At 42.7% G+C, this 72,089-nt stretch overlaps 1 long non-coding RNA gene across 1 annotated transcript; it reads right to left on the bottom strand.

Annotated features, from left to right (window-relative positions):
* Positions 1–18,266: 18,266 nt before the first annotated feature.
* LOC133220844 (uncharacterized) lies at positions 18,267–54,541 on the bottom strand. Its single transcript, XR_009727791.1, has 4 exons — positions 54,425–54,541; positions 25,009–25,213; positions 22,327–22,427; positions 18,267–18,505 (listed from the first exon to the last, which is right to left on the bottom strand). It is a non-coding gene; the product is annotated as an uncharacterized LOC133220844 (long non-coding RNA).
* Between the last annotated feature and the right edge of the window lie 17,548 nt (positions 54,542–72,089).

Raw genomic sequence — 72,089 nt, 5'->3', positions numbered from 1 at the left:
TCAACAGGCAAGGCAGGAGGATGGCTCTTCCTCTGAAAGGTGTGTTCAAATGGCTTTTCACTTGTGCAAAACACCCAACAAACTGTGTGGGCAGGTTCTTTCCGTTTTCTGTTTCGCAGACTCCCTCAGGCGCTGGAGTTATTTCACAAACATTTCTGTCATTTTCTTCCCATGCCATAACATCTATGGGCCTTATAGATGGAGTAGCCCCTGTAATAGGGTGAGCTTAGCAGGATGACTGTCTACTTTAATTAGAGAATGTGTCAGAACCAAAATAGGGGAAAATGGGCTGAAACAGCTGTCCCAGGCCTGGTGTTGGTCCAGTGGTGTTTTTCTGGACGGCAGCAGCCTGCCCCATCGCCTCTGGATGCTGAGGAAGTCCCTTCCCTCCTGCCACCACCGAAGCTGGCACTTTGCCTCTTGGCTGCAGTCCCTGCTCCGCTGCCCAGGCTGGGCTGTCCCTGTCACACCCTGTCTGCCAGGCTGCCCTCGGGTGCTGGCTGGGAGCCGTGTGCCCCTGTTCCCCAGCACAGCCCCCCGGCGCCGCGGGCAGGGCAGGCAGCCCTCCGCCTGCTCTGCTGATCCGGCAAAGGAGCAGAGGAAGGAAAGGGCAGACCACAGGCAAAGCAGCAGCAGCACAGTCTGGAGCCAGGCTTTAAGTCTTTGGCCAATAAAAGCATTAGTAATAGCAGGATGCGGATGGTTAGTGCAGCCTAGAACACTACACTGGAAGTCAGCTCAGAGCTAGGACCAGGACTGGTAGAGAGCAGGAGATGGGAAAGAGACCTGGGCAGCAGTGGCAGGACACAATGCCCACCAGTGGCAGGACACACTGCACACCTGCTTCTTGTCCTAACCTCCATCCCCAGGTATTGAAGATTTTGTACTTTCTTGATCTTCTCTGACCACGTTTTCATCTTGCCTTAACAAGGCAAGATTGTGTCTTGCTGGCTGAGCAGCAGCCTCCTCAGATCATCACCCTCCCCAGCATCCTAAACATCAGGCCAAAGCACCCACATTCTGGACAAGATTTCTTGGTAAACCAGGTGTCCTGAAACAACTAGTGTGCTACACTTGTATAGTGTACTCACTTATACAGTGGATTTATATGATATCTCTATGGCCTGCTACAAGCTACATACCCTGGGTGGTGCCAAGTAAAGTGTTGCACTGGCCAGATGTGGTCAGTGTTTCAGTTTTTGGGCCCAGCTTGACTGGGTCTGGTGGATGATCCGATGGGTTTCAGTAGGCATTTTTTGGGTAGGGGCTGGAGCAGGTTTGTCACTTTGAGCACATCAAAGTGAATCAATGTGAACCTGTTCTCTGTGTCTAGCATCTCTCCCAAGGTATAGGAATCACTGAAAGGGCCACCGGAAAATTGGCTGGACCTTCAGGGCCTTGAGCACAGGGCTGACTGTCATCATGCTGTCTTTGGGTGAACATTATAAAAGGTAAGAATAACCAAACCAGATCAATTCAAATCCAAAGTTTCTTCTAGCCAAGTGCTCTGTCTCCAACAGTGGCCAACAGTGAATGTTGTAGGAAGAGAATAAGAACAAAACCAGACCTGTGGCAGTAATTCCTTGAACTGTTCCTCTAGCTTCCAGCATGCTGCGTGGCAGCTTGGGGAGTGCATTGAGGAGAAGGGAGAAATTCAAAGCTCCCTTGTGCTTCCTTTCATCCACATGAGATATGGTTTAGTCCCACACTGCAAAAATGCTACAAAAGGAGGGAAAGTGGCAGCTGTTTCAATTATGACCTGTGGCATTCATGAAACTAGGAATGGATGGTGACAGTGATGAGTAAAGGCCAAAAAATGGCACAAGACTTTCCAAAGACAAGAATTAAAAGGGAAATCATGAGTTATTGTTCCTTGTGTGATCTTATGCCAGTGTCTGGATGCTGCTTTTGAAAACATGAGTTAACTTCATATGTTTCCTCAAAGCAAGGTTCAGGTGTTACAGGTGTGCATAGGTGCTGATTTCCAGCACCAGTAGACATTGATTATCCATTAAGGAGATGGTATTACTCAGTGTTTTCAGACTAGTTTGTCTCAGTTACCAGTGCTTCTCCCTGTACTTAGAACAGAAAACCACTATGGTAACTTTGGCCTCTGCTATCAAACACTGACTTTTGGAGTAGTGCCTGTTGTACATCATCTTCTACAGTGAATGTATCTATGTGGGCTCGCTATAATAAATAAGCAGGGAAACAACATATAAAAAACATTCCAGTTAGGACTGCAAGGGGACTGCAAAGTTCATGACCATTAATTCCTCCTCCTCAAACATTTCTTACATTAAAAATTGAATGAAGCGATGATCCAAGGAGGCGGGCTTGTGAAAAGCTTATCAGCGATAAATATTTAGAAATCTTTGCTATTATAGCATCATTCCTGACAAGTTTATCTTAAAAACTTTTGCTTTATACAATCTTCCAGCACAGAACTTGCACAAAAATGGACATTCAAAGTGGTTTCATCTGAAGTGTATTCAGGCTTTCCATATGCGTTTCTAATGTTTCCCTAGACACCACTTTGAACTATTTAGGAAATCTCAAGGGTGGTGTTTGCTTAAGATTGGTGAACAGAATGGCACTGCAGCCTGGGAACTACACAAGCAAAAGAGAAACACTGTCCTCATGAAATACAGTGTGGATGCCTTGAATTACTTTGTGTTATAGCTGATACTAAAATTAGGGAGTGTTATTGTTGTGGGAGCACAGGGAGTGTGTTGCAGCACAAGCAGAGCTCCAGCACCCAGGCCTGGCTGGGATGGGAGCTCCCATTGTCCTCACTGCCTGGAAACACCATGTTTCTCTTACATTTAATAATTTAAAAACATATTACTCTCACCCTGCATCAAAAACATAAAGCAACTCAATTTTCTTTCTTTGAGCACACTGAAAAGTCATCACTTTTATTGTGGGTTTAATGCTTTAGTCCTTGCAAGCCCTGTTGGTGATAACCACCTCTCACATGAGAAAAAGGCTGCAAGGACTGGTCCTCGCTTGGGCAGCGACCCTTCGCATGGCAGAAAAGAGGCTTCGCATTTTATTTGTACCTTCCAGCAGTAGCTTGTTGTTAGCTATTCACAGTATCATCTAAATTAGATAAAGACAAACAGTGAGAGAGCGTGTTCTCCATGGTTGTCTAAACTATTTATTTATTATGTTTTTCTTTCTAAAATAAAGAAAACTGTGGCTAGATGTTTCAGCTCAAAGGCATGTTCCTATGTCTAGCTGTGCTCCAGCCCTCCTGTGCTTGTATGTCCTGAGACTCCTTGGGAACATGGAAAAAGATATTTTTATTTAAGGAAACAGGAAAATGATCAGGAGAAGATTGGCAGTGCTCCCTGTGTTTTTATACAGGAGAAAGAACAGGAGAGAAAAGTGCAACCATAGATTTGTTCATCATCTGAAAGCAAGTAAGTGCTTGGCTTCGTACTTCAGATATCCCAGTCATATTTCCAGTTTCTTCTTTCTCCAGCTTTATTCACAGATAGAAGCAGGGCTAGGGCCACCCCATTGTACCTGTTACTTGCTTTGACACCATCTGTACCATCTGTTAGGTCAAATCCTTCAGTTCTGTAATCTCTCCTGTGTGCGCATATGCTGTCATACCTCCATTTTCACTATTACTGGTCAGGACTGGCCTTGCTACAAAGTCAGCTTCAGATCACCCCTGCTCTTGGATCTGTCTACTCCAGTTTTACAGGTTCTTTTTAGACAGAGAGTAGGTATGGTGTAAGGAAACCCTTCAGATGGGGTTTTCTCTTCACAGGGAGCAGAGAGGTAGCCCCGTCACTGTGCCATGTCACTCAGAGAATGACAGGGAAAACAGAAGTATTTGCTAAGTGTAATGTCTGTGAGCAAGTTCCAGAGATCACATATAAAGTAAAGCAAATCTTCCAGGGTATTAGCCTTTTTTACCAGCATGTTGTCCTGCTCTTCTCTCAGGCAGCAGCAGACATAGCAGGGCTTGTGAGTCAGCCTGCAAGTGAAAAACAAAGTCAGCTAAGAGGAATCTAGGTGTTTTGCAATGTAGGTCATTGTATTTAAACATCTCCAACAATGCAGCAGAAGTCAAATAGCCAAGCAGAATATCCTTCCAGGAACCTCCTCTCAAGCACTATATTCCTGTTGCAGGAAAAGTGAGTTCCCTTAAACCCCACTTTGCATCAAAGATGCTTTCAGTCAGGTGCATACAGAGAAGCTCTTGTGAATTTTGCACTATACTTTAAAATGCTATCCTTCCCCTTGCCCCCCTCAAAGCTGTCTGCTCCACTCCCCTCCCAGAGGTTTCCACTGGGATGGGAGAGGAGCTTAGCAGGTCCAACCTGCTTATGCTTACCACAAATACACAGATGCTGGCTGGAGGCAGTAGCACACAATAGGTCTGCTTCAAAATTGGTGCTCCTAGGTCTCCAGGAGTTGTGCAAATATTTGCTTTGCTCTGCAGTATCATGGCACTCCCTAAGTTTCTGTTCTGAATAGACACAAAATGCTCAAAACAAGCTCAAGTGAAACTGCCATTCTTCAGGTGGTTTTGTACTGAAACCATGTCAAAATACACAGTCACTCTTTCACAGGGAGTTGTGGAAAGATATATTTAGAAAAGCTAAAAAGGACAGTGACATTTTGGTAAACTCTGGTATTAAGGACAACTTCACACTACATGGGTGGATCCAGAGCTCTCATGCATTATGATGAGCAAAAATACATGCAGTCCATAAACATCCAACACTATTTTCAAGACATGCTCTTTCATCCCTCACCATTTAACTTAAAGATGTGACACCGTCAGGAGAGGTCCTGACTCCCTTTCATTCCTGTCCAAAAGCCTGTTACAGTGTCAGCCATCCTCCCTTGTTGGGGAAGGACTGGAGCCACAGCCGAAACTCAGGCTTGACATAAATGTTATCAGAGAGTATTACATGGGAGGAAACATTTCAGATGACAGGCTGTGATTAGGTTCACTGAAACACCAAGTCTGGAAACACTGATTATAGAAAAGAACAAGATTAGCAGCACAGGGTGACCAGATTAGCACTTGCTTAGCTGCTGTAGCTGGAAGCTGCTAAATTCCCCCTCTATCTACAATACAAACTTGACTGTCAGAGACTTGACTTAAAACTATCAACTCCTGTCACCTCAGGTGAGCTCAGAGACCATGTGCTGTGCTTGTACTGGGACAAACTTACATTTTAATTACAATGCATACACATTTCCTAAAACCTTACATTTTTGCTCACAAACCCCAATCCCTCTTTTCAGTAGTGTCACTCTGAGTAGAGTTCAGTAAGGATTTAAAATCTTTGTGAAAGTCGTTGGCAGACCCCCTGAGCACCAGAAGCATTGGCTCTCCCAGAAGAAAATGGGTGGCTGCACTTGTCTAGACTGAAGCTGCTTCTCTAAAGAACTGATGGGAAGCTGTCCATTCCCAAACATGCAGTCACAGTCTACAACATGGAGCAGTGGCTAAACATCATTAATGTCTAAATTACCTTTAAGAATGTTGTATAGGCTCTAAAGTCACTTCCACATATCTGACCATGTTATCCTAATGGCGGAATGTTGATGCTCTAGAAGCATTAGGTTGCACATCTGTACAATGATCTTTTTTTCCTTAGATAGAGCTGTCATGAATAGAAAAAAAAATAATCTGTCAACAGTAAATGGATTCATAAAGTAAGAATAATGAATATGTTTGGGAAACAAAGACACACATAAAGATGGAACAGTGTACCATGGCAAGAGTTGGCATTTTAATTGAAAGTACAGAGAAAAAGGAGAGAAAACAAACCTACACAAAGCCCATCGCGAAAGATGACCGGAAGTGCTGATAATTCAAGAGACAGGTTGATGATTAAGACTTGTGTTGACGTCTAAACCAACAAGGGAGCAAGGGCCACGTCTCAGTTATGTCTTTATCCCTTTGGGATCTGATTAAAATGGAACTGAAGACTGGTGCTATGGTTCAGCACTGTTTGGGTGGGCTTTCAAAGGGACAATGTTGGTACAGACATGCAATAGCTCAAACTGGGTAGTGAAGGAAGTACATTGTAGAAACACACTATGGGGCTTTGAGCAACCTGGACTAGGGGAAGGTGTCCCTGACCACAGCAGGAGGGTTGGAACCATATGATCTTTAAGGTCCCTTCCAACTCAGACGGCTCTATGATTCTATGATTTGTATTTGTTAGGTAAGGCCCCGCAATGTGCTATTAAACAGAGGGTCAGAAGGCGATAGCTACAGGTTTCTCCCCTCCTCCTACATTACTCCAGGTTGCACTCAATCACATAGTCTGGGACAGACTTGTGTTTTGCTGTGGCTTTTGATTTCTGACACTGCAGACTGCGGATACTGGCTAGTATTTTTAATCCATCTGCTCCTAGTATCAGTGAAGATTTCTTGTCCAGAAGAACTTTCCTGTTTGTGTTCTACACAAGGATTTACAAGAGACTGTAAGAAATAGAGGAAGAGATAAATGCGGGGGGTGGAGGAGGGAAGGCAGAAAGAAAAAAAGTGAAAAGTGATTCAGAAATGTGTCTGTTCTTTCCGCTCAAGCCACTGTACAGAAACTATGCTTCTATTGTGGGACAAAGACCTTTGAGCACAGTGAGATGTGTTTATGCTGCTCCTATCAAAGAGCCTTTCATCTCCACAAAGCAAATTATTAACACATTCCACTGAAGATGTGGGGGTGGAGGCCTGGCCTTGGAAAAAAAGCTGGCCAAAAATGAACATTTTTTTTTATAAACACTTTTAATGATAGTGAATGGCGCCTTGCCAAGACCCTTATGCCCAGTGAAGCACTGCAGGCTGATTGTTTGTCTGGAGAAGTCCCGTGGGCTGAGCCTTTTGTGCCAAGGAATTTCTCATTTGAAAGGCAGTGGTGTGGGAGGTGTGGGCCTTTCCAGGTTCATCGAGTTAAGGCCTGCACTGCCGGTTGCCTTAAACCTGCACCAGAGACTAATTTTTGTTGGGTGAATGAACACCCACCTCTGTTCCAGGCGGTAAATCTTGGCCTTTCAGGAGAAGCTCAAAACATGAGGAGTAACCTACACAAAATATGCAGAACAGCTCTGTTAAGAGACTATTCCCCACATACTCCGTGCCCCATGGATCAATATTGGCTTGAGTAGGAAAAAGTCTCATTGTTAGTAAATGGAGCTCTGAAGTCAGTTTATCAATAAATCTGTTAAAAATGTGTAGGCTTGGGGCTTTTTCCCTATTTTTTTTTCTGTTTCATTTGAAAACGGTACCATTATTTGCACGAGCGTCGTATTTCTTCGTTGCTATTATTGTCACAGCACAGAATGCATATACATAAACAAATTGCAATGAACTTTGATGGGTTCCTATGATTCAAAGGACAGCTGCTGTCCCTGGAAGACAATATATTTCTTCTAGGGCACCATTTGAGTATAGCTCAACAAGCTCCAGGAAAGGGAAGTACCTGTGGGTTTCTACCCATGCTCAAGTGCCTCTTTCACACTTAACATTTAGCGTTTGAGCAGTCATTGACACCAGGGGGAATGGTAGTTTCTACATGCTTTAGCTTCTACATGCGTGTACATATCTTGGATATTTATATCCTTGTGTTAGCTAATTCCAAGTTAACTTAAGATACTTAAGGAGACCCTTTAATGTTTTTTCCAAGGTACAAATATTCATATTGAACACTGAGGAGTATGTCTGGAGTTTGAACATTGCAGATTGTTATGCACAGATTGGCCTGTGTTTAACACTGAGGAATAGTGGCAGCAGATAAAAAACTTCAGCTTCCTGTTGTAAAACCAGACATTTCATGCTGGAGAAAGTGATCAGAACAAACTAAATTGGAAAAAGCACTTCCAATTTGTGGAAGATGTCAATGTTTAGAAAATTAGTTTTCTTGTGATCTCTGACAAAACCAAGAGTTAGAAAGTACTCTCTGAAAAAGGGAAGATCCTGGTTATAGCATATATATGCCTGGTTTATAGCATCTATAGTATGTAATTTCTGAACTGTAAGCCACAGAGGCTCCATAGTCTTAACCTGAAGGCAGCTGATCTGAGACCCGAGGAATTAACAAAGCCTGAGAACTGCCAAGAACCCATCAGTTGGGAAGCCTGAGCTCCTGGGTGCTGGTCACTGTCTGGCCCAGGTTGACAGGTGAGGAGAGATCAGGGAAAGCATTTAAAATCGTAGAATCATAGAATAGTTAGGGTTGGAAAGAACCTTAAGATCATCAAGTTCCAAGCCCCTTGCCATGGGCAGGGACACCTCACACTAAAACATATCACCCACAGCCTCGTCCAACCTGGTCTTGAACACTGCCAGGGATGGAGCATTCACAGCCTCCCTGGGCAACCTGTTCCAGTGCCTCACCACCCTAACAGGAAAGAATTTCCTCCTTATATCCAATCTAAACTTCCCCTGTTTAAGTTTTAACCCATTACCCCTTGTCCTATCACTACAGTCCCTAAAGAAGAGTCCCTCCCCAGCATCCCTATAGGCCCCCTTCAGATACTGGAAGGCTGCTATGAGGTCTCCACGCAGCCTTCTCTTCTCCAGGCTCAACAGCCCCAACTTTCTCAGCCTATCTTCATATGGGAGGTGCTCCAGTCCCCTGATCATCCTCATGGCCCTCCTCTGGACTTGTTCCAACAGTTCTATGTCCTTTTTATGTTGAGGACACCAGAAGTGCACACAATACTCCAGGTGAGGTCTCATGAGACCAGAGTAGAGGGGCAGGATCACCTCCTTTGACCTGCTGGTCACGCTCCTTTTGATGCAGCCCAGGATATGGTTGGCTTTCTGGGCTGCGAGCGCACACTGAAGCCGGCTCATGTTCATTTTCTCATCGACCAGCACCCCCAAGTCCTTCCCTGAAGGGCTGCTCTGAATCTCTTCTCTGCTCAACCTGTAGCTGTGTCTGGGATTGATCCGACCCAGGTGTAGGACCTTGCACTTGGCATGGTTAAACTTCATGAGGTTGGCATCAGCCCACCTCACAAGCGTGTCAAGGTCCCTCTGGATGGCATTCCTTCCCTCCAGCATATCAACTGAACCACACAGGTTGGTGTCATCGGCAAACTTCCTGAGGGCGCACTCAATCCCACTGTCCATGTCAGTGATAAAGATGATGAACAAGACCAGTCCCAACACCGATCCCTGAGGGACACCACTCGTTACTGGTCTCCAGCTGGACATTGACCCATTGACCACAACTCTTTGTGTGCAGCCATCCAGCCAGTTCTTTATCCACCGAGTGGTCCATCCATCAAACTGATGTCTCTCCAATTTAGAGACAAGGATGTTGTGTGGGACAGTGTCGAACACTTTGCACAATTCCAGGTAGACGACATCAGCTGCTCTACCCCTGTCCATCAGTTCTGTAGCCCCATCAGAGAAGGCCACCAAATTGGTCAGGCATGAATTCCCCTTAGTGAAGCCACGCTGGCTGTCATCAAGCACCTTGTTGTTTTTCATGTGCCTTAGCGTGCCGTCCAGGAGAATGTGCTCCAAGATTTTGCCAGGCACAGAGGTGAGACTGACTGGTCTGTAGTTCCCTGGGTCATCCATTTTCCCCTTCTTGAAAATGGGGGTTATATTTCCGTTTTTCCAGTTGTCGGGAACTTCACCTGACTGCCATGATTTTTCAAATATGATGGCCAGTGGCTTAGCAACTTCATTTGCCAGCTCCTTCAGGACCCGCGGATCGATTTCATCAGGACCCATGGACTTGTGCACTTTCAGATTTTTAAGATGGTCTCAAACCAGATCCTCTCCTACAGTGGGCCCAAGGTCTTCATTCTCACAGTCCCTGCATCTGCTTTCCAAGACTTGGGTGGTGCAGTCAGAGCCTTTGCTAGAGAAGACTGAGGCAAAGAAGTCATTCCGAACCTCAGCCTTCTCCAAATCCTGTGTAGCTAGTTCACCCGAGAGCTTCCTGAGGGGGCCTATGTTCTCCCTAGTCTGTTTTTTATTTGCTATGTACCTGTAGAATCCCTTCCTGTTATCCTTAATATCCCTAGCTAAGTTTGATTCTAACTGGGCCTTAGCTTTCCTAACCTGGTCTCTAGCTTCCCGGACAACATCCCTGTGCTCTTCCCAGGCCGCCTGTCCTTGCTCCCACTTTCTATAAGACTCTTTTTTCATTTGAATTTTCCTCAGCAGCTCCTTATCCATCCAAGGTCTCCTGGCCCTGCTGCTTCACTTCCTTCTAGTTGGGATGCAACACTCCTGAGCCTGTAGCAAGTGATCCTTGAATATCAACCAAGAGTCTTGGGCCCCCCTGCCCTCTACGGCTATATCCCTATTTAGAAAAATCACACCATGTTGTTGGAACTTTTGCATTTGTACCAGTTGGGGATTTCAGATAAAAAGCCATTCTTGTCTGAAATTTTCCAGCAGTGTTGATTTGAGTGAGAGCTGAGTTGGGTACAGCCCAGCAATGCAGCGTTTAGAATATGAGGGCTGGTAAACCAGCACAGTGTTTCTAATACAGGTATTCTGGTCCCTAGACAAAAGTAGTATCACTCAGTGAATTTTGCTCTGTGTGTATACATGCATATAGGTGTACAACATGTGTACACACACTCTGTATGTTACTATAATATCTATACATACAAGAATTCATTATATTTGAAGACCAAGAGCAGGTTTTGTCAAAGGTAAAGTGTGCTTTTACTGACAATTTGACAGCTCTATCTGAACTTTAGCAGTGATAATGTATCTCTCAGTAATGCCCATTTATAGCGGTTTACCTTAGATGGAAATACATTTTCTTAATTTCTTTGCACTGCCTTCTTTATACATCTTAATAGTTGCTCCAAATGAATTTTCAAATGTTTTCATGACAGATTGTGAAACTCCCAGAGTGAATGCTGGTGAGCTTGTCCTCACTGAACTCAGTGGTTAAAGCCTGGCTTCCCCTGCATCCAAAATTTCAGAGCTCCTGTTTGGTTGTGGCAATGCTAGGATTTCACCAGCCAGCTTCACTGACAAACACATTTTCCCATTCATTCCTAGCCTCATTTTAGCTTTTCTCCTCCAGAAATCCAGTTATTTGGCATTATTTTTGACTCAGTCAGCTTTTCTCTGATCTACTGGAGGATAGCTGAGTCCAAGGGATCAAAAGTTTCCCAGACTCTTAATCTACCCTTCCTTAGATGAGTTTGTTTTGTTTTGTTGTTTGCTTGCTTTTCCACTGAAAGCTGTTTCCCTGCTCTATTTACCCTGTGTGAGAAAGTCTGAGTAGAAATAGTCCTGAAAAGAACGTCTCTGCAATATCTGTGATCAGGGGCATCCTGTCACCAGGCTGATGGAAAGCTATTGTTCACAGAGAACCGTTTTGGGGATTTGCACTGCTGAACCCATCAGGACATCACTGTCTTTGTCCTGGATGCAGTGCAAAGAGGCACATGGGAACTGTCTCTTCTTCAGTAAGCTTATCAATCTAGTCTACCGATTTAGGCATTAGGTAGTAATATTAGTTTATTATATATCTTTCATACAATGTTTTAAGAGGCTTTTAAGGGTTAAGACAAGTGAGAGTTCTTTCTCAAATGTGTCAATCTGTGTAACTTCATGGCAGCTGATAAGTTAGTCAGGCTATAAACACAAGTCAACAGCAGTTAGATTGTAAAGTGCTTAATAGCCACAATATTTGAGCATGTGTGCTTAAGATTAAAGTTTGAGTCCATCTTCCTGTTCCTAAATAAAATCAGAACAAATTTAAGAGTGCCCTAGGACCCCATATCACTTCAGGTGGCTTATCTTTTAATTTCAATTCCTATTTCCTACACATTAGAACTAATGAGGGTCCCGTGACTCTTTGGAGTTTGCTATCTCATAAGCTGTGCTTCAATGTACAACTTACAAAAATGCTCTAGAAATAGAGATCAGTTTGTTACTTCAACTTTTTATTTCAGCTCTGCTTGGAAAGCCAAGCCCTTGCTCAGACTGCAGTGGTTTGCACATTTGGTTTAACTGTAATGCTAAATGCCAGATCTCCCTTTATTTCATACTCTTGATTGTCTTTTGGCCAGCACTCCAGCATCGCTGGTGAACATGAATTTATGCATAAATCAGCTCTTGTCAGCAATATAGTTTCAGCAAAAAGTGTGTTTTCTGAAATACTAAAATCAAGCTACATAATCACAATCATAGAATAGTTAGGGTTGGAAAGGACCTTAAGATCATCTAGTTCTAACCCCACTGTCATGTGCATGGACACCTCACACTAAACCATGCCACCCAAGGATCTGTTCAACCTGGCCTTGAATGCTGCCAGGGTTGGAACATTCACGGCTTCCCTGGGCAACCCATTCCAGTGCCTCACCACCCTTATAGTAAAGAATTTCTTCCTTATATCCAATCTAAACTTCCCCTGTTTAAGTTTTAACCCATTACGCCTTGTCCTATAACTACAGTCCCTAATGAAGAGTCCCTCCCCAGCATCCTTATAAGCCCCTTCAGATACTGGAAGGCTGCTATGAGGTCACCACGCAGCCTTCTCTTCTCCAGGCTGAACAGCCCCAACTTTCTCAGCCTATCTTCATACAGGAGGTACTCCAGGCCCTGATCATCCTTGTGGCCTCTTCTGGACTTGCTTCAACAGCTCTGTTGAGGACACCACAACCGTACACAATACTCCAAGTGAGGTCTCATAAGAGCAGAGTAAAGGGGCAGGATCACCTCCATCACTCCTTTTGATGCAGCCCAGGATACAGCTGGTTTCTGGGCTGCAAGCGCACACTGAAGCGGGCTCATGTTCATTTTCTCATCGACCAACACCCCCAAATCCTTCTCCTCAGGGCTGCTCTGAATCTCTTCTCTGCCCAACCTGTAGCTGTGCCTGGGATTGCTCTGACCTTGCTGTATTTTGAGTTGTGTAACAAGTCAGTGTGCTGATGAATTATGGGGTGCCTTGCACACTGATGTCCTTCGTGTCATGACTACACATTATGGAGTCCTTCATGAAAGTTTCAAACACCTCTCAGACCACTGGTGTTCTATATGATTAAGCTAAGTTCATGGTGCACTTGCCATTTCTGAAGTACTAGATCATAGGATCATAGAATGATTAGGGTTAGAAAGAACCTTAAGATCATCTTAAGTTCCCATAGGCAGGGATGTCTCACCTTAGACATCCGATGGTGTGTCAGTTTGCTTTCCCTGCTCTTAGTATGACACTGGAAGAGAAAAGCTCAGTGCTTGGAAACAGATCACTTACAAACAGATCACTGACAAAGGCTGAACTCCAGAACTAACAACCGTATGGTTGGGTCTTGCAGTAGGATATGTGAGAGATGATGGGTAAGGATCCAATCTCATGAAGAAGTGATGCATATACAAGTTTATTTTAAGTACTTTCCTCCTTACAGTGGCTAAAGGACAAGCAGACTTCACATAAAGACAGGGACAAACAGTAGCTCCTTGTAATGTTCTTCTGGTCTTTGTCTTTCCAACCCAGCTTCCAATTTCTTTTTGATTTTTTTTCTGTTACAAATTTGTCACTGCTGCTGGCAGTTAACTTCCCTGATGGTAGGCAGGAAGCTGCTAATGGGGAAACACCATGTCCCTGTGTTGGTTAATTTTTCACCAAGGGATTATTTGCTGAGATAGGAAACTCACAGGAAGTGAGCATATTGAGAGGCTGGGAGGAAATGGAGAAAGAGAGAATCTGAGATGGTCTGCCAATGGCACTGCAGCTGCTCCAGCCCTTGCACAGTTAAGGTTTTAGGGTGGTGGTGACAACGAAACTTTAAGCAATCAAGCAAGCAGGAAGAAGTTCTGCCCGAGGAGAGCAATTGTCTTCGTGGCATTAGTGAAAGGAAATTGAGATGTGAGAAGGAAAATGGTTGGATCCTCACAAGGGGGGCAGAGAGTGGTAAATGCTCAAGGAAAGAGGGGAGTACCTCAGAAAATCCTCCCTGCTTATGGTGTTGCCCCTGTTAAAAAAGAACTTGCACTCACATAAAAGCCATGTTATAAACACACATGTTATACTACTATTGACTTTGATCTTTCTGATAGCTTTACACTGGCACCTCTCTTCAGGGGTAGAGGAGGCTCTTTGGAAGCAGTCAGGTACAATGCAGAGCCAGAGTGAACCCGAGCTTAAGTCTGACTTTGTGACTTTATGCCTTTGCTGCATGTAAAGCCTACACGGAGAAGTCTGAGTTGCCACTTGCTATTGCTGTATGATTTAAGTGTGCCAAAGCAAATAGTGCTGACAAAAAGGAGAGCAGGCTGGGTCTGAAAGCAAACTAGCTATATTAGTACCTTGCCATTCAGAAAGGGCAAAATCCAGACAGCTGATTGTCAAAAGGCATTTCCCTCCTATAGAAGCTAAAAGAGACCTTTCCTGGGCTGAAGCTACCAAAGCTGACACAGGAAGACCTAACAGAGTGGCCAGTAGAGAACAACAGGACATGCAGGGTCAACCTTGGTTGCTGTATGTTCTCTGAGTTAGTCTTTTGGTATAATTCACTAATACTCACCTGAGAGCTACGATTTCAACTATCACTTTTGAAAAGGGAGAAATTATGCAAACCATACATTTTGCTATTTATGGACTTGTTGGGAATAGCTGAACTGTTCTTAGGTATGCAAAATATGAGGGAAAAGCTGCTTCTAGGGTGGTTTTTTTTGCTGTATTGAAATTCCTTTAGAAATAAGGAAGTGAAGAACACACAGCAATCAAGCAACTGAAAAAATAGAAAGCACGAAAGAATCTATTTATATAAGTGCTTTTTATGTATTTTTATTTATAGGTAACTGCCTAACTGGATTAATTTTAGTTCAGCTGTGTATTCATTAGGCTTTGTCAGGATGTGTAGTATGGTGTATTATTTTTAGCCCAGGGTAAACCAGCAAGTTAACAAAAATCACTCTGGGCTTCCCACTCCAGCATGCAGCAGCTCCAACTTCAAAGAGGGCTGGGGCAAGGAAAGGTGCAGACTGATTGTCACAGTTTTCTCTAGCCATCATCTCCCTCACTGACTTTGTGATAGCAGAGAAGAAAGGGAGTCCACCAGGAAGAGAGTAGCAACTCATTCCTAACAATACACAGCAGTCATGGCTTGCAGAAGGACTTGCGTGGTTGCTGCCTTTAGCGATGTCCAGAAAGAGGTCAGGGTGCTAAGTCAGCAGAGGCACGGGTACCCAGGAGCGCTTAAGAGGGCCTCTCATTGTGGTCTCACCTTGTACCTCCTACTTATACCCTAAGAAACAAGGCCCTCTGTGCTGCTCTGCTCTTACAGTGATCCTTTCTGAGCAATACTGAAACAATTTTGCCCTCTGCTTTGGCCCTGTTACTGTTTGATAAGGCAGGCTGCTGCTTCCCTGGCGTTTATCCACCATGTTGTGTCTGGAAACCGGGTCAGAGACGACTAGCTTTTTGACATACACTTTATAATTGTCACTCTTCATTGTGAACTGCAAGGTCACACGATTCAGTGGCCTGAGGAGAGGCATAGATGCACTGAACCACTGCCAGAGCAGCTGAAAAAGAACGCCTATTCATTGCAGATTACATGTTTTGACCTAACTCTGACAGAAAACATACCTGTCAGCTTCCATGGCAGGCTGATTAGGTTAATTAAGTCCTTGCCTATGAGAACAATAATTAGAACTGTCAGTTGTTTAAATGATGATAGAAGAAAGGCAAGATTCAAGAAGCACTGGAGTTTGCAAGTACTAACCATCCAGAAGGGAATCTGTAACAGTGATTTAAAACTTCCTTTCAGGCAACCACATTTATGAATAATGCTGAAGGGGGGAGAAAATTGTGTCCAGTGGGGTTTGTTTTGTTTGTTTTTTCACTTACAGTAATGAGAATTGAGATGGTCAATGAGTTTATAAATCAGTTTTATAGGCTACAAGCATAACTGTTGCCTTGGCGTAACCTTGGAAAACTTCACTCTTTTCACAGGGAATTTCAAGGCAAATAGTGTACATTTTCTCATCCTTTTAATCAAGGTACAAGAAGCCATCTTGTGTATTCTTGTAGATTTGGATTTGTCGGTAAATGCCATGCACCAAGATGATAGGTTATAGTAGTGCCACAAAATGGGAAAAGGGGGGAGCTGAGAGAAACAAAACCAGAAAAGCCACAGGTAAGGCTAGATAATAAGAATGCACAAATCTGAGAAGCCTCTTAGGAAGTTTGATTTTTATGTCTTGAATTTTTAGGTGTAAATACATTTGCAGGAGACCAGAGGAAAAAGAACAACATGTTTTACAGCAGGCCTGGAAAACATAACATGGTAGGAGCAGAGTTAAAAACAAAGAGAAGACTGAGGAGGAAGAGAGGACACTCATGGTCACACCCTTCCAGTGTGCGTAGAAGGATCACTTGAATCCCACAGCAGCTGGGGGAGGGACAGGAAGAAACCAGGTTGCATTGCAGCAGGAAAGAGTATGGTGGAAAACTTTAGAAGTGTCACCACTGTTAAAGGAGGCTGCCTAACGGTGTGGCAAAAGTACTGGAAAGTGTTGAGAAGATGATAGGTAAACATTTATTTGCATTAATGGAGGAAGACAGCTTGCCAGCTCTTACAAGTCTATCCATTGCTGACTCTGTATGGGGTTAGGGTTTAGCCATGGTCAGGTTAAGATGCCAGCAAAGCACCTCTTCAAGCAAGTCAGAAGAAACAAGAAAAAAAGAAAAGATGAAACATGGTAGAGGGAAGAAGATCAGGAACAACAAGACTATTTGGGGAACTGGACTAAGAATAGTAGCGATAGGACAAGGGATAATGGGTTTGGAATTATGGGTAGATCAAGTTATCCAAGGAGTAGTGCAAAGCGGCTTGACAAAGAGCCTGAAGTCTCAATAAAGCAGTGCAGACACCCCAAAAAAGTCTGTTGTAATGACAGATGCAGAATAAAATGAAAAGTTGGAGAGAAAACTAATGGTGACTGGTCACTTTTTGTAGAAGTGAATATGACTAACAACAGAGCTGAGGGAGAAGGGAACGAACAGACACATGTAGACCTGGCTATGGAAAGGTCATTGAAAGTGATGCAAGGACTAAGGTACTGTGTCCCGAGGTACAAGAAAGTCTTTATTTTAACCCTGCAGCACTAAAACCAGTTTTAAAGAGTGCAATTCCATGTCATTTTTCTTAAAAGCACATCTGCCCTGAATTTTCTATCATGCATGCATATGCCACAAAGAAATAATGCAAGCCAAGCTTTAATTAGAAAAACCTTCCAGAAAACATTAATAACGTGCCTCTGTGAAACTGAACAGCTTCTCATCAAACTAGCTTAATCAGAGAATGCACTGTTAAGAAGTCTGTGTAACCCTAACTGATGTTTGGTTTGATTTGGACATGATTTGAAGAAGGAGAAGTAATACGCGGATATGAAGTTCTCAGTCATTTCCTGACATTGCTTAAGAAAATACAGTCATTGTAAAGCACAGAACATTTCTGAAGTGTGGCAGTGATAACAACCTTTCTTTCTTTTTTTTTTTTTTACCAGCACTAGATAAGTTTTCTGGGCGGCTGGCATCAGATGCTAGAAGAAGCTTATGAGTTATATCCATCTTGAGCGGAAGTGCCAGAGCCAATCCCATTCCCACCAATGGGGGACTGTTAACGTGTATGAGCAGCTTTACCAGTTAATGAATTGGGTCATTAACAGCAGTGATTCCTGGGGGCAAGGACTGCCTGTGCTGTTCTGTGTTAAGCAGAGGCATCTCCATCCACCTCGCCTGCCGCTGCCAGCTATTAAACACCAGTTGTTGAGGAAACTTCACTACAGCTTTTTTTTTGCTTTCTATGGGAGAGAGGCAGACAGAATGTAAATGGCACAGTGTCACACTCTGCTCTGTGACTATGGTGAAACTCAAGTGGCTTTAGCTGGAGCTCTGAAGACAAAAATCGGGGGTTCCTGATGAGCATGGCATTTTGTTATTCAAGCCCTTCCCATGCACGTAGGGCACCCATCTCTTCTTGCTTTTGTTGATGGATGCAGAAACAACTGTGGAGCCTCTGCTTTATAATTAGAAGACACCTAAGTAATTAAGAAATAAACAGAGACTAAGCATCTAATCATGTTAATGCCCTGAAATGACGTTAGAAAGAGAGCATTGCTGTTTACCTTCTTTTCAGTGTTACCTAACTTAAGGGGGCTAGAGAAATCTGTGCTACTACATGGCAATAGTAAACACTAACATTTTATTTTTTCACTTTCTTTCCCTGCAGAGCTACATGCCAGTGACTGCCTCACGGAGTCTTTTATAAACTGCAAGTATGTGCTCAAGAAAAAGTCTTTCAGGCTTCAACACACAAATAAATTACCACAGGTTCATGAGTCTCCACTTCCTGACAGGGAAGGTGCATGTGAGTGCTCTCATCCTCCTGCAAATGTGGGGAGCTGAGGTGGTTGTGGTTCACAGTGGAACAGGTAGAAGCCCCCTTGCATTTGCCATGGAGAAAGGGTTTCATCACAGGCAGCTCGCAGTCACTGAATGGTGCTCTCAGTCATTTTCTGATATTGCTTAAGAAAATACTGTCATTGTAAAGCACAGAACATTTCTGAAGTGTGGCAGTGATAGCAACCTCATTTTTTTACCAACACTACGTAAGTGTTCTGGGTGGCTGGCATCAGATGCTAGAAGAAGCTTATGAGTTATAACTGTCTTGAGCAGAAGTGCCACACTGGGTCCTGGGGTTGAGACTCTAAATTTTTACAAATCAGCAAGTGGAAAAAAAAGTTTTAGCTGCAAGTATAGGAAATCTTGATCAAACTGGGCTACATCCCTTTTAATTCTGCAGTTTCTGAAAACTGGTAAAAATTCTTACCTTTGGCCCTACATTGGGCTCTTAAGTACCTGTTCTGAGACATCTGCATAGAAATGGCATGGCTTTCTTGGCCCTGGAGAGTTAGTGGGTGCAGAGCTGGGGCAGACAGACACATGGCACAGACCTGATGAACTCTGTAGGCTTTGGATGTGGTTTTGGTGTATTTTTATGTGTGCTTTAATACGTGCTTCTGTGTAAGGCTGCTGCTCTGGGGCTTAACAGGGATAACAGACCTGAAGTCAGAGCATTTATCTGATTCAAAAGTACTGAGGTGCAGGGTTCACCTAGAGGGATTTTGTCTTACAAATTTCAGTGAAGACCTTGTGGTATTATGGATTTATTGGACAACAGCCAAGCAGGAGACAGCATAGGGTCATTGGGTGTCTTCTGGCTCTGGACTTACAGGGTAATTGCTGCAACTAATAAGGTGTAATGATCAGTATATTGTATTTTATAAGCAGAAAACAGTGTAGGATCAGTCTTGTTCTGAGGAGGTAAGGGCTAATGGATTAGCCTTAGGGTCCTTTGAGCATATGTATTTCATAGGCTGATGAGGATGTCTACATTTATCTAATAAAACATATGCAAAATGCTGATGACATGAATGAGTCGGGGTTAACCGGAGGCTGGCTTGTAAGAAAAAATAACAAGAAGAACTAGAGGAAGCAGGCAGTAAAATCTCTGATAATAATGACAGGCTTTAGTTGCAAGATGGATATCACAACCCAGGATTTTAATCATTTCTAAATTGGAGGTTGTTTGGATGTGCAGTTATATTTTGGGCATAACTCTATTTATAAATAACAAAAAGGTCTTCATGCAACCTGCCAATTTATGCAGATGGACAAAGACAGCTTTGGAGGCTTAATAAATACTTTTTTTGTTTTACAATACTACATCTGTTTTAGATAATGCAGGAATGCTGTTTAGTAAGAACTTTCATATATGCTTCCAGTTTAGTATCTCCCCATAATCACTTTAGATACTCATATTAGAGAAATTAAACTAGACAAATGCTAAAGTGACAAGAGTCAGATCTGAGCAATGACATAAACCAGGGAAGCAGATTGAATCTGTAGAAATACCCTGGTCAACAAACTAATAAAATTTTCTTTTCTTCCCCTGGACAAAGGGTACATTTTATTAAGCAAGCCCCTTCTGACAGCTGTGTTAATACAGTTAGATGTTGTTGCTGAGAAACTAATCAGAGAAATGTCTGGAAATAGTTTAGGTCTCCTCTTTGATTTAAAAGCAGAGTGAAGTTTGAAATGCAACCATTTAAAAATAGATTCAGCCTCTGAGTTGCCATTGTGAATAACTCAAAACTCATTGTTTGACTAAAATCTGATAACTCAGCCAGAGTTTTTACAAGACTGCAAAACCAGTGGTGTTCTTTGTCTGGTCTCACAGACATTCTTATCAGCATTCAAGACTTCATCTGATTTTATTGTTCAGAAAAACCCAGAACAGTAAAGTTTAGAACTGAATTTCAACTGATACTATCTCATGTAACTTCTTTCACACTAGTTTATCCCAGAAGAGCATGTGCCTATTTAAAATCTTACTGCATCCTAAATCCAGCAAGGCTGAATCTTTACTTTCAGGAATATTTCAAGGGCTGGAGTATAAAGATCATTAGCAAATATATTTAATTATGCTGATATTGATTGCACCTCCTCCCTGCCTCCAGTGACCAAGTTTTGTGTGGAATAAAAAGGAGGAGGTAGAGATTGCCTGTGAAGAACAGAATTGCTTTGCATGGGTAAAAATGAATGTTGGTCTTGTCCCAGATATTGCAGTGGTTTGGTGCATAAAACATTTTCTCAGTGTGCTAATCCTTAATAATAGCATACTAGCATGCTGCAGTACCCGTTCTGTGCTTTATATGGCTTTACAGAGGCCTGTTGTTAGCAGAGATTGATGGAGGAAGTTACTTAGGTCTAGTGAGATCCACCCAGGTCAACTGTCAAGACTCGTGCAGCTGACGCTTACAGTAGGGGAAACAAGTTGTAAATGTCTCCTCCGTGGGCTTCTGGAAACCAGCACCAGCCTTTGGCTGCATGGAGCGTGTTCTCTACAGGGCATACTCACTGTGGAGGCTGCCGGCAGTCTCCGGCTGTGGGTGGGGATGGAGGGAGCCCCAATGCGAGTGCCAGGAGCTGCGAGGGAGGGCTGCCATTCACACAGCCCAGCTTGCCCCTGGCCTCCCTGACACATTTGGCACACGGTAACAGTGTAGCTTTTGTTCCTATCAGTGGCACTTTTGGTCAGCATGCGTTTGGGAAGTCAGCTTGCTTCAGAGGCAGTCACTTTGGTTGGGGGAACCCAGGAGTCCTAGAAGAGGGAATTCCCTCCTTCCCACGGTCATTTGCAGGTTTCATGATCCTTGCATTGGGTAGGTAATACTGAAGATCACGGGTATTTCTTATGAATGACCCATGCAGAAGTGAGGCACACTGAATGTGTGCTAGCATCTACCTGCACATATATATGGAACCTAAATTGCATGGAAAAGACCATGTGAAAATCAGGATTTAAAATGTAATTAAACACCCCCTTCCCAAACGTGTAAAAAACCTAAAAACAAACAAACAAAAAACCCCACTATTTAAAACAGAAAAAAAAGAAAAGTAAAAATAAAAATGTTTTCTGTGAGGGTGCTGATGCCCTGGCACAGCTTGCCCAGAGAAGCTGTGGCTGCCTCATCCCTGGCAGTCTTCAAGGCCAGGTTGGACAGGGCTTGGAGCAAGTTGGTCTAGTGGAAGGTGTCCCTGCCCATGGCAGGGGATTGGAACTGGATGAGCTTTAGTGTTCCTCCAATCCAAACCGTTCTATGACTCTATGAAAATAGGAACCAAGCAGTAACAGCATGGAAAAGATGAGACTATTGCAATGACAGCTTTACAGGGACCTTCTTGTGTGATCTCACAAGAAGATCCTTCTTGAGATGGTGCCTTTTGCAGACAGTGCCAGTTGTCAGCACTGCCCTGCTATTTATCCCTCCTCTGTCTCCCCTTGGCCTCTTTTCATCCCAGGCATCCTGCTGTCCACATCGGTGGGGCAGGTGCTATGAGCACAGCCTTGAAACCTGCAGTTTGGCAGCAGGCATGAGTGACTGTGATGGAAACATCTCTGAGGAATATGAAGGGAGCACAGAGAAGTCTCTGATCTCTGCATACAAGGACGCAAACTGTTGACCAGTTGGACAGACTGAGAGTCTTATGTCCCTGCCCATGGCAGCGGGGTTGGAACTTGATGATCTTAAGGTCCTTTCCAACCCTAACTATTCTATGATTCTATGGGGCTTCAAAATCGTCCCTCTGCTGCAACAACTGACTGTACTTACCATGGGAAGGAAGTCAAGGGAGCCAAACCTGAGGATGACTGTTTGGATAGGAATGGAGCAGAGGCTGATATCTCACAAAGCAACGTCTTGATCACTCTGATCTTTAAGCTTTTTTTGAACATTGCTAGAGAAAATAACTATTTCTTATCTGGCCAAATCACTCTTCCTACCTGTAAGTCCCTGTCTGGGTTGAGTTGGCCATAATGGGGCTAGGCAGGTGCTGCAGTTGCCACTGCCCATGGCGGTGGGGTTCCTGCATGTGGTTTCAGATCTGTTGGGAAAATAATTTATATTGTAAGCAACACAGACAAGTGCGCACACAGGCATATCACGAGTAACATGATGTCATGTTCAGTTCTTGCAAAGTGTTACTGTCGCAGTGGACTCTCATCATATGGCAGACTACAATACATTCATTTTTTTCTTGCCACAGAGTCAAGGGAATAAAACATGCTCTCTCTGACGAACAAAGAATCCAGATGTTCAGAATAATTTTTGAAGCACGAGCAAATTCAAAGCCAAATTAAGCAAGTATGTCTTGACATAGTCTTTTCAAGCTCTGTTTTCCCTTTCTTAAGTCTCTCAGCATGAAAAAATAAAAATCTAGCTGGGTGGTAAAACAGAACTTGGTGATTAATTATAACCTTTTCTCAGGGGTATTTCATTGCTGGGAATCATGTCACACATAACCCTCAACTGGCTCTAAGCATTACCCATATGCAGGAAAGTATTATAAAGATTTCTCCCTACATTCAATGCCTCTTATGATTTAAATAATGTCAACGACTCAATTCTGCTTCCTTATTTAGAATTTAAGTGCTATATTTGAAGGACGCTATTGGCTACATTTATATATGAAAGGCAAAGATTAACAGAGGACACGTCGAACTTCCTCATGGCAATATTGGATGAGTTATGACTTTGCATAAACATTTGCTAATTCAGTTTTTGAGAAGTGCAGTTTTTTGGTGAACAGCGTGCATATTTGTAAATGCAAACATGGTAACTGCACTTCCGCAGGTAGGTAAGTTCTTGAATATGGTTTTGTATAAACCCCATAGAAAAATTTGCTCTTGTGTTCTGCAATCCACACATTATGAAAACATCCACTTTTCTAAGTCTAGGGGCCTTTCCAGGAAGAAAATTCAGCCAGATTGTCAGTTTGGGGATATATAATCAGTCAATACTTAACAGTGTTTTAGTATTTATCTTCTCTGACATACTATTTGAGCATGCATTGTACACTGTATGCATCTGTATGCATTGTACCACTACTGTACAGGAAGGTGCTTACTATAATCTATAAAAAATTCTTATGAACTTGGTTTTAGTCTGGTTTTGATTCATTGGTTTGCATTTATGAACACAAGTACAGAAGCTTTGTAGGATGCATACTTTGGAAAGTAGCACAGTTTGTTGTACCATACCAGTATCTACTGCTGTTGAGCATTAACTTCTTAATAATGAAGTCTTTCAAATCAAAGTGACACAATAACACACTTGCATCTTGTGGCTTGGCTGAACACAAGATAGAAATAATTTCTTTTATCCTTTTGCCCAATGCATTAACTTTGATCTCTATGTATGGACAATTCTCATTACGCTACACTTTTCTTAAATATGAACTCAGTACACATATCTCATGTATATTTTTGGCTATTCACTCCCTCTACCATATCAAAAGGGCTGATCAATTAGATATGGATTTCTTTTATGTAAAGGAGATCAGGACAAACTGTGCTTTCCTTTGTTTGTACCAACCAAAATCCTTTCATAGATTACTTTTCATTAATCTCAAATCCATAATATATTGTAGCAGAACTAAAAGCTAATCTGATATCTTTGCTGGATCTCCATTCTTAAATAAAGTGCAAAGACCTGTCATTTTGCAGCAATACAGCCCTTCCCACCTTGGAGAAATAAAGTGTCTTTTCTGAGTGTCTTAAGAGGAAGAAGGTTGTACTCGCAAGCTGGAATGAAGATTGACCACTACTGTGGGTCTCAGTTTTGAGGCACTAAGGATATGCTTTCTTCCCATGTTCAGCTTTAGACAGTGCTAAAAGTAGCAGTGATTTCAGTACAGCTGTGAATACTCAGCATTTATTTCAATTGGGTCTGAAGGTTTCAAGCCAGGCACTGAATATCAGACCATCTGGAAGATGTTACACTGAAGTGATTTGACTCTAAAGCACAGACAAGGAAAAATCTGTTTTTCCAGAATGACCCTAAAGCTGAGCCTCGCTAGGCAGGTGTCCTGTGGGGAAACTGTATTATGGTCAGTAACTGAAGACTCCATCCTGTGTTGTGGAAGGGCTTGGGGAGAAAGGGAGTTAAGGTCTCATAGCCTGTTTGGGCATCTCGGGCTTTGGGTGTTTAATTTGTTCTTCTAATGTAACTCTGTGTGTTATGGAGGAGCAGCAGTGATCAACGGTGCCTTGCAAGGTCTGACCATGAGTTTTGAGAGTGTAGGGAGTCCTGATTCTGGCCCTGGAGGGGAAGGGACATAAGCACATACTGTTCCTCCCCAGTGTGACCCTTCTGTGTTGTCACCCCCTACTTGTCTTCAACCTTCTTCCGTCATTTAGACAATTTGTATATGCAGTCCTTATTTTTGTCAACCAGCCCCCAGGGTGAGACTTAGAGACTTGCTATTACCCAAGGAAGCCATGGTTAAGACCACAAGGAAAATCCTGCAGAGCTTCAGACTAGACACGCATGGTAGTGGGCAAAATCTTCAGTAGAAAAGGTGCCGAGGCATGTGAGGAGCTATCAAGCATGTGTAAACTAGATTTGACTGGTCTCTAGCTTTGACGAAAAATCACAGACTTCCTGTCAAAGCATTGTTGACTTACCTCAGCAAAAAATTCAGGTGATATTTTCCTGCCTTTCCAGAGCTTCAGAGTTTAAACCTTCCCAGAGAACATTTCAGTCATGGCACAGTTATTTTTGGATGTTCAAAATAGTCTTTTTCAGAATGAGAATTCTAGGAGTAAAAATGGTCCAGGGTGAGGTAAGGTCCATAGCATAGAAAATTTCAGCCCAGCATGTAAAGTTTGCCTGCAACAGAAAAGGGATACCCCTTGCAAGATGAATCCCAAGCCATGCTTCTGAAATAATTGATCCATAGAAGAGCAACCACAGGAGCTGCTGGATGCCCATGGAAACACTGCGCCGCTCTTCCCGTGCCCAACACCGTGTTCCCTTGGGAAAGTAGGAAGGGATTAGCCAAGCAGCCAGAATTTAGCCAGAAATGCACCGGGGTTAGCACACCCTTTCCTTTTTCCTCCTTTTTTCACCTTACGGAATGGGCTCTTTCTTGACCAGCAGAGGTCAGGGCCTCCCAGCTCAGCCTCTCCCCGTGGCACCAGGGCGCAGGGAGGCTCCGGGAAAGAGTTCAGTAGCCTTGCGCTGGCACCCGGGTGCAAGAGAGGGGTTTAAGAGAGAAAGATACTTCATCTGTGAAAGCACAGCACAAAGGGATGTGGCTACCGCCTGTTCGGGGACCGCTCTGTCCTTCCTGCGGGGTGAGAAGGGGTCACTGCTGCATTCCGTGTCACAGGGTCCCTGGGGACCACAGCTGGGATCACACAAATAGCAGCAATCTCTGCCATGGGGGGCCTCCACAACCCTGCTGTTCAAGGGAGAGGAAGTGACTGTTTCGGTGTCACCCAGTAGGTTAGAAAAGGGTTAGTAGGTTACTAGAAGGATGTCACATAATTCTACGGTTCTGTGTTTTTCTGACAACACCTTTGGGAAACAACCACCTCGTTCTTTGGGGTGTTTGAGGGAACCAAAAAGCTCTGGCTTAAATCCTCTAATAATTGGGCTGATAGTGCTGAGAACTTTCACTGAGAATTTTAGGTAGACAGGCCTCTACTTTAAATTCATCAAAATCCAATTCTATTGCTCTTTTGTTCCTTCCCATTGCTTCCTTCCCATTTCTACCGTCCAATTGCTGCTCAGGAATAGTCATTTTTTGCTTCCTTCTTTACACAGGACAGCTGGTTGTTGCAAAATCTCTCACTTCATTTAGCTATGCTGTGCACAGAACAGAGTCAATGGCTGTTATACTCATTTAAAAGAAATACAACAATATACTGGGAAGCTGTTTTCAATACAGAAGGAATACCCTTGGCTTAAGCTATCTACAGTTTAAGATATTCCTTCCAATACCAAAACCTGTTAAATTAAAAGTTATCACTGAACTTTTTCTGTTCTGACTTTAGACCGGTTTTGAGCTGTAAAGTTAGCCAATCTAATATAAATAGCTTTCTCAGTGTTAGAAGATTGTTTGATCTTAATTTTTTGGTGTTGATTCTTGGGCAAATAATAAATAATTTTTTGAACTTTTTTTTTCCTGTGGCAGTTTTACTGAGTACTCATTTGCAGCTGCTTGTAGAATAGTTCATAAAATAGACATCCAACTACATGGAATCATAGAATCATAGAATAGTTAGGGTTGGAAATTACCTTAAGTTTGTCTAGTTCCAAACCCCTGCCATGGGCAGCAACGCCACTCACTGAATACATGGCACCTTTTAACAGCTGTGCTCTCTTCCTAGGTTTCTACAGAATAAATGGCTTGAGCTGCAAACAAGAGTCTTAAAAAGTAGTTTCTGATTTTTTCTGGATTTTTCATATTTTAAATCCCTAATGTAGCCGAGTAAAGTTTTTTAAGTACATTTTTCACACTTAGGCTAAAATCGAACCATATAGCCTTAGAAAGTCAGCTTTTGTGTATTGAGAGAAAACAGAGAAGGAACTTGATCCTGGTGTCTGACTGACTACAGTGGGAGAAAATATTTAAATCCAGCAGGATTCACAATCAAGAGGCAAATTGAACCCAGTGATTCAAAAGTGAGTCTGCAGAAACTAGAAACTGGCAGATGTTTGTAAAATCACAAGAATCAGCCTGTTGGAACGGTGTACCAAGGGGTGCAGGAGGAAAGCAGGGAGCTTTCAAAGCATTCCTGATTCAAACCATATTTGATGCTTTCAAACCATCCCTGCATCTGTCAGGGATGGGCAGGGTCCACCATCATGCAGCTCTGGAACTGGTGTGCAACTTGCATCTACTGCACTGTGCAAGTCTCGAGGGGCAGCCGGGTGCTGTGATAGCCCATGCACTGGTCCAGCATTGGCCTTTGGGCGCCACATGAGCCCAAGCTGTGTCTCCATTCCCAGCTGAAATCTGGATGGGAACCATGAAGGTGAACATGATGAGCAGGAAACAAGAAAACATGTGGAATTAATCAGTTCCAGTGAACTCAGATTTTCTCATTAAAATGTGTTCAGTCAGGCCCATGGAGCGGAGAATGGCTGCCATCCCTAAAATTATATCCTGGTTCTCACAAAGCCTGTTTATTCAGGAAACAAAACTGGATGATGGGTCTTTCCAGCTTCCACATGAATTCCTGGTGCTTGTTTACATTTGTGGCAAGTCTGGATGGTTTCTTGATTTCATTAGAAAGCAAGAAGCTGCTCCACAATTTTAAGTGGCCTATGCTCAAAAATGCTTTGCAAAGGCTTAGTTTTGAAAATATCAGTAGGATTCTGTTTTGAAAATAACAACTTCAGTTACACTTTTTCAGCAGTTGTATCATTTAAATGAATGTTTAGCACACTTTCTGCATTCAGAGTTATATGTTAAGGTCAAAGATTTGCTGTTTTGCTCCTTACTTCTGCGAAAAGATAACATAATCACATGTTATTAATTCATGCCCTTTTTACTTCAAAATTAGTAAGAAAACCAATACAAGCTGTTTTTTTAATGTGTGTGTGAAACAACTGGATTAATTGTGCTCACATGCTAACTGGAGTTAATGGGGTTGAACAGGTTATTCTGACGTAGGAGTACAGCAGCTTGGAATATTTCCACAGTTAAAGACCAGAACATTTTTCCAGGAAGCTCAACACAAGTATATTGTGTTTTAAAACAGGAATCCACAAACTGCGAAGGAAGAAAATACAACTCTGAGGGACCTGCATGATACTAAGAGGTTTATGTCAAACAGATTTGCCTGATGGTTTTTGGACTTTTCTTGTTTATTACAATCTTCTTTCTTTACTCTTAAGTTTATGTTAACTTATGAGTTTATGTCAACTTATGAGTTTATGTCATAAGTTAATGTGAAAATATTTGGTGATATATGTCTATCCCAAAGAGCAGCATATACCCAAAACCTCACAGCCAAGGTGCCTCATGAATCATGTCATGTCATGTAATCATGTCATCCTGCAACCTGTGTTGCAGGGCATGGCTGAGGGGGGTTAAAGAGCTGAAGGACAGGGAGAGATGCATTTGGCCCTTTGTTCCCATCCTGGAAGCAACCTCTTTACTGAGGATGGCCAGATGTGGAAGTCCTGAAATAAAGTCACCTGGGACAGCATCTCTGTGGGCACATCTGACTTAGGTTTACAACAGTATGTTGGGGTCCTCCTAAATGGAACTCCAGCATGAAGACCAGAATGGGGTTCCTGGCACTCTATGTTGAGGAATAGCTCCCTTCCTGGGGCATTCTGCTTTGGGGCTTGGGAGCTGCAGAAGTCCAGACTGAACCCCTAAGGCCACCTGAGCTCCAGTCTGCCCCAAATGATCTGAATGCCTTTGTTCACCCAGCCTGATTGCTGTGACCTCCCTGCCAGAGTAAGGGTAATGTGCACTGTAGATTCACAGCATTCATGGGCAAAGGAGCACCTGATGTTTTGTCTACCCTCTGCCGTGCTCTGCAGTACCCTGCTTTATGCCAGTCACCACCTCTTGTGTTTTCAGCCTATATCACTATCTTGCCTTTAACCTGTCTCTCTGATTTCATCGCTTCTGAACACTTTTCCCACTTCTGTTTTAGCCAGTGCTGACAATTATCAGTCCTACATGAGTACATTTATGCCTCAGTCATATCAGTGTCACCAGAATGTCATTAGCATTGTGCTGAGCACTTCATAAATCGTGGCCTCAGCTATGTCCTCACTGACACTGATAGTAATTAAATGTTATTTTGGGGTATTTGTCTGAAGTTTGAAGCCTTTGCAAAAACATGCCGAAACACAGCCTGTGATTTTACACAGAGCTGTAATAAAGCAAATTTCTAAGATTTTTCTGTTGTGAGCTCAATTGTTAAAATCTCTTCTGACTAAAAAAACCTTGAGAAATGCTTTCTAAGTCCAGACGGGCACCTTCAGTGCCAGTGGCTGCTTCAGCAGAAGTGGCAGTGGTGCCTCTGAGTGCTGAGCTGCACAGTCCCATTGAAACAGTGTTTGTGTTCAAATGTCCGTGCTTATCAGTTGCTGGGCAGTTTGCTCAGAGAAAATAAAACTTAGGAGCTGGGGTGTGAAACATGAGCATCTGAGGTGCTGTTTCTGGTAGGACACACTGCTTCAGTCATGAATAAGAACAGGGTTGTTATGTGGGGAGACAATCTGTTCCTCTAGCTACGGATCCTCACTCTTTCATGGTGAGCTCTCTTGGCTTCTCTTTAAGATAATCAGCAATATAGGTCCTTTTTATTTTGACCGGAATTCAAACATCTGCTCCTGGCAACTATAGGGAAAGTAAAAATATAACCATATTCATAACCACAAAACGTGCATGATGAAAAAGTCACACACAGTTTTCTCTGCAAGGCTTTTAGCCCTGATATGCTGCTCTAACTGCTACACTGCACTTACATATACAGCTAAGAGCAAGCCCTCTTGTCATGCATTTGTGCACAAACATCCCACACTGCCTCTTGTAACAACAGCCACATTATGCTTCCTTGCACAAAACCAGCTGTCAGTTTAGATTTCCTTAATCCTGCCAGATTCCAACTCAGCCAGCTAACAACCATTATCTATGGGAAACCCTTCTGCGAAATAAAGCAATGTCCTTACTGAAATGACATGTCATAAAAATTAGTTTGGTCACCAATCCAATGAAATATATTGTTTAAGTTTGAAAATTACAGACTTGTGGTATCATATTCTCTGGTGCTACAGATCTCAGAAATGATGAACACAACTGCACAGGAACAGCACACAGGACCAGATCCCTGCTTGCCCTGATCACATAACACACTTAAACAGTGCAATTGTGTTTTGCAAGTTGTTGCTATGTAGACAGTTCACACATATGGGCGATGGCAGGATACTCTTGGGCATAACCTTTCTGAACTTCATCAGTGCAAACGAGATGTGAACCATGAGAATATTGACCTGACCAGAGTTAGGATGGTTCATTCAAAAGCAGCTTGCTACCACAAGGAAAGAGTTAAAGGTGTCAGTGGTTCCCCAAAAGGACACGGCAATGTTTTGCATGGGCTCCTCTGGGGAAGGTTAAGGAGAAGCCAGAATAAAGGTGTATATTGCAGAGCTTATTCTGCCTGTGGTAAACATGAGGCAGAGAAAAAACAGGCCATGTTTCCTGACCCTGGACACAGAACACCATATGGATTGGATCAATGAATGAACATGACTGTCTTTAGCGCAGTTGTCTTCAGCTGTCTTAGCTCACAATGAGCCCTGCAAATAATTTATGTTTCCCCATGTACCTGACTCACTGGACAGGAGAGGAGAGTAAGGCTGGATGTGAGCCCAGCCCACAAACACCTTATCTTGCTAGCTGAGAAAGGGAAATCATCCCAAAGACAAGTCAAACAGTTCAAATGTGTTCCACTTCTAGGCCTATTAGCACTTTGACAAGAACTGCAGCTTCTCAAGATACCAGCTGGGGAAAGCTAAACACTTTCTTCAGTTTTTTCTGATTTGCTATTGGTTTTGAGCATTTGCACCATAAATGGATTCCAGAGTTCACAATTGCAGTCGGTTTAAAGCCAGGAGTCAATTTTCAATACATCATTAGAGTGTCTTAAAAAAGAAAAATCTATATGGGATTTTTTTTAATTACACTGTAGATACCTTTGAAAGCAACTATGGGAAAGTTTTCTGCCTTTTTTCCTTCTGCTGCAAGAGGGAGAAAATTATTATTTCTTTGCAATGAAAGTTGTGACCTTTATCTATTTATAAGATTTGGCAACAGGGACTTTCAGAATAAAAATCATGATGTATAATGGGACTCATAATAAAATCCCAGAAGATGCCAATCCATACATTATCTGATAATCCTTTTACATCCTGGTCAAAGACAGTAAAGTTTTTAGTGTGTTCAAATGAGAATCTCTTCATGACTTTTCAAGCCACACTGCTTGATAATACATTTGTAAAACAAGGGACCAGATTTATGTTTGTGTTCAAAAATAGAATTGTGTGGTTATAGCCCACTGCTGTGCTGTAACCACACCAATAAAAACATGTACTTCCTTGTTTGGAAGGAATATCGTGTCTTTTTGAAGATAACTTTAATGTGGAAAAGGAGAGAGGTTAGTATCTTTTACAGTAAATGCACCAAATACCGTGAGATTTTGTTTTTCTAAATTAAAATGGCGCTTCTATGCTAATAGTTATTTCCAACCTAATTATTATTGTTCTGTTGAGTTCAAACTGCTATTTAGAGAAAAAAACCCTGCTGTGGACTGTTCCCTGTGGGTTGATGGAGGCCTCTAGGCAATCAGACTAATCAGAGCTCAGTCTCAGGGTCAGCCTGATCTGTGCAACAATCTCTGCAGAGGCTGAGCTGAGCTCTTCACATCGCGTATGAAAGTTGTGCACATTTTATATAAAAGGTGACAGGCACAAGCAAGCAAGAATCCAGAGCATGCAAGAAAGGTGTTTTAACAGGACAACACTGCAGGCCTGTTTTCAAAACTCAATGTTAAATTGCATGTAGCAACTGTATTTTTGGGAACAGAAAAAAAAAAAAAAAACCAAACAAAAAACCAAACTTCCCCAAAGCATTGTTTTAGGGTGAGAGCAAACAATAAAAGTATCGTTTCACCGTAAAATGGTGAGAGGAAAGCTGGGGGTCAAATCTGTTTCCACTGTAGACATCAGTGGGATTTTGTGGTAGTGTCTGTGCTTACACTTCTGCTGCTGCTGAAGAGAGGCAGCTGTACACCCTTTCTGAACCCCTTCGTCTGTCCAGTTGATTTAGACATAAGTACTCAGTGGCAGACACTCTCTCCTCCTCAGTGGCAAAGCAGCGCCCTGCACAATGAAACCCTAATCTCTGATGAAACCCAGTGATGCTGCAACAGCAACAGGAAGACTGAAGCAGGAAATGCAGCATTTAAAGGCAGCCAGAGAATACGATTCGGCAAGATCACATCACATGAAACCTTTCTGACTGGCTAACTATGGGGTGATAGGTAAGCAGTATACAGTACTGATTATTTTCAAAATAGAGACGGCTTTGGAAGTCCTCCTGCTAATGGGTGTTGGTTGGGCTCATATCAGGGATCATAGCTGAGCCAGAGCAACTTGCATCCACTCTGATGGATGAAAGATTTCAAATTCCTATGCATGGCTCATAAAACCTCAGTGTGTGCATGCAATACAGCAAAAAGTCCGTGCAGGTTATTAAAGTTTCAAAGTCAAACACTCAAACGCCAAGAAACAGCAACAGAACTGTTACTTAGCCCCCTTGTTGTGTGTCATGATGTTGTCTGAGCACTACTGTTTTGTGGTATAGCCCCTCCCTCGTTTAGTGCAGATGATGAATAGTGGTTGAGTAGTTCTAATTACAGTGTGCTGCCACTGGAAATATTTTCGAAAGACTGAATTTACTGCCATTGTCTGCAAGGGTCAAGACTACAACTGTCCAGAAATAAAGGCCCTCCCTGTCAGGAAAGGCGAAGAAGTTCAGATGAGTTTGGAGAACTTTTCTATAAAGAAGTCAGGTATGAAGAGACAGGTAGTACTGGATGCCAAAGAAGGAGAGGAGCTCTGATGGCACCTTTCGTGGCTGGAGATATCCAGCAGGCAAGGAAACCTGTTGGTAGATTGAGCTAAAACAGCCAGGTCCTACCATCCCAGAAGACACACCAGCACTCCTGAAAGCTTCAGTGGGCAAGTCAAGAAGTGCAGGAGAGAAGAGATAGCCTCATGGTGAGGGTGATTTAAATATTGCTCTGGAGAACTGCATTCTGTCCCTGCTCATGCCACAGCATTCTAATTGCTAGGAAAATGAATTAACAGAGAGTGGAAACTCTATAGGTTCCTCTTTCTCTGGTGTCTGTTTCCTGAGGCATCTGGGTTTGATTTGCAGGAGGCCATAGTAGATGCTGCACATCAGGGAATGAATGACCCTATCATAAGAGCAGCGGTTGAACACTGTGCTGTGAATACCTCTGTATTGCAGGGTCACACACCATCAGCAGTAAGACATAAACTAGCCATTCATTCATCAAACATGGTCATTCCTGTGAGCTGAATGGGCACAGGGACCCAGTGGGGATGCGGCACTTCAGCGCTCTCGTAACATGTCTGGCACAGAGATCAATTACTGAATGACTCTGCCTTCTGAGCACTTTGCTTTATCATTTGACTAATAACCTTGTATTGATAAAATACATGCTCATTTTCCCAAGATAGTATGAGAAGTATCACTGGTTTATGGATGTAAATGCAAAGAAATGCCTGGTCCCCTGCAGAGTGCACTGGATAGGAGTGCAAAGAATGCAGGTTCATTCTTGGCTCTTTCTCTCATTTCCATGGTCAGATTATTCTTATACAACCTCCCTGTACATCTGCTTTCTCATATGGGCTGTGGACCCAAATATTCACCCTGCATTGTAAAGCTCTTGAAAGTAGTTGTTTTGAAGTTGCAGGGACCATTTTAATAATATGCATTAAAATACCTGTCAATTCCTGCTCATGTCCTAGTGCACTTAACCAGATTGGACTTCCACGGCAGGGTCAATTACAACAAGCTGAAAGAGCTAGAAGTAGGTCCATGGAGATGTAATACTAGAAAAGCCCTTGAAGTTCAAGAGTGTCCTATTCTATGCAAGAAAGATTGTTTTCTGTGCAAAACCCAAGGAGTCAGTACTGTGCACAGTACAGCTGAAAGGTACCTATAGCTAATTCAGCTCAGAACAAGCAGAACTAGAAAATTTGACAGAAGATACTTTGGCACCTTTTTTTTTTTATTCCCACTTAAGAGTCTGCTTTGAGAAGTTTGTCTAAATCTTAGAAAAGCAAGAACATCATAAACAGAAATGGAGAGATTTAATTTCATGGAATTAGAACACAGCAATGTGGATAACAACAATATTAGGTAAACAGCTGCTCATTTTCTTGAGTTTACACACCTTCTAAGCCCTGAATGGGCTGGTCAGGAGCCAAAAGAAATAGCAATACCTGTCAAGTTAGGAGCAAATCTAGCCAGTGGTGTGTGGGACCGGTCTTCTTTGCTTCTGCTGACTGAAGAGAAAGATTTCACGTGGTGGTCTAATAATGACTATTTTTTTTTTCCTCTACAAATAAGGCAGAGGTGTGTCCTTAGTTTCCCTTGATATCAGCTTGGCAATCTTACACTCACCCCAACCGTACCCTGGTCTTCCACTGATGGAACTTGTGCTCACTGGGGTCAGTGATGTCTGCAAACATGCGGCTTCTTGCTTGAGGAAGCATAGGGAATACAGCAATATCCAAATTCTGTAAGCAAAGAAGAAGCTGAACACTATTTTAAGCAAACATTTCCTGCACAGGCTTCCGATATTTCTTCCCTTCTAACCCTAACCCTAACCAGACCTAGCTCTCTTTCCATTTGTAAGTCTCAACAAGAAATTTCATGTTCAATAATTCCAATCACAAAGTTTTCACTTGAATTAGTTTTATTTTAATTTTTAACTTTACAGCTTGAAAAAAAGGCAAGGTGCTTTTTCAGAGCTCATTGGTGTGAAGGGAGAATAGCAACAGCAGACAAAGTTCTTTGCTTCTTGATTTGTAATAGAATATCAAGAAAGATAACATACAAAAACATTCTATACTGATGATAATTATGGAGATGGGGTGGGAAGGGAAATGGATGTCCTTTCACTGTGGTCTTTTCCACAGAAAGTTCAGTTTCATAGCTGTATAGGGTCTTTGCTGCACAGATACTCACATCTGTATTTCTCAGATTCTTGTTTTAGATTGGACCCATGTTAGGGGTGATCAGACTTGAGCTAGTTTTAAAATTCTGTAGGTTTGCTTTTAAAAGCAATGCAGAAGAAAAGACTCTTTCTCTCGGTGGCAAAAGGTTGTGCCCTGAAGGTTGTTTTCCTTGACTTGAGAACTGGCCACCAGAACTCTTCTGGTTGTTCCCATTGAACAGCTTATGCCTCTGAACAGCTTCCTGATGAATCCCAGGAAGAAAAAAACCTGAGAGCAAGTCAGTCTTGGGATAGCTGAGCTTTCTAAATGGGCACAAATTAGCCCTTTTCTATATTATGCCCTTTGGATTATATAGTTCCATATATTTATTTTTTCGAACTTCTTTGTGGGTTACTACAGGAGTTGCGTTCTCTTTCAAGAAGAAAGTGCCATTCTTCAAGCTAACGGGGAGCAGACACTGGATTGCATAGTAGATGCCCTGAGGTCTATGCTTGGTTGTACTGTGGCTCAGTGGCCTGTTGCAGGGCATGTAGCCTTTCTTTTTTGCCTCCTTTTCACATCTTATCTTCCATTTTTCTTTAGATAATATTGGTTCTGTCCTGTCCACGTACCACAAGATACACGGTCCAGGCTTGCTTATGGTTTTGAATAGAAACAAACCACAAAGATTAACCTGCTGCAGTGACTACTTGGAGACTACATTTTGTTCTAAGAGGAACGGACACATTTCAGTTCAACAGGAGATTCCAGCCCCAACAAATTTTCCTGTGAATTCTCCCTTGTGTTTCACTCCTATAAGCTGGAAGTCTCCCCAGAGAAAGCACTTTCCTTTCTCCGTGACACTTGCTTCTCTTTCAGGGGTTTCATTTGCAGCACTAGTATATGACATGTCACAAATTCCACTCCCTGTAGCTGATGTGATATAATTTGGGGAGTTGATGTGTTCATCGAGTGAGGCTCAGTGTAAGACATTTTCAGTCCTCCTAACTCAGCTTCTGATGCAGGTGTACAGTGACTTCACAGGGCGCAAAGGGCTGGCAAACTAAAAGAGGTCCTGCCCACAGGCATGATCCCAGCCACTACTGGTACACAGACCCAGCTCACTGTTTGGTCACTGCTGCAGGAACGGCAGCCACTCTTCCTCTGCCACAGGCTTTCAGTTCAATTAATTTACTGCATATTCTCTCCCCTTGGTAATCATCAGAAAGGTCATTTTTTATTCACTAACCCATGGATTCACACACAGCTTGAGCAGTTAACAGACACTGGTGAGCAGGGGTTTGCTGGGAGACGTTTAACTATTTCCTCAGCTTTGACCAGCCCAGGCAGGCTGTGAGACACCTCAGCCAGGCCTGGGGACAGCCCAGAGACCCTCCCCAATCTGCCTTGCTGGGGCAAAAGGCCAGTTCCCCAGCCAGTAGCTGGCCTTGTCTACTGTTCAGCCCCAGGCACACTTTATTGCTCGCTCATGGAAACAGGCTCCAGAAATTCATAAAAAGAATGTAAAAGCCATGAGATTATACCAAGTTATAAACTCTGGGAGGTTTAATTAGCTTTGGGGGTTTTAGCTTTTGCCTTGAAACTACAAGGACTAAATATTTATTTTATCTTAAATATAAGCTACGGTTCCCACATAATTATACACAGACACTGGCCAGACACCAGAAAGCAGATGTGGGAAACAACCAGAAAGGCAGGGCAGTGTAATTAATGCCAGTCAACAGGCTAACAAGGTTGTTAGACCTCCCTTTCCTGTAACAGTTATCATGTTGATGAGACTGTAATCTTATAAAAGTAACTGGAGTGGTCTGTCTCAGTAGTGGGTGCAAATAATGGTATTATTGTTGCATCCTGTCTGGCTCAGCCAGATACAAGGCAGTGCTGGTTGGAAAAGCCATGCTGCTGTATTACCATGCCCCCATGCACAGAAACACAAACTCATGCATGTGCATGTTCCTGTGCAACACATTGGTTAAAAATATATATTACAAATTAGCTATATATTATCTATATCGCTATTCACATTAAAGTTCAAATGGCCATAATCTATATTAACTACATGAACTATCAGGTATTAAAAAGTGTTGGTAAATGTTGAAACCTCATCCAACAAACTTTGTGGGCAAACCTTTGGGGATAATACCTGGGCCAATGTCTTTTGGCATCTTTACCCACAGTCTGAAGGAATAGATGTGCCTACAACTGGTAAAATCTGCAGCTGCCACAAACATGGGTGCTGCAGTAAATAATGAGAAGAACAGACCACTCCTGCAGACTAAAGGGATTGACTGGTCAGGTGGGTCCATCTGGGCAATATGTACTTTTATATGACAAAAGGCAGAATATCTCCATGAAAGATGAAAAAAGTAGAAGGAAAGGCACAGCAGTGGAATAGGCTAAGGGAAATAGTGGGTAACCCACTAAGCATCATCTCCCAGGACAATGTTGTTGAAACCATGACTCCATGAACTTAAAACTAAACATTGACCATAACAAGATTCTTGATAAAGTCATGAGAGTTGGTGAAGTTACCAGCCCCCACCCCTTCTGGGTGCCTCTGGTCCCAGGGGACTCCTGTGCGTGTGAGGGAATGTGTCTGTGATTTCTGCAGAAGGGCTGGTGTGTCCTGTATATTTCCCAGGGACTTGTGTCTCCTTCCTTGGGGATGCTTGCCTTGGAGGGACAGTGCACAAGGACAAACCTCTCCATAGCACTCTGAGCACCTCTGCTTTTTGACTTGTTTGCTAATGGAAATGCAGTCTGAGTTTGGGCATATATGTTGTCTTGCATGACTGTAACAACAGAGAACACAGTAAGACTCATATTGCCATCCTAATCTTTACTGTGCCCATCCAGTGGGATTCCTGTCTTTTCAAGGCCTGAAGGCAATGAAGAGCCTCTGCATAAGGTGATGTGCACTTACACTGGGACTATGGGACTATGAAGGAGAGCAAATGGGTTTGATTAGGATACACCACTGCTATAGCAACCCAGAGATAACTTCCAGGCTTGTTACAAGAGAGTGCAAGTTAGAACAGCGTTGGTAATGTCTGAGCAGTCTGGGGAAGGGGGTTGGATAAAACACACCTTGGAGTGATGAGTTTGAAGAAGATAACCAAATCCCCAATGCACACTACTGTGACTTGCACTCTGGTTCCTTCCAAGTTCCAGCACTCTCTCATGTGAAAATGTTGATGCTTCAACACTTCGTTCAATGCTTCATCAAATGGAAGGGTTTGGAAGGGTTGCACGTCTTGCTCATCTCCCTGAGGTGTAAGGCTACAGGTTTTATGACCATTCTCTTCCATTACTTGCAGATAGATTTACGCTGCCTTAATTTCATGAGATTTTGAGATGCTTTTGAGTCTTTTCCAAGCTTTGACAGAGAAAAATTATTGATAGTGTTTGCCTCTTCAAGGGAAAATGGTAACAATATTACATAAGTCATTGATCTTGGTTTCATTGCTTCATTTTCCCTATTACTCTCAGGGCTTATATAGTGTGCAACTTCTCTTTGAAGACCCTATGAAAATGCTTAAGTGAGAAAACTGTGCAGCTATGTACAGAGAAGACAAGCTGTAGCGGAGCTTTACTGGTGCCAGCCAGGAACACATATATGATACTTGTCTTGGCAGACGGCAGGTAGACAAAATGACGGTTTCTGGGAAAATGAACACAAGGCAACTGCATGAAGAAAGCGAAATGGAGAGTGCCAGGATGAAGACAAATAAGAAAGACAAAAAGGGAGGAAGAGGAGAAATATGGAAGCAGAGACACATAAATGTGGAAAACATAGAAACCACATGAAGGGAGAGTGAAAAAAGCACAAGGGCTCAGACATACAGTTCACGTCCCCATATTTTAGCCAGTTTTGTGTTGGCTGCTTTCAATTACCTTTTTTCAGAAGTCTTTATCTGCTACAGAGCAGGCTCAGGCAGTTGTCACAGATCTAATCTCTAAATGTCTCGTCTCATCTCATGTGGAGGGGAGTGGCACTAAGGAGCAAATTTCAAAGCTGCTCAGCCCAATGCTCAGCCTCTTCCATATGAAAGACCTTTGCTTTATGGGCCTCTGATAACTTGACATTACTCCCAGTCAGGCTGCCTTATCATGATGTGCAATTATTACTGGCCTCTGAAAATGCTCATTTCTCAGGTGCAGCATTACAAGGTGCTATGAACACATTTGCAGTTGCCATAGCTCAGTCTCCATCTGGTAGGGAGCATAAACATGTCAGAGAAAGAAGTGCTTCTGTCTTTCTTCACTGAGAGACTTCAGGAGCATTTTTTTACCTGGAATAGTTTCACCATTATGCATTATTTATTTATAGTCATTATATGGAAACCATACCTATATATATATTTATATGCTATACACTGTGCGATATATACATATATAGAGTATATATAAATTGTGTATATGGATTTCTATATATTATGCATGAGAAAGCTTGAGCTTTTAAGTCCACTGTGAATTCTGCTTACCCTTCTGTTAGTAGGAAACATGAATTATTGACGAAAAAGGAAAGCAAAAATATGTGAAAGTTATGAACATGTTAAAATATTGATCTTCTCAGCTCTTGGGCACCCATGAGATAACAGGTCCTGTGCAACTGCAAAAACATCTCTGAGGGGCCCTGAGCAATGTTTACAGCAGGGAAGGTTTGCGTAACAGAATATAAAATGAGGATGAGTATGAACAGAAGTGTATGTAAAGTATGATGAAAAAAGATGTGGTTTTCAGTTTTGCACAAATAAAGAGTTATCAGTGTAGATAAGATGCCATCTCTGTACTGTCAGTTCTGGCCAGAGCAGGAGCCTCTGAACATGATCTCTTGTCACATGTGGCATATTGCTCTATCTCAAGGGCAGAACAATTCAATAGACAAGAACATCTTGAGCTTTAAATGTAAGAGAGCAACTAACAGTGTGAAGTATGCAGCCAGGAAGAGATTGCTTCATATCATTGTCACAAGAAATAACCCAGAAGCAGAAACTGTATTTGCAAAAAGCCTATGGTATTTCCATTCATAACGAGAATTAATCACAGATACAGCCTGCTGACAAGTCAAAACTAAACCGCAACCAGTAGAAGTCCAAGCCAAACAAGTCCAAAGAAACAGTTGTCAGTGCTGTTGGAGATTGACCAGTTTCTCAAACATGAAGGGGATCCCCAGGGAGGACCGACCACAGGGCAGCCGCACTGGCAGCTGATTTGCAGAGACATAGTAAGCCTCTTTCCACCTCCTAAGACTGCTTTGCCTTCCTCAATGAGCTTTCACATTCTGGAGGGACGCTAAATGTGGCAGAGGCAGTCACTGCCATGTGCTAAAGCCTTATGGCCAAAATTTATTCCTGACAGCATCCAGTAAAAAATGCACAGAGTAACATAGAAGTACACAGAATAAAGGGATGCCCACTCATGGGGACATTTGAAAAGCTGTCTGTGATGGAAGAGGAAGACACTTCACAATTTACCCAAGTCTAACTTTGTGCTCTAAGTTACCAGATGAGTGAAAAAATTTTGCAGATGTGGTTGCAGCTAAGGGGAGAAAAGAAGGCAGCATTTCCTGCAGTTACAGTCCCCAGTGCAAGGGGAGCTCATCCTGTTCCTCCTGCCCCAATCCAGTGCAGCCCAAGTCCTGAGTAGAGTGGAGAGGGAGTAATGTTAGGCACATTTCATCACAGCTGTTGTCAGCTCAGTTTCACAATATATGTTATGTGTTGCACATCGATAAGTTATGTTCGGGTAAAATTGTTCATGTGTGTGTACGTGTATGAGTTCAGTACCAAAACTTAGAGGAGCTTGCTCTGAGGTCTGCATCAGGACTCTGCCAAGCTATGACTGCATTTCTGGTCTGTTTTACACAGCTGAAGATTGCCTGGTAGTATTTGCTATTAATCATAAAGAAAATAATTATCAGAATTAAAAAATAAATAAATCTGCTCTTTAGAGCATGGTCACATGAAAAGTATTTCATCAGACAGAAATAACCTGGATAAACTGGAATGTAATATTATGTTTATTACAGTGAGGCTATATATGAATTCAGAGGTTATGCCACCTTATTCTAAGAGATCGTGAAGGCTGGTCAGGCAAATAATTGTCCTCTCAAGCCAGAATAAAGTTAGAACTTTGACAGTCCACATATTTTAGATTTGAAGTCTTCCACTATGAATCTTCAAAACCTAAGCAAAGGCTGAGAAATCACATAACAAACAATGAACTATGAATGCCCATTATGTATTTTCTTCAAAGAAAGACCTTATAAGATACTGCTAATAGTTGAATGATACTGGGTGTTGACTAAACCCATTCACTTTAATGGGCAGATGCAACTACCATAATGCTTTCTTCTGTTCAGTCGCTTTTCAGAATAAAATAATAGCAAAACATGGCACAGATGGGCCAAAATCATCAGATGTACTTAATCCCAGGCAAAAATCCAGGAGGTTATTTAGGAAACAACAGGCAAGTTCTGTTCACCTTATAGACCTTCGAAGAAGTACAAATATCTATTTGAGTGGTGTACTTTAAATTTGTAATAATGATTTAAAGGGAGAGAACTTAAATCTGGAGGAGATTCACTACTACATTTGAATCAACATTAGAAACCATGTCTTAGCTTTGGGGAGCAAATTATCCTACCTGTCCATTAAAATATGTCTGTAAGCAAGGACAGGTAAATAAGAGATTCAGGAAGGATTTTTTTCTTTGTTTTTTGAACCATGAGTTCTGTAGCATGGGGAAAATGAATATGATTTCAGCATGAGTATGACATAGGTCTAGCAGCAAGACAGTACCAACAATGAAGATATCAATACTTTCAAAATCAGGTAATAGGAAGGAAAGGAGGGGTCTCCTGTGAGGATTCCAGTCAAACTCCTGAAAGTGCTATTGCACTTAGAAAAATAATCCTCACTTGCACCTGATACTCATCATTTACCGAAGTGATGGGCCCAGGGCAGGCAGTGCTATGGGGATGTCTAAGCCTAGAGAGGACTGGTGAGGATGCAGGAATGACGTGCAGCACTGTGGTCAGCAGAGACAACCATTGCCAATTTCTTGTGTAAAGCAAACAGAAAACTCATCCTGTTCCCCTTGCCTCTCCACAGTTGCTTCCTATTTTTAAACTGCATTTTGTTGCTGACTACAAAAGAATGTAGTAATAACTTGAAATGACAGAATTCCTCATTCAATGGGTATGTGCAAGCTTTGGAAAGCTGCTTAGGTACCTAATTCTGACATGGCTGGAGCTAGGTGCCTGAGTACCTCTTATCAGAACCTAGAGTTTTCTCTTGCTGTTTTCACAGTCTAAGTCTTTCTTCCCTGGCAACCTCAGTCATTCCCTAGATGTATCCCAAGAGAGGGACTTGGACAGGAGAGTAAGGTCTTTTTTGGTCACCAAGAGGCAATGGACACACCAGATAACCCTGCCACTGTGCCACATTACTGCTCTGCCAGAGACACTGCCTGCTGCCTGCAAGAGGGGTCTGCCCCGCAGGGATGCTGTGCCTGGATGTGTGTGTGTCTCCCCTGTATCCTCCAGTCAGCACCTCCCAGCTGCTGTGTGGGACAAAAAGAGTGGCAAAGGATTTGCAGCAATGTTTGGTGCTTGTTGCCTGTGAGGCTGTCACCTGTGTGCTCATGACATGAGATTTAAAACACCCTTTTCTCAAATTTAATGAGTTATCTTCACTTTGGTGATTGCTATCATGAGGCCTAGGCAGTTATTTGCTCTTTGTGTACAGTTTGTTTTGGCGATCTCCTAGGCCCTGATATAAAACACCCTGTCATGTGAAATGGAAGCACAATAATGCAGCTGTAGCTGTGAATCAGGGAAATTAGTAAGAGACCAGTTCTCTTTTACATTATGCTTCTCTTGAAAGCCATCTTGCATTGAGCAAGCTTTTGCTTGGAAGACCATATTAAGCTGCTCCTGACTGAGGTAGAAAGTGACAAGTGAGCTGGTTAGTCAGCCATTCCCATGCATGGAAATGTTGCACAGTCCTATTTGTGCCCCCACTCCCAGGAGGGAAGGCTGGTGCCCTTCCCGCTGGTCAGTCTTGTTTGCTCAGCCCAGTCTCTGGGTGGTATTCCCTCTGCTAATTCCAGCTGAAGTCACCTCCTGAGCTGACAAAGCTGGCCAGTGGACTGCCCTGCCCAGACTGCTGTCATTGCTCATTCCTCTTGCCAGAAAAATACTTTACTTTTTTTTATTTTCAACTTTGGCCAACCAATAAGTAAAAACTTTGTCTCTCAAGCAGAAGTGAGGTCATGCAGATACTGAGCAGAGCTGGGAGTCTGAATGAGCCAGTTATGTCAGCCAGTTAATAACTTCTCTGTTGTCATTTATTTGTCATTCATCCAGAAGAATCCAAAAGTGCTTTACATTCTTTACAACCAGCTCTTCTAGCTCAGAGGGGTGCTTCACACATGGCTGAAAGCCCATCACCCCTGAGAGTGGTGCAAGGCTGCTCGGTGGTGCCCTGCCACACTGCTCTGTTGGGGATAGGAGGCAAAGACCATGAGGGGTAACTGAAGCAGACAGGGAGTTTGGTGCCATGCCCAGGGACAGCCCAAGCAGCCATTTGGAAATTGTCCTGCAGCCCCGGGCTAACACTTCCCACCAGTACACACTGCAGAAAAAGGCCATTGTGTCAGGGCCACCACCGCACGGGACAGACCCCTCTAGTGCTGCAAAAGGGACCCTGAGCTGGACCCTGAGCCTGTGCTTCTCAGTAAGCTGGGCATGTGCCCATCCCTGGCAGTGTTCAAGGCCAGTCTGAGCAGCTGCTTGGAGCAACCTGTTCTAGTGAAAGGTGCCCCTGCCCATGGCAGGGGGTTGGAACTGGATGAGCTTTAGGGATCTGGAGTCAATAAAAAGTGAAAGTACCCATAAAAAATACTTTGCTATTTGCTTTATCTTTTTCTCTCTCTCTTTTTTTTTTTTTTTTTAAAGAAATGTGAATACCAACATTTTTGGCTAACACAAAAATGTTTGTCTTGGAAAATGCATCTTGTATTCCTCTTTGCTTTGACAGCCTGGACTCTCCTGCCGTACTGTACTTACTGTATAGCATTACATTCTTCCCTAGGGCAAATGAGCTGGTGTGATGGGACAACAGTTGCAATGCAACAAGGGACATGAGGGATGAGCTGTGACATAGGAGACATTTTTCTTCAAAGGAATATGTTTAATCAGAGCCATTTTCCATGAAAATATATCTTCAGAAAGACATTTAAGGATTTGTAAGTAATGTAATTAACCCCGTGGGTTCTGCTTCCATTTCTGAAAACTGCTGGAATGGAACAAAGGATGGTTTGGCTGCTTCAGTGGGTTAGCAAACACTTGAGGTACAGTAACTAATCCTCAGGGAAGTATAGGATTAGAAGAATTTAAGAATTTTGGCGAAGTGGAAAACGTGGATTCTTCCTGTCACTACAGACTCCAGTGTTTAGGTTCTAAGACGTTGGAACCTAAAGCACAGAGACTGTAAGGAGGGCCCAAGAGAGCTGAACTTGTTAAATCTGATGGAAAGGGAGTAGAAGACTGATCTTGTAGCAGTCTACAAGTTCTTAAAGGGGAGCTACTTAGACCTTGGAGACAAATTCTTCTTAACTGCTGTAGGTGATACGACAAGGGATGACAGCAACAAGCTGTAGCACAGGCTGTCCACGGTGGGTATTCAGAAGAGCATTTTCACCAGAAGGTTGGTGCAGCACTGGAATGGGTTACCCAGGGAGGTGTTCAAATTGCCACGCTTGAAGGTTTCTATCATCCAGCTGGTAACACTGCAGTGGACCTCATCTAGCACTGATGATAGGCCTATTTGAGCAATGGGTCAGACTAGACAGCCCCAGAGGTCTAACTGACTTCTCTATGGCTCTTTTATTCCCTCACAAACCTAGGTTTGGAGCTGAAAGTTCATTCTCCAATATGTGCAGGTGGGAGAAGTCTCTAGGCTTCCCTGCCTCCATCCCTAGCACTGTCCCCCTTCTCCTGCCCTGAATCAGCACCACCTGATATTCATTTGATGGGGTGCCAGATCAGGCTTATGGTTAACTTTGGGTCAAAGATTAATTTGGTGACAGTCATCAGTTGCTTCTAGATCTTACTACCTAGAAAGTTTTCTTCTGGATAGATCTCTTATGCATCCTTGCCTGGTGGAAATCAGCAAGCCTGCTTATTTATCTTAATCCCTATTTTAAGCCTGGCTTTTAAAACAGAGTATGAAGTTTGTTTGATCAGCCTAGGCAATAGCTGCTGTCTGGAAGTGTAGCAATCTCAAATTTGTGTTGTGCAATGAAACAGATGAGACAAATTGAATTTGAATGGGGTTCGATGCAGGAAGGCATAGAAGAGGAATGTTCCAGCTGCTCTGTGATTAATACTATGTCGGTGCACGATGAATTCGCAAACGGGTAACATCCCTCTAAAATGCTCTGAAAAACAAAACCTGCAGGCCTCTTTGTTTTACCTTTTTAATATTTCCAAGATTCTTTTTACTACTGAAAGCCACCTGTGCCTAACCATTATCAGGAAATCTGCTTTTGATAGTGCCCTTGCATTGGGCTTTAATATGTGAAAAGGGCATCTGGTTTATTTTGGGTTTTTTTATTAAATAGATAAAACTTCAAAGAGCTCCTCCAGATGACCTGCAGACTCTGAAGCCTTGGCAAATTTTCCCATGTAATTTGCTAAGAGTATTATTACCTGCAGTGTTGATAAAGGTCCCACTTCCAAACTGTTGTTAGTTAGTCTTTAAATCACTGCCAAGACATGCTGTTGAAAGACTGCCTTTTTGTGATCCTTCTCTAGGCATACCCAAGAATAATGAACAAGAAAGTCTTTTACTTCAGCTGCTAAAACCCCCAAACTGCTTTTTTTCTTTGCAAGTCTAGTCAAAGTCCAGCATCTCAATAGTAAAATCTTTACATTCTTCAGTATCCTATCTACAGGTCCTTTTGCACATTATAATCAGCAAAATAAAACCTACTGACCGATATTGTTTTGAGAAATAGCAGGGTAATTTACTGCAAACCTGTGAGTCCTGCATTTGCTTCTGAGTATGACATATGAAAATTAACTTAGATTAATTAGGACAAATACTTTGTGTATATGACTGTTCCATACATGATATACTTCCCTTCCAAGGTTTAAAATATTTTCAAACTGAATTTGGAAATTAAAGTAGAGGCTCTGAACACTCAGATGCTAATGGGATGTAAAAAGCCATAATAGCCTACCTGATTCAAGAGACCTAATTCTGCTCCCATGTAACTCCATCAGTAAATAGATTGCAGTCATCAGGACATGAAAGCCAGAATCAGATAATAGACTGAAGTATCCAGGCATGTAGCAGGATGAACCTGCTTGCGCCTTTATTCCTTGTCTGTAATAGATCTCTAATGCCTTATTGATAGATAAAACAACTCAAGACAACTACTGCTGTCCTTTCATTAGATAGTGGTGTCCGTGAACAGCAACTGATGGGCTTTTCTTTTTAACCTTGAATATCTGCTGTCAGATGTAAATTAAGTGGATTTCTTGTAAATTAGTAGTTCTCAAAGGTTTGGTTGAATCCCCTTCCTCTGTTTTGTGCAGTGCTTGTGCTTGCTTTCCCCATACTGAGCAGCAGCTCCGTTCCACTGAGCCAGAGCAGGCTGGCTGCAGGGTGAGCTGCAGGGTGAGCTTCACACTCCTACCCTGCAGACATCCGCTGGCTGGTCAGCAAACAGGATCAAATAGCTGGTCCTTCATCAGCCCGAGTTGTGATTAAAATCAATAAATAGTCCCTAGTTTTCTTCAAACTGTCAGCTGTTCTATCATAATAGTATAAAGAAGAAGTAACTGATTTATATTTTTTTAATGTATAAAACTGCAGAGGATCAAGAGTTATAGATGGGAGAAACAACTCCTTAAGCATCTTTTCAAACAGAAGATGCCTTTTCTGTGGTCTAAGTGAGTCTCAAGAAGCAAAAATGAGTCAGCAAAAATGAGACATCAGTAGGCACACCAAAGTTAACGAGAAGTCTTCTTAATGAGCTCCTTATCTGGGATACACCTTGTACAAGTAGATCACTACCGTTAGCTTCTTCCATTAATTTTCTCTTAAAAAGTCATGCTAGAAGAAATACTCAGAGAAATTGGGTTCAAAAGGAAACAAACCTGACCATGAACAAAACTATACGCAACAAAAGAAAGCAAGGGAAAAAAAGCCATTTATCACTTTCCTAAATTTGTCAGAAACCAAAGGTGGAATTTGGATCCTACTGTTTTTTTTTCAGTTAGAGGTGGGTGGATTCTCTAATTCATTTTAGATTCTCTGCTTCTCAAGTACAGGGTGGTGTTTCTTTAGCAGAGTCTTCTCAGACTGCGTTTGCTTTTCAAACAAGTTGATAACAATGGTAATACAATACTTTTAACTTCTAAATATTCTTTCATCTGAGACGCCAAAGCACTTTTTATAAGTGAAATGATTCTTATGATACTGAAATTTAGGTATGGATTATTATCCTGGTGGTGGCAGCAATCAGAACACAGAACAGAGTAAGTGGTTTGCTCATGTTGGTGGTACAAAAAAGGCAACAGAATAGGGGCAGAAGTCGCTACACATACAGCATGGGGGAAATCAAAACTTGTTCACTTATAAATCTGTGGTTCTCTATATTTAGTGCTGAGACGATGCTTAGCTTTTTTCCTGTTTTGACCATTACACCAGTTAGGGTTTTTTAAAGTTTTTTTTCTGATGTTGAGTATTCATAGAATCATAGAATACCTACTGTTGGAAAGGACATTAAGATCATCAAGTTCTAAGCCCCCTGCCATGGGCAGGGACACCTCACACTAAACCATATCACCCAAGGCTTTGTCCAAACTGGTCTTGAATGCTGCCAGGGATGGAGCATTCACAGCCTCCCTGGGCAACCCATTCCAGTGCCTCACCATACTAACAGGAAAGAATTTCCTCCTTATATCCAGTCTAAACTTCCCCTGTTTAAGTTTTAACCCACTACCCCTTGTCCTATCACTACAGTCCCTAATGAAGAGTCCATCCCCAGCATCCCTATGGGCCCCCTTCAGATACTGAAAGGCTGCTATGAGGTCTCCGTGCAGCCTTCTCTTCTCCAGGCTGCACAGCCCCAACTTTCTCAGCCTATCTTCATATGGGAGGTGCTCCAGTCCCCTGATCATCCTCGTGGCCTCCTCTGGATTTGTTCCAACAGATCCATGTCCTTTTTATGTTGAGGACACCAGAACTGCACACAATATTCCAGGTGAGGTCTCACGAGAGCAGAGTAAAGGGGCAGGATCACCTTCTCCGACCTGCTGGTCACGCTCCTTTTGATGCAGCTCAGGATATGGTTGGCTTTCTGGGCTGCAAGCACACACTGAAGACGGCTCATGTTCATTTTCTCATCGACCAGCACCTCCAAGTCCTTCTCCGCAGGGCTGCTCTGAATCTCTTCTCTGCCCAGCCTGTAGCTGTGCCTGGGATTGCTCCGACCCAGGTGTAGGACCTTGCACTTGGCATGGTTAAACTTCATGAGGTTGGCATCAGCCCACCTCACAAGTGTGTCAAGGTCCCTCTGGATGGCATTCCTTCCCTCCAGCGTATCAACCAAACCACACAGCTTGGTGTCATCGGCAAACTTGCTGAGGGCGCACTCAGTCCCACTGTCCATGTCAGTGACAAAGATGTTGAACAAGACCGGTCCCAACACCGATCTCTGAGGGACACCACTCGTTACTGGTCTCCAGCTGGACATTGAGCCATTGACCCCAATTCTTTGTATGTGGCCATCCAGCCAGTTCTTTATCCACTGAGTGGTCCATCCAACAAATTGATGTCTCTCCAATTTAGAGACAAGGATGTCATGTGGGACAGTGTCGAACGCTTTGCACAATTCCAGGTAGATGACATCAACTGCTTTACCACTGTCCATCAGTTCCGCAGCCCCATCAGAGAAGGCCACCAAATTGGTCAGGTAGGATTTCCCCTTTGTGAAGCCATGCTGGCTGTCACCAAGCACCTTGTTTTTCACATGCCTTAGCATGCCTTCCAGGAGAATCTGCTCGAAGATTTTGCCAGGCACAGAGGTGAGACTGACTGGTCTGTAATTCCCTGGGTCATCCATTTTCCCCTTCTTGAAAATGGGGGTTATATTTCCGTTTTTCCAGTCGTCGGGAACTTCACCTGACTGCCATGATTTTTCAAATATGATGTCCAGTGGCTTAGCAACTTCATTTGCCAGGTCCTTGGGACCCGCAGATGGATTTCATCAGGATCCATGGACTTGTGCACGTTCAGATTTTTAAGATGGTCTCAAACCAGATCCTCTCCTACAGTGGGCCCAAGGTCTTCATTCTCACAGTCCCTGCATCTGCCTTCCAAGACTTGTGTGGTGCGGTCAGAGCCTTTGCCAGTGAATACTGAGGTAAAGAAGTCATTCAGAACCTCAGCCTTCTCCAAATCCTGTGTAGCTAGTTCTCCCGAGAGCTTCCTGAGGGGGCCTACATTCTCCCTAGTCTGTTTTTTATTTGCTACGTACCTGTAGAATCCCTTCTTGTTATCCTTAACATCCCTAGCTGAGCCTGTCTTTTCTAAAGAGCCTGTCATCTTCCATTCCAACACTCCAGTCATAGGAGCCATCCCACCATGTTTCTGTGATGCCTATTATATCATGCCCCATAGATGAGCACACATCTCTAATTCCTCTTGTTTGTTCCCCATGCTACGGGCATTTGTAGAATAAATACAGTTTTTATAGGAAACAGATCCTTTGCAAACAAGAAATGTCCACATTCAAGAATCAGTGACAAAACAAAAATGTTGGTGGCTGACGAAAACCAAGTGAATTCCCATTTCAAAGATCCAAGTGCCTCTTATTCTAGTATATAAGGACACCCATGCTCCTGGTTACTTTGGGTAACTCCATGCAAGTTGGGTAAGAACATACTGGAAAAGGAGTATTTTCTGCTTAACTTCTCTACAACTGGGATGTTAGACTGCTGAAGCGTCATAGAACTGTCACACCCCTAACCAGCATTGTGGTCACTACATAAACTGCAACTTTTGATGAAAATCAAGGTGAATTGAGCACATTCTAAAAGATTTAATCTAATGGGACTTGGTAGACTGAGCAGAAGCCTTTCTGCACATACACTTGCTTTGTGTGCTGCTTTGATGGTGGTGCTGGAGCACAGGGTGCAGCCAAGCTGAGCGAGAACAATTGGATAGCACCATGCTGCGAGCTGGGCTGGGGAAGATGCATCACCATACCAGAGAACGTGTGGCCCGTAACTCCCATGCTGTCTGCCCATTTTGCTGCCTACAGCTGGGCTGCAGGCAAGGCCCAAAGCCTGCAGGGTTGGGGTATGCTTGGCTCTGCCTTGCGTCCACCCAGACTGTATGAAGAGGCAGGTTGGAGCCTGCAAGGCACAGGAGATGTTGTGGCCTGCTGTCGCGAGAGCCTGCTGTCGCGAGAGCCTGCTGGACACAGTCTTGTGACAAGCCTCGAACCAAGCTTAAATGAGCCAAGGGAGAGACCTGCTCTGTGTCACTGTGTCTTGAAGTAGCTGAGAAAATAGCTCTGAAAGCATAGCTGATATCAACACCCCTATCCCAGGTAAGCTTTGCACTTCCCACATCCAGGAACAGGCCACCAGCAGACATTAATGGGTGATGGAGGAAGGTCAAGCCATCCCCCATGAGGTTTTGAGAGTACCAGGCTCTGCTGTACCCTCTCCAAACCCCAGATTACTTTATGGTCCTCAGCATGCTTGGGGCTTTAGTTTATTTTTGGTACTAGTTTAACAGGAAGAGGTAGGAAAAGTGGTGCAGATCTTAACCACCCAGTGAGATGTTTCCTGTTACTTTTCACCAGGTATTAAGGAATCCATTTGGATATCCTAACAACTGAAAAACAACCTCTGTTTCCCAATGTTGTGGGGATACTTTTGGATTTTCTACTCTAATGGCAATTATCTCAGTGGAATAGCAGTTTCCCCCTCCCATCTGTGCTCTGCACTGAAACAAAGAGGAAACTGGTGTCTTCTTGTTTTACGCAGCTTGACCCCCAGCCTGCAATTTTTATGATTTGTGTGGTAGTGAAAGGCAAAGAAAGGGGGAAAAAAGCAAGAGCACAAGGAAGACAAGGAGAAAGAAGCTTCATTTTTCCCAAGCTGCCCTAGCACTGACCGCAGCTCAGCTAGGGCTGATTTGTGGCCATCGAGTAAGCGAACACAAAAGCATCAGGGAAAAGGCACAAAAGGCTCTCCTTAGAGATTGACAGCTTGTTAAGGACCATTATTAATACAAGTTCAACTTAAATGACAGGGTCACCTATATGATGCTGTTTGGGCTCCTTGCCCTGGTCTAATAGCATCTTGCCACATTTTTATTGTGTTTGTCTGGCAGTCACATAACCCTGGATTAACCATTTATCCTCAGTTATCTGAATTTATAGACTCTGCACTAACTCAGCACTGACTGAAAGGGCACCACACTCACTACTGTCCTTCCCCATCTTTAATGGAAGGAGGAATCACTTGGGTATGAATCTTTTTTTTTTGTTTGAACTTGAAAAGCCACATTTCATTAAGCAATTGAAATAAATTAGTGGCAAAGGACTACGTGTGAGATATTAGAGTGATCTATATTTTAAAGGCATTTTTGCAGACACCTAGCATAACAGATGTGTCATAGGATTCAATCCAGGATGACTACTCTGCCTGACAAATGAAGGATCCATTCTCCACCTCCAAAATAGTAGGACCATAGCTTAAAAGAAGATAATTTACCAAGACAGGGTGAAATAGTTTAGTTTAATCTTTGTTGCTGTTAATTTGTTCCTTTCAAGATGCCAATCTAATTACCCCTATTTCACTACCTCTTTTTTGGGAAGAACCTTAATAAGACCATTTAAGAGAAGCTTCAATTAAATTAGACATTAACATTTTGAAATATTATAGATGAAATTTGATGAGCATCCTATGTATGGGAGAGATAAAGAAAGGAAAAATGCATGTTTTTCAAGCAGTATAGTCTATTATTTGGTTGTCAGAAGTCTCTCTACTGACAATTTCTGTTAAAAAGCAAAATATTAAAGACAATTTATTTTTCTGCCAGAAACAACCAAAAAAGAATGACTTCATATGCACCTTCAGCTTCTGGTATTGCTGGTCCATGATACTCCCTTGTTTCCCAGCGGTATCCCAAGAAGGAGGCATAAAAGGAATGGAAAGTTAAGGGTAAGATGACCTACTCCACCTCCTTCCCATGTTTTCCCTCACTTCTTGGCTGTGCAGCCTCTGTCTCGTGCACATCAGTAGCAGCAAAGGACTGCTTAACTTAAACAGCCTGCCCTTGCATTTTACAGTCCTTCAGATTTTGCATGAAAGTCATCCTTTTTTTAAGAAAACCACTACTTTTGTCCTTCAGAAGCCAATACTAATTTGAATAAATGGCAAAAAACAGTGACAAGGCAAAGACAAAAAATAAATAAAAGACTCAGCAGATGTAAATCAGAATGAATCTATTGACTTCAGTGGAGCTACCCCAGTGTGGGCAAACTGAGTTTTTCATCACTGTTATCACTGAGGATGTGGCATTTGGGAGAAGTTTTAGCTGCAACAGCTTATTTTATAACCTTTTTCCTGCTTAGCCCATACATACTTGGCATTTTATTGTCATCTCCTCTGCAACAGTCAAGCTTTTTCTCTTTTAGGTGTTAAAATTAAGCATCATGCAATTCTAATGCTGGTCTGGGTAGCAGAAGAGGCTATTGGCATCTTGTGACTCTTCCATGATGTTAAAAGAAAGTTGAAGGAACCAGGGCAAATTGGTCAAAAAAAAAAAAAAAAAAAAAAAGAAGATTGTGTGAGTTTAAGTCTGCTCAGGGGCAACCTTAATTTATGTGCCAATAAGTTACACAAATATTTTCTCTACTATTCAATTAAGAACAAGTAGTTTCCTTGGCAACGGCCACATTACATGGAACTTACCCGAGCTCCAAGATCCAGCCGAGTACTTTCCCTAAGAAAGGAACATACTCATCTATCATGTAAATGTCTAATTTGTACACGGTTTTGAGACAAAGGGGAGAAAATGGAATTTCCGGCAAATTAACAAAGCCCTTCTCTTTCAGTGGAGTCAGATCCATGCTCTTTTCAGTAGTTTTCTCCCACTTTCTTCTTGTACCTCAATGATAACCTGTCTATGAAAGTTGTAAAAAAGTAGGATGGTGAGCTGAGTATATTAAAAACAGTAAAAGACAGGCAGGCTGCTGTTGTAAAGGACTACTGGGGGGGTCTGGTTTAAAAGCAGGAAGGTGGCAGTCTTCTTCCATGCAGAGTTGCTACTGAAGGTGTGCTCTGTGGTTCAGTTATGATGGTGGTGATTGAGTAGTCCTTTTGTGGGCAAAAATAAAGGATCCTAGCCTGATTACACATCAAACTGCTATTTCCTTTCAAACTATCACCTTTCTTGGTGTTGCAATTACTTTGTCCCATAACCCTTGCCAGGCTCTTTGTATGCAGGTGTCTTCAGAGGTGTGTGGGCAGTGCGTATGTGGAAGCATGCTGGTGATCTGCATGTCTATCAGTATGACACAAGTCCTCTTGCACACCTGAGGAGCTCCCTGAAACAAATGGAACAGCTGCCGTCGTAGCCAAGCCTAACCACTGTGTTTAGCACCAGCAGCTCTGTAACAAGTGGGAAGCCTGCCACACCTTCACCTTGGAGGGAATGCTTTGCTTCCTTTCCATATGCTCCTGCTCCTCCCCAGGAAAGTCCTGGCCCTGCTCTGCAATTTGCACAGCCCTGCCATGGAAAACGGATTTCGATTTTGTCAGATTTAATCAGCAAGAAAATGTTTCTTCAAAACTGAGTAAGATCTGTCCTACTGCTTTCATCCTGTGGATTATATTACATCCATAAATCAATTTAAGTTCTTTGAGATATTGTTCCACAGCTTTTTCTCCCATACTTGAGCCTTTCTAGAGCATGAAGCTGGAATTTGTTCTTTTGAGCTATTTGCAGCCCTCTGCTCTTAGAAAAAGACTCTCATTAGTGACTCTTCAGACTTGTACACTCTTTGAAATCACAGGTACTCCTTGTATTTGAAAATCTCTCACATGAAGACAGGATCCTTTCCATTCCCTCTGTGTTAGTGGGAATTTTGCCATGAAGTTAAACAGTGGCAGAATGGTTCTTGTTCCACTTTCCTCCCATCTGCCTATTTACTTTTGTTCAATTAACACAGAAACTAAAGGAATCAGTTAAATCATACCTTTTATCCCTTGCACACCCAAGTTCATATAGGATTATTTAACAGACTTCTTATAGTAGCACTTTTCTTATTGAGCCACATTCTGCTTTGAAGGAAGAGCAATTCTGAGCAGCTTTGCAAAATTTGTTTCTTGCAGTTAGCAATTAGATTAATTATTTCCTGTTTTACCAGTCCCTAAGGTACCAAAACCCAGACACAATATGTAATTACACTGATCCAATTCCAGGTCAGTGTGAAGGTGTGACTGTGATGAAATACATGTTTCTTCTTACTTAATAAAATGTTCAGGGCTGGCCATGCAGTGGCTAACATTAAGACTTAAGTGATAATTTATCTCCTCTAAGTGCCTGAGCATTGTAAACAAAGTGACAGATAAACACATTCTCATCATGTAGTGGCCGTATCTAGTTCTGCTCCTCTCCCTCCCTCCAGGCATTTAATTGCACCCATCCTTCAGTCAGCCTTATCTCCCCCTTAATTACATTCTGCAACATATTCATTTCTCTAGCTGCTTTGGAGGCTGGGAAATGAAAAGTCACAGGAAACACAGGTCACTGCCTGTTGCTGTGTGTGCAGACAAGGTCTGATTCTTCTTTTGTCCAACGGGAGCTGACACATTTTTGCTAACTTGGGGTATTTTTTCTTTTCCCTGCTAATTCCAGTGAGAACCTCCTGTAAACTGGGATTTCACTATCTAAGGAGGTGTGCGAATCTTTCCCTCATTCTCTGAGGTAAAGGCAGCCCAGGATTGGTATGGGGACTTGCAATTAGTATATTTGCCTGGATGTGTGAGAGTGTGTAATTCCCTGGTATTGTAATGGTGCTGGTACCTGGTCTATTCAACAAACACAGTAGTGTGATGTTATGCCAGAAAGAAATATCTTCCAAGACCCATTTTAAAATAGATACTAAGTATTTCCCTGCCTCCTTCCAGTTAAATTCTTTGGTAGCATCACTGGGAACTCATAATAAACCTGGTTTGTCTCTTCAGTTCCTAAACTCATCATATCCTTCCATAGAGCTCTGAGCCATTCAGCCATGCCAGTCTCATAAATCTGGACATATTTTTTAATGAAAATTGCTCTGACATACTGTAAGGTCTCCTTCCTTCAGGTCATACAATACTGCAGGCCACAACACAACATATTGAGCAATATCATAGAAAATTATTTCCATACCCCTTTCATACACTATCTATTTTTAAAAGGAAAAGTAATGGTTAAGCAGCAAAAAGATGAGATAGAAACCATCACTGTGTGTAATGAGGTCACTAAAATGGCACGCGCACAAAATAAAAATCTCTTTAACATTACCCATCAAGGAAACTGTAATTTAAAAATCGGGGGAGATGAAAAGAAGTATTTTCTGAAAAGCAGAAGAACACCTATATGTCTAACGATATAGGCAGCGCAAAGCCTGCTCACCTCTGGTCAAGTCACGTCCAGCTAGGCTGACATCTCTAATGCTCTTCAGAGACAGTGGACAGCAGACCATGCATGTAGTAAGATTCAGTTACCCAGTGCTGGAGAACTAAATCCATATATGGAAACACTGAAGACAATCACTCCTCTACAATCTTCATCAAAGTATAAGATTTTATTTGAATCACAGCAGAATAATAATTTACAATTGTTTTCACCTGGTTTATCATGCCTTTCCTACCGAAAACACGAAGTTAGTGAGAAGAAGCTCTGAAATGAGCTCGGGATCACTTATGTGAATATTGCTGTTTGAAAGATGACCTTTCAGGTCTGATTCTGAGCCCTCTGCTGTCAGTGAGAGTCTCTCCCTTATTTTGAAGAACCCCCTTGAAACGCTGAGATGCTAAAACATTTCAAAAAGAGTATGTGCCACAAGCACAAAAGCAGTGCTTGTCTTTACCATTAATCACTTCCTCTTAAACTTTGTTTTCTGAGGAAGGGAAGTAGTGTGTAATTATTTATTTTGCTGATAGAGTTAAACAGGTGACTTAACATGCTTGTTGAGCCTGCACTAATTATTCAGCTGCCTAATACACTACATCTTTCTATTTTCAAGACAGCTTACTGTGCCAATTCTCTTTGATGCAGTCTTCGTGAGTACAGAAAGCCCATACAGCAACCCATAACTTGATCTACTAGCTGTAAATGGAAACTTTTTGGAACAAGTTCCTTGAGCCTGACAATGACTGCATTGATCACATTATTGAGAACAGGAGCCTGTTCTTTCACATTCACAGAAATAATGGGAAAATGGTGCATAGGTAAGAAGTTACCCACAGAAACAGAAAGACAAATGAGCTTTTCATCCTCTTCTGTTCTGGAGCAAGCTATTTGCTTCATACAAATATCGTGGCAAATGCCTCCCCCAGTCACTTCACCACCCTATCGCATTTTTTGTTGAAGTGGCAATTGATGTAACTGAGAGCTGAGTTTGGCACAATGTGCTTTGTTCAGCCATCTGCCAAATTTAATGAAGTGATAGGGAATCTTTTAAGCTGGATTTGGCTTGCATCGTATGATTAAATGGGGGAAGTGCCCCTATTATGTGTTAGATGTGCTTTTGGGTAAAGATCAGGTCTGCTCGGTTGCTGAATTCCGGGTATTTTACCTTTTGACCCCGGATCCAATAAAAACATTCAGAATTATTTTGTGTCCTTTTCATTTTGATGGCAAGAATCCAAATTCCCTGCATTCCTTATTTTTACTTAATGTCCTTTATCTTTTGACTTCTCCTGACTTCTATAATTTTGAATTAGCCTCTTTTGATCCAACGAGAAAGACCATTTGTTCCAGAAACAAACAGGCATGAAGATCTATGCCTCTGCTAGCCACCTGGAATCAGTAGAAACAGGTTTCTTACTGGAATTTCCTCTTGCAGTAGGCGAGTCAATACATTTTATCTGGATGCTGTTGCTTCAGAGGCTTGTGGAGGCAAAGGTGCAATGTTAACGATCTCTTCTAGTTTGGGGTGACAGCTCAGAACCTCCTCAGGGCAGAAATCTTTGCTATTTTAGCAATACTGGAAGGAGAGTGTGGTGCAGGAAAAACTCAAACACTAGGAAGAACCTATTGCATTGTGTTATTATGATGACAGGGTCTGAAATCCTCAGATGAGATCCTAGCGCTGTTTTGATAGGTATTGTAGAAACACAGAGTAAGAGATACAGCCTTCGGGGTTTCACTGTCTGATCAGGAGAGGCAGAGATACCAAGTGGATGTGGATTTAAATTTAGATACAGTTTTCACGCTGGAAACATGGCAAAGACACAGCTGGAAAAGATGAAGATGTTTGTTGGTGTTAAATGGAAGTTTCTGACAGAGTGGGGAGCTTTTCTTGGGTATCCAGACCTCCAGCCTTCCACACAGACCGTAAGAAAGTCCTTGCTGCTGTGGCGATGCCAGAACCACTGTCCACAGGTGGACAGACTGTGGAACACCCTGCAGACACTACGTGTGCAAAGCAAAGCCCTTGGCACTGGAAGCTCTGTTTACAGTGATGTTTTATTATTTGGGGAAAGGACTGGGGGGCATTTTAATCAGGGGAGGACAACCTGATGAGCAGTGGTCATCAGATTTCATGACAAATTTTGCTTTGCCATAAAGGAGTACAACTGGTATGACACGGCTTCAGTGGAATAGAAGCACTGCTACACAGTGCTCCTTGTTTTTAGCTATGCAGAAGGTATGATGGGTCTTTCGTTGCAGTTTGGGGGCTCAGTGTCTCAGCAGTGTTGTGCTGTTCTGACTGCTATTGCTGCTGCTAGCAGCTAGGCTTTTTGCTTCCCTGGACTTCATCTTGTCCAGAGCTGCACAAAGCAGCCTCAGACTGGACAGATTTACGTTTTTTTTCTGTTATTCAAGATGGTGAAAACAATGATCTTGTAGGGTGTTTCTCTTTCCTACATGATAGTTTTGTCATAAACTTTCCCTTGGACTTGATGGGTACAAGGATTCCCAAGCTTAGATATGATGTCCTCTGCAGAAAGAATATAACAGCACTGGGTGGCACTGGTATTTCTCAGACTAATGACAAAGTGGCAGTGTCAGCAATGCCATAAGAGGTAATATTTGAGAAGGAAACATCCGAGCCTAATGTGGAAAATAAAAGCTCTGGGAAGTGTTCTCTACGAGCTCATTATACCCAGCTATAAACCTGTACTGCTGCTGATTCTGTTTGTTTGGGTTTCATATTTTTATATTTTTTTATTTGCTTGTTTACATGCGTAACCATTAACTGTTGCATACAAATATGTTGTTACTCCATTCATGTTGTAATTCATTGTAATGCATAAGACAGAATCCTTTGGCATCCCTATAGTCTAACACATAAACACACAGTACAAGGACTCTTACCCCAAGGACTAGCAGTAAAACAGCCTATTGTCTCCTTTGAAGTCCTTCCATATATTTGTGATATTTTCAGTATAAAATTTTAAAAAAGATCCTTTATAATCTGCATTCTTATGAAATGGATTGGTATACACACTGTTCTCTCTTCGAAGAAAATGATTAGTTTGCAAGCACAATTTCATTTTAAATGTGAATATTTCCAAAGGCTTTTATTTTTAACCATGTTCAGGTGTTTCAGGCTACCTTAGAGAGAGGGCATTGTCAACAATTAGAGTTTAGGGCAAGAGGGAACAAAGGTCGGAGTATAAAGAATTTGGAGGTTTTGTTTCACTCCTACATTGGTAATTTAATTTAAAATTTATTTCTACTAATTTTAGACATATCTGAAACAAAATTCCAGCACAGAGCCTTTTTCACAAAGAAAGTATGAGAGCTTACAATGGAAATTCTGGACAAGTACCTCTAAGCTCCACTCAGAGAGAAAGTACCATGTAAGAGGAAGGTGGAGAACACAGGAAATCAGAACTCCTTGCCATGTTTTTGGGATTTTCTCTGTCTCAGGTTTCTGTATCAAGGATAATCCCTTGGACTGCTGTGAAAATTGGATACTGATGGTGAAATTTCCATGACTGCCTAGAGCAGTTACAAGCTCCAGAACCACTGACCATAATACAAATTAGACATTTAAATCCTTGAAGTGCTTTTGAGAAACTGATACTGAAATGTACACAGACATTACAAGTTCAACTCCAGATTGCTTTGTGAGTACTGGGAAAGCACAGTCCCAGCATCCACCACTGGCGATTTTAGGAGTAATATCCTGAATGTTCTAACTCATTTCAGTAGTCTCCCCTGTGCTGTAAGAGAAACCTTGCAGCTTCCTCATGAAGACCAACATGCCCTCTGTGCACCTTCTGCTTGGGTCTGATGCCACATTTCCCATCCTGAGCTTTTGTCCAGAAAGAACCAAGGGTGACATTCAGTGAGGCTTATCAAACTCTGTGGGACTGCAGCTTAAATCCCTGCCACACAGACAGGTTGAGAAAGGGAGCAGCTGACTGTAACCTTTTGAACTTTCTGAGAAAGTCAAGTATTGCCTAACAGACTCATGTTTCTGTTTGTCCCCTTGGTAGCTGTTTATATTCTTCTCTATGGAAAAAGCAAGATGTTCGAATCTTGAGGACTTTTTATATGTGCTTCTGGGTTGCCCCAGTGCACAAATAAACTGTGTAGGTGCTTTGTGATCAGAATAATCTCACATGATCAGTCATACATTGTTCTCTTGTCAACAGCAGCCATGTAGGACCAGCCTTGTGTCCTGGACTGAATCCAGAGTAAACAAGCACCCTGATGGAAATGCTCCATAAACACCCAGAATCTGGAGACATTCTTAACTTGCAGGACGCCAAGTTTTTTTCTGTGAAGAAAAAAAAACCTTATTCTATTTAACATAAGGCTATTTTATTGGATAAAAGATTTAGATATGGAAAATTTCAAGCAAATTATTTTATGAAGAAAGTTGGGGAGTTCTATGCAGATGCTTAAAAAATGTGGGGTCTTTTTAGAAAACCCATGCGTTTCATTATACTGGGTAGGATACACATAGGGCCAAATCTCTGACAGCATAAATGAGGAAATATACTGAAGCTAATAAAGCTGCTACTCGTTTGCATCCTTAAACACTGTGGTCCCCTTGTGTTGCTCACAGGGCTATGGAAATCCATGATTTTAGCATTGCACCCTCTCCCTCCAAGTTCTTGGGAAGCGTAAAGCTCCTTGTCCCATACAGCCAGGTCACCACGTTCCTCTTCACTTCAGGCACATTCATGGTAGATGAAGATAAAATTGTTTATCTGGCAGTTGTGCTTCAGCAAATTGCTTTTCCATATGAAGTTAACTATAAATAACTTTCAGTTTCAATTAAAAAAATAAAATGGATCCCAGACCAAAGTCATTCCTCACTCACTTTCTCTGGGATCCATAATACATGGAACACGTAACAGTACAACAATCTGGGATCCATAACAATATGACTGTGGGTTCCCTAGCTTACAGGTGATGGCTGATAGGATTTTAAACCAGCTTGCCATTTGTTTTGGGGTGTTTTTTTTTACTTTTTTTACTTATCTGTGGGCTCCTGGTGGAGGTGCTGAAGATCTACTCCAGCAGATGCTATATGCTACTACTTCTTTTTGTCCCCCAGCCAGCATATCCAGGGGTGGATCAGAACTTCTGCAGGGCACTCAAATTGAACAGCAATACCCAGAGTAGTATAGAGCACTATTGATATGCATAATATAATCTGCACCTAAAGTTGTGGATTAATCACCCCCTGAAAAATAGCAAAATACGTTATTAAAAGATGTATAAGCATGGGGCAAGCTGAAGCTGCTTCCTTCAGTGCTGACCTACTGAAGGGTGGTACTGCCATCACAGGAATGAATATTTGGCTCTTAACTTTTTTTCTGTAATAATGAACATGGCAGTTCTTACAATCCTTCTGCTTTGCCCTTGAGAGCACCAGCAGTTAACAGCACAGGTTCATATCTGACAAAGAGATCTCTAACTCCTCCCCAGTATTATCCCATTTACGGAAATTGCTGCTTCTCCATAAAATCAGTAGTGAGAATGCTTCCTCTGAGAAAAACATTTCCATCCTCAAACTGCCCAAGGGAGGAATTAAAGAGAAAAGTATATACATCACAACAGGATATACTCCAGTGTGTTACTGCTATTTCAGTCTGCAGGTCTTTATCTCCATTCCTGCCTTTCCACTCGTCACTGTTCATTATCTTTTCCTTTGCAATGGAGCTCTGAGGCATTTCCACACTCTCTGCAGTTGAGAAAGAAGAGATGCTGGCAAAGAGTTATATTAATGTGTGGAAGGGGGAATTATCCTACTTGGGGTTATGCCCTTGGCACGCCGTGTTGCAACATCTGCATGTTATTATACTGCAAAACCTATCATTCTACCCCCAAGAAAACCTCCCAGCTGCCCTGTAAATCTGTTAGTTTTATATATTTGAAGCTATTAAAACTATAACAAAACTAGTTGAAACATTTACATGTGACACTCACAAATGTGCCAGGAGAGTGTCAGGGGATGAAGAAACATCTGAGGGGTCAGAAGAAACAAGAACATTGATCCACTCTTGTCTTGTTTCCTTCTTTCTGAACTCTGTAGAAGAAAATGGAAGCAATCAGGACCATTATAACTGTGTCAGGTCCTGGCCTGAGAAACTAGTGTGGGTTAGGGCAGTGACTGTGTCACACAAGTCATAGGAATTTGTATGCTGTGTGGGTGAGTGCAAGTGTGAGGCTTCTTGTTTGCTCCCCTTTACTCTGCCCACTTATATCCGTACCTGGATCAGGCACAGCTACAAGGGCATCCGTGTTTCCCAGAGGAAGAGTAGGAAGATGGGAGTGTGTGATTCCTGATTGTAGGTGACTGTGGAACCACCACCATTTGCTCTCTGCAGAAAATTACAAATGTTGTTTTTCAGTCTCTTTTCAGGGAGGGGAACTGCTATAGAAAGTCTCAGGCTGAGTTTCCCTTGCCATCTGTAATAAAGGCTGGCAAACCATGGCATACACCATTGTCTGGCAGGGATCCATGGGTGCCAGGTGTCAGCCTAGAGGCTGGTAGCGCATCAGTACAGCACACCACCAGACCGGAAAAAGCAATGTAAATCATCTCATGATCCCATACAGACATTCAAAGGCAAGTAGGAATCTGGCATGAGTCGTAGTCATATAAAATGCAATAGCTATCCACAGTGTAATATGGTAGCACTTGGTGTCCAAACAGGCTAGACTGTCTTTGTTGTAAAATAAAGGCAGGGCTGGAGATTACTGCTTTTGCTGGAGATCACTGCTTTATACACAGCTTTGGTAGGGCCTGAAATGCCCTGTGCACCTAAGAACTGTTTATAAATTGTGCACCTGAGAGGTGTTTATAAATTGAAGGTAAATCAGAGAAAAAATGGAGAGAACTCAGAAGTAAGGAAGTTCGAAGAAATGATAAGCAATCATTTGGTTCCAAAAGACCTCGAAGATAATCAAGTCCAACAATTAATCAACCACTGCCAAGACCATCACTAAACCATGTCCCTAAGTGCCACATCTATACATCTTTAAAATACCATCAGGGCTGGTGACTCAACCACTTCCCTGGCCAGCCTGGTCTGATGCTTGACATCCATTTCAGAGAATAAATGTTTCCTAATATCGAATCTAAACCTCCCCTGGCACAACTTGGGGCCATTTCCTCTTCTGGACAAGGGAAGGCAAGAGAATAAGCCAGTAGGCAAATCTATTGTCTGGGATAAACAGGGTAGGAGAGGCAAATTCAGTGGGTTTCAATGAGATTTTGAAAGCAAGAAAAAATTGCATAGTTAGGAGGATGTTTCTGTCAGGAGGTGAAAGGCTAGACATAACAAGGCAATCGAGTAGTCTGTATAGTCTACTGGATTATCAAGGACAAAAATTAGAACACCCAAACCAGAAGTTAATCCAAGTCCAAGGCTGGCTGCTGCATCTCTGAGATTCCCTGGCAAAACCCTCATTCCTCCAGTCATTTATGATGAAATCAGTATAGCCTTTGGGGAGAAATAGTGGAAATAGTGCCCTTAAGGAAGCAGGAGTATCAGAGGTGACCAGCCTAAGGTCCTGGCTTAATGGTGCTGATAAGCAGCACAAGCAGCACTCCCATGCCACTTCACAGGACTGGCAGCAGGACTGTGCTAGCTCTAGGTTAATACTAGGAGTAAGGGAAGCAGAGCCAGCAGGGCTGCTCAGACCAACCTTGCTGGGAACACCCAGAGACACTGGTACCTGTGCCTGTGAAAAACTCCTGGTGACTGTCACCCTGCACCCCAATCTCTCTGAGCAGTGCTCTGCAAGTCTTTAAGCTCTGACTACTCAAAGGTTTTGGCATGTGGCTTGTGTTCACCCTGCACAAGATGGTCTTTTACATCTCTTACAGCTCCATTTCCTCCAGATCTGAAAACAGGGACAAATCCAGCTATAAGTCAAGGATAAGTGAGATGCTGACATGAAAACAGTATCTTTGCCTCAAGCCTTGTCTCTTTTGCATAGGATTATTCATGCCAAAGGGTTGTTAGTTGCCAGATGTACTCAAGACTCCACTGTAAATTTATTTATGGTGACATAACTTCAAGAAAGCAGTGAACTGAGTTGAAGGGAAAATTTAAAATGTTATCTGAACAAGAAGAAAAATTACAAGAAAATGTCATTAAAGCAGTGATGTTGATAATTGACAAGTATGCACATGCAAACAGATTTAGATATGGCACTTTTACTTCTATCACAATGCTTTCTGTTTTGTGTAGGCAACAAACTTCCTAAGTGTTTTCCAGAACGTGGACATAATCTCCAAAGTAAGGTTTAATATTAGGCAATCATGTCTTTGTTCACTGAAGTCCTGATCCCCAAAACTGATCCCTCAACAAAATTAAGCATAGGAATATTGGCTCAGTTTATGGGTCCTGCTGAAAACAGAGCGCCAAAGTCTGTACTCTGTTTCTCAGGGTCTGTAATGTTTGGTAGACTGCAGCTGTTCCAAACCTCCCATACAGACCACACCAATCTCTCAAATCTCTGCCTGATTGGTACTTCCCTTACCAGTCCTTGAGATGCCTTGTCTTTCTACCAATGACTTAGGCAGCTCATACACATGCAAGAGATGAAACAGGGCTCCTGGAGACAAGACAGCAAAGATCAGGCTTCAAGCTATGCTTTCTTTTTGACAATTGTCCTTTTGGCTTGCTTTTGCATTGAGTGACAAATACAGTGTTATCTCTAACATTACCCATTGACAGAGTCTTTTCCACCTTTCAGCATAACCTTGTTTGTAGAAGACACCCAGCAGAATGATATTACTTTAAACCTCTGTGTGGGCTGATGCCAACCTCATGTAGTTTAACCATGCCAAGTGCAAGGTCCTACACCTGGGTCGGAGCAATCCCAGGCACAGCTACAGCTTGGGCAGAGAAGAGATTCAGAGCAGCCCTGTGGAGACGGACTTGGGGGTGTTGGTCAATGAGAAATGAACATGAGCCGGCTTCAGTGTGTGCTTGCAGCCCAGAAAGCCAACCGTATCCTGGGCTGCATCAAAAGGAGCATGACCAGCAGGTCGAAGGAGGTGATCCTGCCCCTCTACTCTGCTCTCGTGAGACCTCACTTGGAGTATTGTGTGCAGTTCTGGTGTCCTCAACATAAAAAGGACATGGATCTGTTGGAACAAGTCCAGAGGAGGGCCACGAGGATGATCAGGGGACTGGAGCACCTCCCATATGAAGATAGGCTGAGAAAGTTGGGGTTGTTGAGCCTGGAGAAGAGAAGGCTGCGTGGAGACCTCATAGCAGCCTTCCAGTATCTGAAGGGGGCCTATAAGGATGCTGGGGATGGACTATTCATTACGGACTGTAGTGACAGGACAAGGAGTAACGGGTTAAAACTTAAACAGGGGAAGTTTAGATTGGATATAAGGAGGAAATTCTTTCCTGTTAGGGTAGTGAGGCACTGGAATAGGTTGCCCAGGGAGGTTGTGAATGCTCCATCCCTGGCAGTGTTCAAGGCCAGGTTGGATGAGGCCTTGGGTGGTATGGTTTAGTGTGAGGTATCCCTGCCCATGACAGGGGGATTGGAACTTGATGATCTTAATGTCCTTTCCAACCCTAACTATTCTGTGATTCTATGTACAGCACTTCAAGGTGTGAGGACAGAGAATCAGCTGCCAAAGACTGATGGCCAAAGTAAATTTTTAATATCAGCTGAGGGACTAGCACAGAGCACCTTGTGTTCCTGGTGAGACTCGGAATATCGTCTGCCCACCTCAGAGACCAGAGTGCATAGTCCTTAAAAAGAAACTTCATGAGTACCATGGCACAGCTGGACTATTCTGAGTATCACCAAATACACACAGGGTCACATCCTGCCCTGTCTCCAGTAAGGACATCAGAGGAGGGTATAGAAACTTACCAAGGGGAGATGGAGACAAACCTGTCCCCTGGGAGTCCTCTAATCCTAACAGAGCCTGGTCAGGTCTGAGATGTAAGCCGCTGCAGCCTTTCTTGAAAAGAATGTTCTGTTGGTATGTTCCGCATTCTTGCTGGTGTTTAAAGATCCACCTCTTATTTCAATCTTGCTAAGTGTAAAACATTTGTGTTGGGAAACTGTCCCTTTCCTAAAGGCAAGCATCCAGTATGCGTGGCTGCAGCAGGAGATCTGAGAACGGCTCTTGAAAACAGGATCCCCTGGGACCTGACTACCACTGAGCTCTCAGCTGCTTGGTGGGCAGTTTTTCACTTCACTATATGCAGCAAACATTAACCTAATTCACCACTGTTTTGCAGAACTTAATTTTCTTCAGCAAAATGTGTTGTGAGACCTAGAGATTTTTCTGTTGAGTTCAATATGAATTTGCTCATGTATCGATCCGGAGACTATCAGGGATTCATCTATTTTAGGATTTAACCAAACCACTAGACTATATTCATTAGCAAAAAAACCCAAACAAACAAACCCACAAAACCAAAAAAACAAAAACACATCCTCCCCCCCCCCCAATATTTTATTTATTTCTCTTCTTTTGCAGAGAAGGATGACAAAATAAAGAAGCCAAACAACTCCACCCTTGAGATGTTTTCTTAGCTGTTGCTTGTGCAGAGGCAGGGAAAACAGAGAGGAGGAGAAGTAAAATAAGGGAGGGGAAGGCTGTGGAGAGAAAGTACATTTAGGTCTAATTTATAAGACTTACACAACTGCCATAAAAGGAAAATTGTTCAAATTACAAATATAAAGCCAAATCAATTTCTGGTGCTGCTCCATCAGCCTCTATGGAGTGCCGCCAGAAAGAGCTTTAGCCTAGTGCTGTATAGCAGGAAAGCAGGGAACTTGTTCTTCCACAGAAAAGTGGAAAAGATCCCAGCTTTGCACTGTTAAGCTTTGTTACATGGGAGCTATAAATCCACTTGTTATAATGGATAAAATGTAGAACGCTGCACTGGAAAATGCCATGCACCTTGTGTGAGTGTACATCCATGGCTGACCCCCTGCACCCTGAGCACCAGGGCTGGCTTGGAGGCAGGCACTGATGACTCTGATGGCTCTGTGGTGCCTGGGAGCATCCCTCCCTGTGCGTGCAAGAGAAGTGGCATGCCATCAGGAGCAACCCTGGTTTGGCAAGCTGAAGAAATATGACTGCCACGGGCATGGTCAGCAGTGCCTTGCAGCACATGGAGGAACTGTGGTCACCGAGGCAGAAGCTGGCACTTCCCGTGGGCCTTTGCTTCCTGCAGTCCAACAGCAGCAGTATCCTCTGGCATTAGAATGCTCTGGCTCCCCAGCTGCCTTGCTGAAAAGTCACTACAGATCCAAGCAAGAACATACACTGCATCTGTGCCTCTCTGAGTGTGAGGACGATGTGTTGTGAGATGAATACTGAGGAACATATTCAGTGATAACCTTTGCTGCAAACAGATACTTGGTTTTCACTGTCCTGCATGTGCTCTGTAAAAAGCCCTGAATTTAAAGCTGTGTATTAAGAAGCAGTGAAAAACTACAGAACTTGACAAGCAGCAGACATGCTTGGAAAAAATGGCACCACTTTTTGTTAAAAAAGTTGCAAGATTGAAAAAGCTTTGACCGGTACTATTGACAGAAAAAAAAAAAAAAAAATCCACCTTCCTAATGAAATTTTGAAGACAGCTACATGGAGTTAATTAGAGACTAGATTTCTGCTTTATAGTATTTGAAATGAATACAAAAACCCTCTTCAAAGAAGACGTAGCTGTTTATGACTTTCTTGACCTTGTTGTGTGTCCTCCCCCCCCATCCCTGCTGGATTTCATAGGGCTTTCCTGAAAGGTTGCTAAGAAAATAGTTTCAATGAATTACTGTAAAGTCAAAGTTGTATAGCCCACATGCCTGCCTCAGGGCCTGCAGTTTGCTTCACTTGTTCATGCCTCTGAATAAAGACCGCTGCTTACAGAAAGTGTTATTATTAACCATGTTTCTCCCTGGTGCAATGACTTCTACAATAAGAAGTGACCCTTTGGCATATGACCTGAACAAATGTACATAAGCTTTATCTATAAACTTTCAGTCTTTTTTTAAGAAGTTTTCATTAAACCGGATAACAACAAAAGAAACCATCGCCAGTAGAATAAGCAAGCTCTTCATCTAGTGCCAATAGAATTATTGCCAGGTCTTTTTATTGAAAAAAGAATGAGATTCTTTGTGGAAATCCAAACAAGGTTGCCTCTTAGATGTAGGCTGGCAAGTGGCAAATTAAAGAGTTCAAACCAAACCCCATTTGTGTAGCAACAAAGCTCAGAAGGCTTCTGCCCCTTCTTTTGCCTCCTATTTCATCTTTGTTATAATTCTTTCTTAGATATTCTGGTTTAGATTCAATATGAGTACTACTTCCAAACAATCTAGAATAAACAGAAGAGCACAACTTCCTTTTTTTGTACTGCTGGAACATTCACCTACCCTTTCTATTACGAAATGCCATCTTCATGTTTTAGTAGGCCATATTCTGATATTCAAGAAGGATTTTATAAACATTTCCTAAAAATCATCTGAGTTCAGTTTCTTAGCTAGTGTGGGGAATATCCACTTAGCTAGTGACAAGGTCCAGTACAGATTCAGTTGCCAGAATTCAATAAAGCACTATTGTCTGAGAATAAACACGGTGTATCTGAAATACTTCCATAAATACATATTTTATATTACAAGCAGGATGATCAAAACACATAAAAGTACTTAATGAGTAATAATAAGCAGAAGCTTGCACATGAAGCTTATTGTGTCACCTTCCGTAACTGTGACCTGCAGATATGGACCTGGATGTAAGCATTAAGATTGTGATATGAAATATTTTCAGGTAGACACAGACTCTGTAAAGCTAAGAGGAAGGGATTCACCTCAGGTGAAAATACATGAAAGTTACATAATGAAAATACTGCAGGATAGTGATGTGAATCCTGATCTTGCCTCAAAACCAAAATTCACACAGGCTTGCAAATAGGATAAGGTCTGCACTGAAGCAGTTTCCAGCCCCTTCCTCTCTCTGAATTATTACAGGAGTCTGCAGGCTGGTCTGCACTAGAGGCCAAAGATTTTCTATGTAGATGAAGAAAATGCATAGCAATTCAAAAACAGATGAAAAATCTAACCAGATGAATGTCACAAAAAACGGTGGATATTATCACAGACCAGTGACTGTTTTCCTGTATATTTTTGTGCAGTGAAGGTTAGCAGCCCAGCAAGCAAGGTTATTTGAAAACCAGTAATTTTATTCTGTCAAATGCTGTTTCTTGTTCGGTTAATCATCACTTTTAAGATGCAAGGGAGCATTGGAGGGTTATTCTAGCAGTACAGATGTATCAAAAGAGAGCACAATCAATTAAAGCTGCAACTGTACATGCTTCGGAGCCAGGATGATTTCCTTCAACTGTATGTCAATGAATGGCATTATTCAATATGTGTAATCCTTCAGAGATTAAGAATCATTAGCTAATAAACTATGCCTTAGTGCATCTGTAACATCTGCAGTTTCCTGGTCACAGAAATGCATTTGTCACAGAGAGCACAGAGAGGAAACAGGCAACCATTCCCCAGCTGAAAACCTTATGAAAGCAGGGACCTCGCAGAGGAGGCTGGGGGAGGTGGGGGTAGCCAGCTCTGCACACTGCTTGTTTTGCACAGAAAAAGCAAAGCTGATTAAAAAGAAATATCGGCAGAGACCATGGGCTTTAAAAGACAAACCCCCCAAAACCCCAAACCCAACAAACCCAAATACTTGTATTTTTTTCAAAGGAGCAGGCTCAAAAGAAACCACCTAGAAAGGAGAGAAGGCTGCTGGGCTCTTTGTTGCTCTCAGCATCTTTGTAAGTAACTCTCTCCACAATTATCAGTGGAGTCTATTTCACCACAACGGATTTAATTGTGCATTGACAGTGAGAGGGAGGCAGGGAGTGAGATGACAGACAGCCTCGAGGAAGAGATTTATCCCCTCCCTGTCAGGCAGTTTGATAAGGGATGTTGATTCTGTGAGGTCTTACAATGGCTTTTTTATTTGTTTGCTTAATACTGGGCTGTTTCAGAAACACGCACAGCTGAGCTGACAGGAGATGCAAACAGAGCGTGCTCGTTTGGGAATTACGGGGGTGGCGGTACACAGGAAAATAGCCTCTGTCTTCTTCACAGGAAAGTCAGCTGATAAACTGATCTTAAGACAACGTATCTTCCTTCCTGTAAAATGCAATAACAGGCAGACCTTGTGACCTCGATGGCCTTCTGCTGAGTTTATTCCTAACCAGGGAGGAAAACGGGGAAGCTTTCCCTGGCAGACATAGCACACAGCTCCTATGTGAATCACGCTGCTATGCTTAAAGCGAGAGCCAACAATACCAGCATAGTGGGCCACATATCTTTCAAAGCAAGTGAGTTCACAAAGAAGTCCCCTGCTCATGGAGATAAGCTGCAGCAGCCCTTTCATTAAACATCCGCTGTGTACTTCCCGTTGGAGCTGCGGGCTTGGCCCAGGGCACGGCCGACTGACGAGAGCCAGCAGCCACTCTCATGGCTTCTCGTTTTGCTATTTAGGACAGATTTTCCCTGCAGCACTCGGCAGAGGGCAAAGAGAAACACACCATTTATGTCACCCTATTAAATACACACAGCTTTAGCTGCACTGCATCATGCAGCAGCCTTTCTCATCCCTGTCTTGGCTCTGTGCAACAGAGTAAACATCATAAAGAACGTAAAAAGGAGTTTTCCTGAATTTTCCCTGAACTTCCCTGGCAACAGAAAGCTTTAACAGGGTAAGGCTCTTTTTTTTTCCCCTCGAGACAACATTCCTCTCACCCTCTTTCCTCCTCAAATAAAGCTGGCAAAAACCCAAAGTCTTGTGCTTGAGGACCATGCTCAGGGGTGCCTTCAGGAAACTCCGTTCAAAAGAGTTAATGCAGCAGCTCACTTGCCTTCTTTGAATCATACTGTGTCTGTGCTCACTTTTCCTCCCCTTGAATTAACTTTGCTTTATCATACTGAGATTGTTGTGGCTCACTTCTAGAGGAGTGAGCCATAGAGGTTGATGGCAGTAAGCAGAAATCAGGCCAGGCTTTCTCCTGCTTTGCACCACAGATGGCCCTTTACATGTGTGCTGTGAGTGTAAAACCATGCCACCTTGGATTTATAGATACTGTACTGTTATTTCTAAAAGCCACATACCGTCCCCTAAAAGATCCAAGAGTGCTTCTACTTAATCCTCTCAGCATTTACAGCAATTAAAGCTTCTGCTGGTACACAGCCAAAAGCCTAGGGCAGGACCTAATTTTATGAGGTGCTATATGTGAGTTCTGACTCAGGACCTTGTGAGCCAAAAAGAACTAGAGGAGACAAACAAGTCAGGATGGGGTACAGGTAGGATGCGTGCACTGAAAATGGTGTGTCTCAGGTCTGTATGTAATTGTCCTTATCTTCATGATGGGGAAAATGAGGTTGGAATTAAAGTGGCTATTATTTTCCAAGGGAGGCACTGTGCCTGTGGCGCCATTATTGCCGCACAGTGATTGAAAAAGGGACGAGAATTCAGAACAGCAGGTCTTGTGAGGTCTGTAATAGGACCATGGGTGAGAGATTCCCAGACAACAACATCTAAACCCCAGTAAGACTGTCTGTGACGTGGCAGAGAGTGGAGCACTGCTGCCACCAGTAATGGTGCTGGCTGCCGCCACCAACGGAGGCATTTCATAGCAGATGGCTGTGGACCTTGGGCTGAGTTGTGTTGCTTTTAACCGTATTTGTATTAAACAGCAAGGCCAACATTCTTTATCCTAACTAGTGACACCTCCTTCACAGGTGTCCTGTTTAAGGGCAATATGCTTGAGGGGGAAGCAGGCGCAGAAGCGGATTCTTACTGCCTTCTTTTCCTGGCTCCCTGGGCTGAGACATGGCACCCATTACCCAGCATTCGGTGCTCATGTGGCATGGCTTAAGTCAGACACCACAAGGTGCAAAATTCAAAGCACAGTTCTCAGATCCTTCTGCTTTTTTGCCTGATGTACCATCTGCAATCTGCATGTTGTGGCCACCCAGCCACCAGTGCTGCTCACAATTCGGAAGCTATCCTAGATGTAGGCCATAAATTTAAAAGGAGAAATAAATGTGCTGTAAATTCAACAAACACTTTTGGCTATTGGGCAGCATGCACTGCAGCAGTGGAAGTTCAGGTTCAAAGTTCTGCCTCCTAAAACTGGCTCAATTAACAGAAACAAAATAAAAACGCAGTGCTGGATGTCTGC

The sequence above is a fragment of the Neopsephotus bourkii genome, unplaced genomic scaffold (assembly GCF_033783945.1).
Source record: "Neopsephotus bourkii isolate Nb327-2 ecotype Australia unplaced genomic scaffold, CSIRO-AGI_Nbou_v1 NB_1481, whole genome shotgun sequence".
NCBI classification, from domain to species: Eukaryota; Metazoa; Chordata; class Aves; order Psittaciformes; family Psittacidae; genus Neopsephotus; species Neopsephotus bourkii.
Note: the sequence above shows the minus strand (reverse complement) of the source record. Positions and strands in the feature narration are given on the sequence as shown.